A 57,116-nucleotide genomic window follows, 5' to 3' on the forward strand; every position below is an offset into this window, starting at 1 on the left:
ACACATTTAAAAAAACAGTGACATAAGTTGCAAAAATCTTCATATTACCTAAATACACGAATTTTAGTAGTTTTTTTAAAGACAACATTTGCTATAAAATAATATATTTTACATCTACCTACATATTTATTTTTATACCTATAGGATTGTTTTCACTATTTTGACTAAAACACAATAGTGACTTGCAATTTTTTCAAAATACAGCATTCATTTTGAAAACGTTAATGTTGAGCGTCACATTGCTTTTAAACCTAAGTAAACTTAAAGATTCTGGCCTGGGGAGTGGGGGCCCGGTCAGTTTGTGTGGGCCATCCTTTCCTTAAAGGACGATACTTCGATACTTTCTTTCGATACGATACCCATTCCATGTATCGATACTTTTTCAATGGATAGACAAGTATATGCAGTGTAACTTCGTTTTTGCTACCCGTTTCAACTTATGCTCGCCTGATACCACGCAAGAAACAATACTAAGAATGAGAGTGTTACCATGTTAAAAAAATATCTTGCGGTGCCTGTAGAATCACGTATAATGACTTATAACGGAAACATAAGAGTATTATAATTAAATATTAATATGTATTTATAATTATTGCATTTATAAAGTGCATTTGTCATATTTTTGTCATTGTTTAACAATTATAAAATAATTTATCTAAACAATAGGAAAGAGAATTTTTAAATATGGTATTATTTTCAATAGAAAAAACGAACGAAGCTTTAAGACGAGGTGAACCATAGACAAAATGATCTTAACTAAGGACAATGTTTCTGCATAGTGTTTTCTGCTAAGGAAATTTTAGTTATGACAAATGTTTCTGCATTCCGCTCTTGGTGTATTACATACACTATTGCACGCCTATAATGCGTGGTTCATTTTTGTAGGACACACACATTCAAAACCCAGTGTCAAAATGTAGTGTATTGAATATTGCCTATCGGAATTATATTTATCAATCTGTTATGTGGTTCAATTGCTCAAGCTAAGGAGCGGGTGTAGACTAAGAAACTGAGGTTACATTCACAATGATAACATATTATTTAAAAGAATCTGGGTTTAAATAATAAATTTAAATATCTAATAATACTGGGAAAAATAAAATTACCTGTTGCACTGGTCGCAAATTGGAGCATTCGCCAGTGTTATCATGTGTGATTGGATATTCTGGATTTTCTGCTAACTCAGCTTTGCATTTTATTGTCTGAAAGTCAGTATATTTAATTAAGTGTGTTGATTGTTACTCTAGAAGAATAATTACAAGTATATACATCTGATATTATTGCTATGTGTCTAGAAACATTGTTAATACTTGTCACAGTTAACAAAATAAAAGAAATTATATTACAAAATAAAATAATTAACAATACCTGATTCACTGGATCGTACTGTGAGCTATAGTAATCACTTTCGTGTTTTATTGGATATTTTGTGACCTCAATTGGCTCAACTTTGCACTGTATATTAGTGATAGCAATATTCTGTAAAAAAAATTAAAATAATTTAATCTATACATCTGGACATAATATGTGAATGAGTTATATAAACTCTAAAGAGTGTTAAGGGTAATTAAATGCGGCATTTGTGAATGACTGACTGGCTTCAAACACCAGCTGCTCGAAAGCTGGTCATTCGATATTCGAGCGTCATGAACTGCGAATTATAGTGCCCGCACGAACATGATCTTACTTCCTACTTCATTTATCGTTTGTAAATTTATGGTTACGGCCGTATGTTGTAGCTTAGCCACTGGGAAATGCCAATAGAAATGGCGTATTTCAAAAAAATACTACCGTATTCTTAGGTCAATATTTATTATAAAGCAAACATAATTCGTAGAATGTTTATCACATTTGAATGGTCAAAGACATAGCTTCTAATCAGTATCTTTAGAATTATCTTCAAATGTGTTAATCTTGGCTATTTTTTGAAAAATAAAACGCCTACTTCTTGTCAAATTTGGGATCACAGAGATTGTAAAATATAAGTTTTTATCGTAAATAGTTCACTATAATAATGTCAACATAAATTTTACTAATGGTTTTATAAAGCTAAAAATTAATGAATCTAAAAAATATTAACACTACTGCACATGGATGTACTAAAATATGACTATATTCTAAAACATTAGATCGAGAGGTTTAATAGAATACTATTTTATGTAATAAAAATACTTTATGCAGTCATCAAATGTTTAAAATAAATATAAAGGATAATAAGTCTTCAAAATATTATATAAATAGATTATCTACAATGTTTAAGGAATGTCCAGGATCATGCTTTAAAAATAGCATAATATCTCCATTTTGACCTACGCGGCGAACGTCCTCCCTTAACGCCTTGAATTTCTTCATTTGGCATGACATTTTAATAATATAAATAATATTGAATTGAATGTTCGTTTATCTCATTATATGAAAAGGTTCCGAAATCAAAGGATAACTCAATTGCAATTATTTATCATGAATAGGCAAAGTGGTCTGATAGCAGCGGTGAATTGGTAAGGTAGGGTGCCGGTAGAAGAGCGCGCGCCACTATTCAACCGTTGTCGATCACGCGGGTATAGTCAAAGCTAATAATACGATTGAATCGCGAGTAGGTGTAGTAGTCAGATGGCAGCTGTAAAGTGGTGGGGTGATGTGAGGCATTGCCCACTGAAGAAGGAAGCCGATACATTACACGACTGGTCCTACTTTTCGCCCCTCCCGTTGTCTATGGAGTGCTCATACTGACGCGTCTGTCGTGTTCACTTGTCGGAGTATTCTTAGTTTCAGATTATTTTAACGTATCTTGGAGACCCTGGAGTTGATCTGATTTAGTGGTTATGTGTTATTAATAATTGGAAGTGACGATCAAAGTAAGTAAACTTCTTCTGTGTATAATAATATCATAATATACTAGGACGTTTGTCAATGTGATAGTCGATTCTAAACGACAATAACTGATAACTTATTTAAACTCTTCAGTCATTATAGAATACCAAACTCTGCTGGCAAGTACGTTATCAATAAATAGTATGGCAGTGGACCACTCGTTGCTTGTGCAAAAAGTTATGCTCAGGCTAAAGATTGCGGTGGGTGAGGGTATAGGGTTGTGTGCCTAGAACCAACCGCTCTCTACAGGACACTTTTTTATTGTCATATTTCATGCGGACGAAGTCACGCGCTATCTCCATTATTACAATATAAATAAATTAAAAAATACCTGACTAGATGGGTTGGAACATTCGCCGAGAGAGGTTTCATGATTGATGTGATATCCTGGATCTTCAACAGGCTCGAGTTTACATTGCATCGGCTGGAAGTCAGTTTCGCATTTTATATTGGAGACAACACTATCCTGTAAAAGAAACATTATTAATATTGCATCGCAGAAAATCATTATTGATTCCATGGAATACATCGCTTTTCTTGTGTGCGCGATTGAGTTCAGATTAAGTTTGGTTCAACTTCAATATAAGTCCTTGTCCAGATGGCGCGATTTGATTTACGCGTTGTCTAGGTACAGGTGACTAATTGAGCCGTTCACATGCATTTACGGGGTTTTATCTCTCACGCGACAAACGCAAGCTATTGCGAGACTCTCGACAACGCGTCGTTTATAGCCATTCCAAAATGAATTACGTCACCTAGCTCTTACAAAGCTCATGAATGGAATATATTTTTTCCGTTAACCATATCTATTTATGATGATTTCCCTGTACATGCTATTATACTAGAACCATCATAATGTGTATGCAATTTTATAGCGCTGTATGCAGTGTTAAGGCCGGTTTAGATTAGTCGAGTAATTTAGAAGAGTGGCGAATGATTTAGCTACCACTGTAACTAGAATGTGTCCGAACCATGGCCCCCACATAGGGGGGGATGACAGGGCTCTAGCCTGGGGGCCCGGCGTGGCGAATCGACCACATCACAAATTCTCTCGAATAGTAAAAAAAAAGTCGCTATTTATCTTCAATATTAGTATTATTTAAAATTATGTGGTTGTACGATATAATTTTTAATTGTGTATCGATACTCGACAACTCCATAATTCAAATAGATGAATTTAAATATACAAAAACACTAAATATAGGTACACATTAATTTTACCGCGTACACGATTTGGAACGAACGAACGTACGTCACACTGCCTTTATCTTTAGCGATAGGTAGGGGGCCCGTCAAAGATCCTAGCATGGGGGCCCGCTTCAGGATGTGGGGGCCATGGTCCGAACACAGTACATTAGTGAGTAACGTGTTAAAATGAATAGAGCACTGTTCAGACTTGTCTCGTGGCTTTAATGGTATTTGGTGAGAGGTGGTGGGCTACTTGACCGAAAAATTAGAACGGATTGACTCGACTAAATGACTTTACTAAATTACTCGACTAAATGTGTCTGTTTAAACATGTTTAGTTCCTAAATTACTCGCCACCGACTAAATTACTCGACTTATCAGAACCGGCCTTTATGGGCTATAGCGAGGGTCGGTGGCGTAAATTAGTAATTCATAGATCAGCGTTATGACGTCCGTAACCAAAACATTGACCATAGACTAATATACTATAGTATACTAGGTCATACTAAAATATTAAAATTACTATTGACACGCTTTGAATAAGAGTTTTACTCGTTTACACTCACTGAGTGAATCGTTTTATGCAATAGCTAGATAATGAAAGTTACTTTCATTATGCGTCAATTACATTGAGCTACTTTACGAGCTGTTTGTTGGCGAATTTAAAAGCGGGCGATTCAGCTACTGCGATTGTGATGATGATACACAAAACTTTCCATTCGCTGAGAAGCCAACAAGCTAGCGACTACTTTGACAGTACGTAGTTCGTTTTTTACCGGGAGGTCGCTACTACGCTCTACTGCGCAGACGCAGTAGGCCCACACGCCGGCGTGTAGCGTGTAAAGTGACTGGCTTTCAACTTTTCTCGGTAGATTGTTTACAATCTGCTTGTTAGCTTGTTCGATGATAACACTGGGCGACTTTATAGGCAGGTTGTAAATTCGCCAACAAGCAGCTCAATGTCATTGAAGCATTATTAAGTTATATGGTCCGAGTATACTGGATTATATTTACAAAACAGAGCAAGCAGTTGTTAAGAAACTAACCTCAAAATAATGATTGACGTCATCATCATTGTTTTCTGTATATAATTGGGAGTCTGGGCTGTTTGAACGCTTTATTGGTACTTCCAACCAAGCGGGGCTTTGCGGCTGATCCTCTGGAACAGTAATTTCTTCCTCGGGTTCATGCTTTATATCCATTTTCCGTGTTTTAACACATATGACAGATATTTGCAAGCCGACAGCCGCTGTCAAATGAATTGTTAAACCATAGATAATAAGATGAAGCTTTGTGGTGGATGCCAGCAATGTTGCCATCGTTTTAAAAGACTATAATTATTATTAGGGGTATGAATAATGTAATAATTATGGTTTTAGCAATTTGACACCACTTTGTCAATGTACCCCGGGAATATTGCAAATCATAATATTTTTTGCTAGTCGTAATATTTCTCGTTTTGGTGACGTGTTCATCTGATTGAACACCGTTAGACTTATTTCTTATAACTTTTTCAAATTATAACACTAGGTACGCTAATAAAACAGAAACGATCCTGCTTTTCAATCATAATAGCGGCACTATATTTTAGAATATAGAACCGGATTTATGCGTAAAAGTCATAAAAAACATGACCTATGAATGATCATACAACTGTACATAATTATAATTCCCTATTCATGTTAGGTACGTCTTTACATTTATTTTTATCCATAAACAAAACCGTCAAATTTAATAATCTTATTAAAACAACCTTTACTTATATGTAATATTATTATTATGATGACGTAATATTCAATTGTTCTTCAGTAGGTTATTAGTACCTACCTACCTATAAAATGTTGTGGTGTCTCAATAATTATTAATTATTATATTCTTCTTCTTGTTCTGCTATATCCATCCCTCAGCTGAAGTATATGGAGACCAGCCAACGGTGCATCCAAGAATACATGTCGCTCGCCAGTCTTCTTACGTTATTTCAGGTCATATCAGCATCCAATAGCTCCACTGTCTGCACTCTAGAAATAATATTTAGCGGCCTTCCAGGAGGTCGGAATTCGGTTGTCTTGAAGAACATGCAATCTAAGAGCTGTCTTCTGGCATTCGCAGCACGTGGCCGCGGCGGATCTAATGCAACCCACCCTTCACTCTTACCGTGATGGTTCGCTCTCTAATCTCGTTACTCCTAATGCGTCAATAATTACATTGAGCTACTTTACGAGCTGTTTGTTGGCGAATTAAAAAGCGGGCGATTCAGCTACTGCGATTGGGATGATGACACACAAAACTTTCCATTCGCTGAGAAGCCAAGAAGCTAGCGACTATTTTGACAGAACGCAGTAGGCCCACACGCCGGCGTGTAGCGTGTAAAGTTGACCGGCTTTCAACTTTTCTCGGTAGATTTTTTACAATCTGCTTGTTAGCTTGTTCTTTGTGACACTGGACGACTTTACTAGCAGATTGTAAATTCGCCAACAGACGCTTAAAGTAAGTTATAGGTACCTACCTACACATTCAGTACCTACCTATCTATCGCAAACAACACTGTTCTTGAAGCACAGTGGTTGTTCTGACCCTTCGTAGGTGCCATGATTCGGTACCTAGGTACTGTAAAACAGCACCATTAGAATGCAAGCTTCGCTTAATAAAATAATATAAGGAAATGCGAAATGGGGTTTTTTCTCAATACAGGTTGGCATGTTGGCAATCCTATCTGCACATCTGACAGCTAACGTGTAACAGATCCATTAAGTACCTACGTGTTAAATACATAACATGGATATGGATGTCAAACGTGAACCAGAAGTAGAATCTTATGCAGAAAGAGATCATTGGTTTGATGTACCCATAGAGCATCCAAATAACTTGGAGGCCATCACTCACATAAAGTTGGAGAACCCCTATAATGACTGCATATTTGAGGTAAGTTTCGCCAAATTTAAACTTATCGAAACAAAATGGCATTGAATAAAGACTTAAGTATCTAATGGGTATCGATATATTACAGTGGCTAATGGTGGAGATAGGCTGTTAAGATCCGACATAAATAGTGCACACTAAACGTTGTCATTCAAACGTTTTCATTGAACTAAGACAACAATCTGTAGATAGCGTTTGTTAGTTTTTAAAATTAAATTAAGCCCTGCCTGATCCAAGCCATAGGTAGTGTATACTTAACAGATTTTTAGGCAGGGCTTAATTGATTTTTTAAACTTACCAGCGCCATCTGAAAATTGTATGTAGGTAATGAAAACAAATAAGCATGTAGTTTTGTGTGCATTATTTATGTCGAATTTTAATAGCATATCTCAACCCCTCGCCACTGCTCAATATAAGTATTATTTGATTCGCCCCCAAATCGTATGTCTTTGACTAGGTATGTAATTGCAGAATATGTTAACAGCACCATTTAAATTTATTTGTTGCGTTCCAGGATCCCTGACAATTTATTCCGTGGCTATAATCACTTTTGGTTAATTCGGCTCTACACTATACTACTATCATTGGGTCTAATAGCCTATTATTAAAGGCCTAGGCATTAAAAAACATGCGAAACGTTTTATTCGTCAATTGATATTGATTGATTTTTTTTCAGAACCCTCCAGTCGACGTGTCTCGTATAAAAACTAAGAATATTTTTGAACGCGTTGATGTCAAAGACGAGTTTTTTACAGACACAACGCACCAGATCAGTAATGAAAACCCCCAGCCTGGAGGTTCTTACTCAGATTTCAGACCAGTCAATCAGGTAGGTGCTTTTTACCCTATCCAATTGTTTCGTCCCAATCATGCCAGACACCAATGTGTAAAACTTCTATGACACTTCTGAGAAAATATACATATTATAAATAAATTATAACTAATAGAAAAAAAGACACCCCGCAGGATCGAACCTGCACCTCTCAGGTATCGCGCTCATGCACATAGACACTATGCTAAAGGCGTCATACTTAATTGCGACAAATTTTCACTCATGCCTTCTAATAGGTTGGTAATCTCCAAAGTGCTTTCTATAATCATATTACTTATGTGGGGTCTTGTATTCTGTCTTTGGCACATCGAAATGTAGAGTCGTGTAATTTTTTAGACGAATGTGCTAGATTGTATTCAGTTTTTACGCAGTTTCGTGAAAAGTGATGTCATTCTTTGTCAATTATGATGATAATTATGACAAATGTATATTTGTCAATTAAGTCAAATGAGGCAAAAAGGTACATTCGTGCCTACCGCTCCTCGCTTGGGGCGGTTTGATTATTTTGCTTTTGGAGGCTAAGCCTGTGACTTACTCAGTGACGTCCCGTGGGGATAGGCAGATTGAGCGTCGCTTGGGGTGGCAGTTTCCCAAAGGGCGGCAAAACGAGGAGAATCATTAGATATATATACATAGAAATCTACCTTAACTTTGTAATAACGGAAATATATTTCCATTAAAAAATTCAGCTCACAGGTTGGAAACAAAATATTTTAATTAGGTAGATAAGTAGATATCTACTATAAAAGTTTTAACAGGACTTCGGGTTCGGGATTTCTAGTTTACTTTCGTTGTCCTTGGACGTCATGTTCTTGGTGAACAGCAATGACACGTGCATACCTAATTTAAAATTTATCGAAATATGTTTGCCAATCACTCGTGAGAAAGAATATTTTCTATTGAAGCAGAGATGGAATTCAAAGATTAGATTTAGCGGTATACCTATAAGTTGTTAGTAATGTATCCATACAACACATTTCTTAGATATTGGAGTCATGACAGGATGATAAAAAGTACTATATAAAAAAATGTGGCGGCATTTTCGCACTGCCTAGGTAGGGGCGGCATTTTATATAGGAACGTCACTGGACTTACTGAATTGAAGACGACCATCTTTAAAATAAAACTGCTTCTATTTACGTATTACGCGTAAAGAAAAATAAGAAACACTATGAAAACAGTCTGATAAAAATAAATAAAAATTTCCCCTGCAACTCTTGTAAAAAGTGTCATTTCAGAATATATATAAATATAACATGATATACATATTATATAATGTATTGCGGTACATTTCTATCTGCAATTCTATTATTTCTGGTACGATAGATCACGGTAAACTATGATACGGTGAAATGTAATTCGTTCAATTTTCAAGTTACCTAAATTACCATGTTCCATCCTAAGAGGATCATAATATCAGCCTCCATAGGGTGGAGGTTGTATTAACAGATGTCTGTTTTGCGAGAAATGGGTGCTAGACACTTGCTCAACCTATTAGGTCCATACCATGGTCGTGTACCGTGTACATACTTCAATTTGATTTAGAGAACTAGCAATATAATTAGACGATAGTAATATAGTTATCTAGGATATTATATAGTATTTGTAGTTTTACGTAATCCTGGACGGACACTGTGTGCTTCAATCGACTGGTGGAATGTGTTGTCATGATCGATTATCAACTAAAATTTATTTATTTTCTTCTGTTCAGTTTTTGCTTTCATTTTATATCGCTAGATGTCTCACCTATGATGGCCGCGCGGTTTAAGCGTCGGCCTATAGCGTCGTGGATCCTAGGTTTGAATCCTAGGTCTGGCAAGTACACATTTTTTTTTCAATGTGTGTATGTGTCAAAGTATGGACCTAATAGGTTGGGCAAGTGGCTGACATCCATTTCTCGTACAAAAAAAATCTGTTAATAGAAACCTCCACTCTGTGGAGCCTCATATGATCTTATTAGGATCGGACATTGTCGAAAAAGATGTCTATATAAAATTGCACTTAGACTTCCACATAATAGACGCTTTATTGAAAAATAATTAGTTTTCGTTTAGTAAGGTTTACAAGATGGACTGACGATGTATTTTTATAAATGTCAGGGCCCACAAGACATATTCTTCATCCAGTTCAGGACCTGGCTATATCTATAGTTTTATTCAACATTTCTGAGATACTTACACATAATATTGTCTTGTTGCAGATTTCTATCCAGCGTGGACGCCCTAAAACGGATGGTACGGTCAATGGAAACCAACACGGATTGATAGAAATAACTATTGATGAACAACGAATCAAACAGGAAGTTCTAGCAGCCAAAAGTCCAAAGGAGGCTGCTATCAAATTAAAAAGAGTAGTTCATTTTCCTAGAAATTTTATTTGTAATTCTTGTAACTCCGTCTTTGGGTGTACAACTACTTTAAAATGTCACAAAAATTTACACAGTAATTTGATTGCAGATAAAAATCCTGCAAAGGCAAGTTCGCAATTAAACGATTTTAAAATACAGATGATAAAAGACGATGGCGACAAACCATTTAAATGCCACATTTGTATTTATGCAAGCGATGATATTCAAAGCCTAAAATCACATAAAATGACACATATTAATGGTAAATCATACAATTGCAATGTATGTTCTTATACAAGCAAATATTCAAACAGTCTAAAATTACATAAAATGTCTCATACTGGCGAAAAACCATTAACTTGCGATGTTTGTCCGTATGCATGCAAAAAGCCAAATGAACTTAAATTACATAAAATGATACATACTGGCGAAAAACCATTCAAATGTGATGTGTGTTCGTATGCATGTAAAAAGTCATGTCAATTAAAATTACATAAGATGACACATACAGGGGAAAAACCGTATAATTGTGATGTGTGTTCTTATACGTGTAGACAGACACAACATCTAAAATTACATAAAATGACACATTCTGGAGAAAAGCAATATAAATGCGATTTGTGCACATTTAAATGCATAACGTCGCACCATCTAAAATTACACAAAATGATACATTCCGGTGAAAAGCCGTTAAAGTGCGATGTATGTTCTTTCACGTGCACACAGACACAACATCTAAAATCTCACAAAATGACACATGTTCAAAAAATCATATAACTGATAACACTGCCAGAATGTGTCGAGATATAAAACTACTGCTCAAGAACGGGTCGAATGACGGAATCTTCGACAGCTCAGTCAAGGTCAACGGTCGATTGGATCAACTTAAGCAACTCGTACCTTTGGGTACACATTTCAGTACTTAGTCAGAGAATGCAGTTTTCAAACTGTATGTACTCCTCCGCATGGTCATAATGGTTGCGTAAGAATACCAGGATTGAAAGGGAAGCCACCATGTCTTCAAGAATTGATGAGGGTCATGGATGACAAATAATTACGCGAGAAGACCCATCCGATTACGACGGATAATCAACTAAGTCCTCTGAGATAGTAAATAGGATTTGATCACTGTTTTACCATAAACATCAATTAATTACAATCTTTTACCGTATCGGTAGGTAGCTATTGTTACCAGATAAAGAATTGTATTAAATAATCAAATACCTAAACAAACAATATATACATATTATCGTTTGACTTAATAAAAATCCCGAAAGCAGTAAGGCCTGTTTCAGACGGGACACCGGTATCGCGCTCGATATAATATAGGAGGCCTTTGTATTCGAATAAAGGGGCCTTTGTGTTGTGTTTATGAACGTAATAGAGCTAATGAGTCAACGCATAATTTCGCGTTATAAATTAGAACATAAAACTGGCTGTGGTAATAAAAACAAGTGTTTCGGCGGCTTGTAGCGGCTGACGGAAAAGTGTACCAGACACGCGTTCACTCATTAGCTCTGGGGCGTTCATAAACATAATACAAAGGTCCTTTTATTCGAATACAAAGGCCTTCTATATTATATCGAGCGCGACACCGGTGTCCCGTCTGAAACGGGCCTAATTAAAAAATCCAACCCCTGCGTCCGAGCGACAATTTGAAAAATATAATGATTACTATAAATCTAAGGTGATGGCATGTTGATTGAATGGTAATAGATGCTGCCAAATCTTCATCTTCATCAGTTTATCATCATTAAATGATGCTTTAATACGGGGAAAAGACATACGAATGAGTGTAAGAGAATATCGTTAACAACTGGATTAGAATCTTTTTACGAGATTTTCTGTAGTAGGTACAGCTGAAGTGTTTTAAAATTATGTAAGTATATTTAATAGTATAGCATGTTATATTCTCAAATCTTGTGAATAATTCGTTGAATAAAGGAAATAATTTATTAAATTACTAGCAAGTGCAAGTACGTTATAACTTAAGACTCGGAGAGATCCTCGCGTCGGTTAGTAATTAGACAATTAATGATAAGTACCTTAATTTAAAACACAAAAAACTGTTAGTCAACATTAACACAGTTCGATTAACATAGGTACCGAACTCAAAGTGAAATTAATATGTAAATTGTAACTGTGGTTATAGTTTATAAGTAAGTTACCACCTGTTAAATTCATATTGATTTAAATAAAAAGTGCTTTGTTCTTTCACATAAGTAACTAGTCTTTCATTCAATTATCAACACTTTTTTTTATTTTGTCCTTAAATAGGTAGGTACTGTATGTATAATTACTGAAGATGTCTTTAGCCCTACACTGCATGACATTTTCTTTTTTAACGAAAAAAATATATGTGTTGTGAATTATGATAAAAGCCATGGGAAAAATATTAAAAAAAAAAATTTAACTTTTTGTATTTTTTTATTCAAATAAACAATATGATGCCAAATGGCATCTGCATGCAATAAGGTGAAGTACATTTTTTTGATTTTTTAAAGATATGAAAATTTTTCAAACAGTTTTTATTTTGTCTTCTCCTTGTCATTCAATGCTCGTTTTCTGAAATTCATTCTGGTAAAAAAATTAGAAATTGAGAACCAAATCATTACTGAAGTGCACGCAAAAAGCAGTACGTTAATGCATGATGATGCCAAATGGCATCACAAACATTTTTCGAATTATTTCTATATATTTGATATTCAGCATTAAAATGATAATAGAATCATAAAGTACATACCTGAGTGTATCACGAAATATTTTTTTTATGTTCTTGAATGGACTTTTTTTGGCTAAAAAGCATATTTGAAACATATGAATTTCAGGTTTAACCGTTTTCACTTCCGTCAGAGTTTATTTGAAGTTTTGTAATAATTTGGAGACATCTGCTTATTAACTGTACTACTAATTACTTAGTATATTTACTAATGAAACATAGTAAAACTATTCAAAAACGAATTCGTAGATGGAGTTAGTAATATTTGCATTAAAATATCATGATGCCAAATGGCATCACTATGCAGTGTAGGGTTAAGACATTCCGCATCAGAATAATAATTGTGAAAGCAAGCGTTGCACTCCCCAAACAGTTGCACAGATTAATGGGTGCCACATCTCTTCCAGTGGCCATAAGTAAGTAGGCCTTGCGTCTCGTAAAATTCTGAGTGAAACCAACCCGATAATGCTGTTTGACAGACAAATCATGTCCCGAGTCACGATCCTCAGTCATTAGGTCCTGATGAAAACTAAGGAGAAAAATAATTAATACTCGAGAAAATCAACTCTTATATCCAGGCATAATGGGAAGGAGAGGTTGGGGGAGGACACAATGTCGTTGTACTTGGAGCATTTTTTTTTTTTTTTCTAGATGCCTTTATGGATACCTCGCATTTACTATCGAGGTTTCTTTAGGACTTTGTCACGCAAACTACTCTACTTGATCCTATTCAAATGAAAATTGTGCCGGCTGAGAGGAATATGCCTTATTGAAAACTATTCTTCTACCCGCATCGGGTATTGCTAATTTGAATTCGGCCAGGGCCTATGAAACCGCCTTGCAAATACCCTGGAAAATTCTTTGTAGCGCAAGGCGGTGGTGATTCTGATGAATATTTTGTCGTATTCATTGGGAACTGAGGACTGAGATTAAGTAGCCGAGTTTTTTCCCGTGGTAAAAGAAATGTCGCATATGACTGATATTCTGAGCATATACTTATCCTATCTTATATGACTGCAGTCACTGGATCTGAAAGGCATGAATCATCATTACATGTCACCATTTATTACCTATTTTTATTCTTTTTATTACATCAATACAGAAATTAAAAAGTGCATCTCTGCCGGCCTCGTTTGCCATGGTCTCCGGAAGGTCTCGAATGTCCGCATCTGCCATCTGTAGACCGTGACGTAAGTAGTTGTACGTTTACGAAACTATAAGCGCTTGGCCGTAGTCATGGGGCGTCTTCGACGCGGAATAGGCGCGGGGACGGGCACGGGTAGAGTGTCCGTAGTAGCCCGCGCGCGTCCAGTCGTGTTCAGCGTCAAATCAGGGATAGGAAAACATAAACACAGAAAAGTTTTTACTGGAAAACTCCCATTTGAAATGGCAAAACTTTGCAGCAAAATATGGGGCCAATGAAATCAATATGGAAAACACTAATTTAACAGAAGAATTTTATAACTTATACAAGAAACTGCGGGAACAACCAGACAAGTTTTTCGAAAAAGAGTAACATGAGAAAATATTTGATTAAGTATATTCTAATTGATCTAAGTTTTTTAGTATTCTTTTTGAGTCATTTTTTGCGATCCGACTATCGCCTTTTGGCATCTTCAAACACCACCAATGGTGAATACACACTGTCATCTGATACAGTTAATTCATGTTTATTTGGTAAATTTATATTTATGAATTTAAATTCAAATTGCATCAAGTACCCTTGGTCGATTTTATAATTAGATTATATATTGGATAATATGTAAGTTAAAGTTTAAAAAAGACTTTTCGGTTCATATGGTGTGAATGTAGGTGTAGAATGTACGCTTCATAACTTTGCACCCCGGCTCTAGGATGGAAATGATGTACCTACTTAATATATTTTATTTTTATTATGTTTATATTTTTTTATTAAGGAAAACAAACAGTTACATAGACTAAAAATATGTATAAAATAGACAAGAAAAAGATATTGAACAAGCAAAGTTTCCAAATAAATTATAATAGTTATAGTTAATCATATTATAATTTAAATACAGAGAAATTAGATAAAGAGGTAAATGAGAAAGTATATTGAATAATTATAGACAAAAAAAACAGTTTTTATGTACCTACCTTTATAAATATAAGTAAGATAAGTATACAATATTATATGTGCGTTAAGAATAATTATTGAAATTTAAAGATATTATTTTACATAATATATATTTATTTAGAACTACATATTATATTAATACAAGTGAATATCATTTGATATAATTTTATGCGACGTAATAAGGAAAAGAGGCGTATCAGTGTAGTAAAAAGTGCAACGTTATAAAACGTATACCTACTTTATATCACTTTGTGAAAATAATACCACAAATACACCAGACGCGCGCGGTAAGCTCATGATGGTTTGAGACACCCGCAACTCGCTCGTTTACCGTGTCGGCGCCCGTCCATTCAGTGCGGACACCTCTATGCGCGCAGTATGGGAAGAGCCCGCCGCATGTACGATCTTGCCTGCGTCGAGCTAGACGCGCGAACACCCGTCCCCGCGCATTGTCTACGGACACGTCGAGACGTGTTGATACGTTTGAGTTGCCCGCCCCGCCGCCGCCCCGCGCCCGCCAAACCACCACGGACGAGCACTAAGGATGCGACTTTTGCTAGTGGACCAGGGCTCGAAATGAACTAGAGCGCACCGGAGCGCCGTTCCGGTTCATAATCCCAAATTATCGTTACGTCTCGTGGAAAAAATAATTTGACTGTTTGAGTTAGATAAATGCCATATTAATACAAAAAATCTAACACTTTTTTGGAAAAAAATTAATATTATTTAAAAAAATTAAAAATTAGATAAGTAATTAACTACCTATGTTAATATTTTCGTAATATTATCGAGCGCTCCGGTTCGTAAAATTTTCCATTTCGAACGCTGATTAGAACAATCTTTTTCTTGTTGTGCCATCCCCTAGCGGAGGTCAGCCACCATCAAGGCGATCTTAGCTTTGTCGTCTGTTACCCGGAACAGTTCAGTGGAGCTGCACTCGTACCAATCACGGATGGTCTTATTAAGCCACGAAATGCGGCGCCGTCCTCTACTATCTACGCTAACCATTGATCTTTCCTTGAAAGAGAAGTTGGGGAATACCTATTATACTTTTGTCCTCTCATAATGTGGCCGAGGTACCTACTGTAGTTTCCTGGTTTTGATACTACGTAGAGCTTCTCGGTCCTTCCCCATTCGATTGAGAACTTCAACATTTATTTTGTCACCCGGTCAGTCCAAGGAATTTTGAAGATGCGTCTATACAGCCACATCTCGAAAGCTTCAAGTCTCAGTGACATTCTCTTGGTTTAGCGTTAAACAGCAAATAATTATTAAGATCAAAACGAAATTAGAACAATAATAATTTGATATTGATTGGTATCATTGTCTTGCTAACGTAATGTTGTGACATTTTCAGCACTTTCTCAATATAAAAATATACTTACCATATTATTATGGTTGTATTAAGGCTATACCTCAGTTGAGGCATAGTCTAAAAAGATCGTGGCTATGCGATGCGCGGAGTGCTGGTCGCGGGTGCAAATGACGCATGCCGACCGAAATATAATTTGTCATATAAATCCAACATGCGTCGATTTAATGTTCGGTTTATTGTTCTATTAGTAACAATAATAATATATTCACTGACATGTTTTCTTTTTAAAGTAAATGGGTGATGTTTTTAGTCATCTTTACACGAATACCCCCGTCGCCATCACGGAACAAATTGACGTGTTCCCAGCTCGACGTTCTCTCTCCGAATGACAGCGGGTCCAAAATTTCGTCGCGCCTATAGTTGAAAATTATTTGCCGTTTCACTGATGTATCGGCTTAAGTACCTAATAATTCTAATTTTACCTTTTTTCTTACCTATATACCTACCTACACATTTTCTCGCAATGCAAAACGGCCATCTGTTTCCGATATAACAGCTTACGGTGAACTGCATGAGTTCCGTACATGAATTTACACAACTTATAATGTAGAAAAATAACGAGAAAGTAAAATATTGCGAATATTATGTAGATGTATCCACCCATTTACTTTTAATATGATTTTGTTATAAGCTCATAAATTAATTAAAGTCAGTAGGTTTTAAAGGTTAATAATGAGTAGGTAGGTGCCAAAATATTATTTTGATAATATTGCAGTAGGTAAGTATCTTCTTTCTTCTTTTCTTTCACACTGTCACGTCCCAACATTGGGGCATAGGGCAAGCACAAGTTGGCGCCACTTCCCTCGGTCCATTGCCAACTCCTGCGCCTCCCAGCATGTCAGACCTGCAGCACATAGGTCGCTTTTGTAGCACCGCTGCATGGTGAGAAAGGGCCGACCACGGCGACGGAACCCTTGACACTGTGCCACAAGGGTACGAAGTGCCGCACTCTTTGGCGGCATCCGGAGTATTCAATTCAGGTAAGTTTATGTACCTAGTAATAAATTAGCAAATGTGTATTACATTATAATATAATTATTTATAATATTATTATGTACGTCACATTATTTCCAAGTGGCAATACCAGCTGTCGATGGTACAAGGTACAGCCATTAATTTTATTTAGGTACGTCACGTCTCTCTTAAGTTTATGGAAATCACGCTAAATGGAGGTAAAGCGCGAACCAGATGAATTCGAATCTGGTGCAAAAAGGCAGGATTGGTTTGATGTGCCAATAGTTCATTCTGACAGCCAGGAAGCACAGGTTTATATAAAACAAGAGAGTGCTGACGACGCCTGTCTCACTTTTCAGGTTAGTTTTATATACTTACCTATTTACTTATGTATTGTCAAATCTAGTGGCCCTACTTCTTTAAATACACAATATGACGTAATGGTGAGGCATTATCTCAGTCAACAATACCTATAATATACCTACCCTCCAGGATGTCATGGCCGAGAACCCAAATGATTTGGCCTTCTGGTTGTTCTGCGGAACGCAAGACCTGGTACATTTAAAATGCTTATATTCCAGGAGACATAACCTTACTACGAACTGGCTTACCTTACTAGGTGTGGTAGCAGTTTTGAAGCAGGCCCATTAGGCCATAAAATCAGAGACACGACAGTTCGCAAATAGTGAAAGCGCAAACTTTAATGCATTCCTATTATGAGACAGGCTTCTTCTTCTTCTTCTTCCACGTCGCTACATCCTGGGGTGGGATTTGGCCTCCTCCACAACCGTTCTCCACTCACTCCGGTCTTTCGCCACACTTCTCCAGTTACCGGGTCTTTATATGTATATATTATGAGACAGGCGGTTGTTTTGAAAATAGCATTTATTTTATTTAACACGTGTTTTAAGTTTACCTCATATTTTTCCACACTCTAGATATGTACCTCAGTGATATTCAGTGGAGGTAGGGGTCAGGCGTTGCATAGGGGTGGTATGTGCCACCCCTATGCAACGGGCGGTTATTGAAGGAACGAACACAAATATCACAACTTTTGAGAGCAGTGAAGGTTTTCCATGAAGCAGATATTGTCATTTCATTAAAAAGAATGAACATCTTAGGAATAAAATTCTAATGGATTTAAGTTTTGTAGGTACTATTCTGTTTGAGCCGTTTTTTGCAACGCGGGTTTCGCCTTTCGTCATCCTCAGGCACTATGTGCACTCACCAAAAGGCAAATACTTCACTTCAGTTGTAAGTTCAGAAATATATTCGTTGTCGGTGTGTATTTGCCTTTTGGTGAGTGCACATAGTGCCTGAAGATGCCGAAATGCGAAACCAGGATCGCAAAAAAATTACTTAAATGTAATAGTACAAAACTTTTAGAATTTAATTTTAAATTCTATCAAGTACTTTAGGTCGATTGTATTGATTATCTTAGGAATAAGTTCAATGAATTGAATCACAAAATATCCAAGAACTAAAATACCAAAAAAACTTATAATTTTCGGTGGGTGTACGTGGCAGCGAAGAACTAATAGTGACGATGAGTCGAAAGAGCAAGGGGAGGCTTTCATTTAGCATTGGATCGACTCCGGCTTATGCCGCCTCGCATATCAGAACTCGTCTCGCCTAAAAACGTGTCGATTACGTCGATGTGACGTCATCGTTATTTAACGAAACAACAAATCACATGTTGTCAAAAGGAGCTTAGCATATTGATCGAATGCAACTGTTTCGTCTGAAAAAAACATCTGGCTGTTGCAATCGATATGTTGCATCCTTCTCGGGCTCCGAGTCGGAGGGTCGAAGTCACAGAGAAACACCTACGAATTGGTCATTCCTATACGGGCTCGCCGATCACCGCATGAAATATCAATACGTTTCGAAGGCTGCCCGCGACTATCGCTAGATAGATGTGCGAGGTTGTGTCGTGCAACACTGGCCAGCCGGTCTCGCAAGTTTTGATTTATGGCGGTCAGGCACACGAGGCGAGTTGTGACGTGCGAGCCGGCTATGATAATGTTTTGCATTGTTTTTTTCAGAGCTCCGAACCGACCCTTGTAAATATAAAAACTGAGAATAATTCCAAACGAGTTGAAGTCAATTCAGGGTCTGTTGAAGACACAATACGCAGTTATGGAAGTTCGCAGCCCAGTTGCTCATATACGGAATGCGCGCCTGTAAGCAAGGTATTAATCTTTTTATTTTGAAAAACGTACCTGCATAATATGATCATAAATTGTATTATCTTTACCGATTTAAATAGTTTTGTATTATATGCGAAAGTGTGAGTATTGGTGTATTTCTAAGGCAACGGACATTGCACAACGTCTACGAGAAACATCCGTTTGTCTAGCTCACACCTTATAGCGAAAAGAGGACAACAAGCGTATACTCGTGGTGCAGGGCGCCTTTCACCCGAGAGGGTTCGGTCCCGGTTAGGACACAATATTTATGTGTTTTTCTCAAATCCTGGTAGTTTGTGATACTTTAAAATTACTAACAACTACCTTGTACGAAAAAGCAAAAACATGCATATACGTTGATGTTTAGAATATTCCAGACGCTTTTACAGACTGTTCCTTTATTGATTAGTTTGATAGTTCTCCTGTTTGTGAGAGGTCGTGTGAAATTCGATTTAAAAATTTTAAACATCCTGTTTGTCGTCGCCTCAACTCTGGCTGTGAGATATATACCCTTAGTAGGCCTTTCACACATAAAATGTGACCAAATCCGTATGCCAGTAGTGAAGAGTGAAGGTAGGCTATTAATATCCGACATAAATAGTTCACACTAAACTTTGTCAGTCAAATGTATCTGTTTTCATTGAATAAAGACTACAATTTGTAGATAGTATTTGTTAGTTTTTAAATTTCAATTAAGCTCTGCGTAATCCATACATGATAGATAATAGTTTAAAAATATTCGCTTACCTATAAAATATCAATAATAATTAAAAAGCACCAAAAGTATTCCAGCCTAGCTTTACTCTGCGAACAATTTCATCAAATATACATCCATATATAGACACTTGTCCCAGATAGATGTAGCTTTCCACCTGTTCGAGCTGAGTGCCATTGATGAGGATCTCTTTTTGTACCGCAAAGCAGTTGAACATGACTTTAAACTTTGTTACAATCCGTCGATTATATCGTATATAATAATATTAATGTCCTTACGATTTGATTTTTTTGGTTAGAAATTAACATGTTACGATCGGTACTGTAAATTAATTTTATTGTAAGAGGTCTTCGCTTGAATTTATGAATAAAGCCGTTTATTTTTGTACATCAGGCGTGGTATTTTTGATTATAATGTGTTTAACATAATATATTATATTATTGTATTATACTATACATTTGGGTGAAAATACATAGCTTACCGCCCTCCCCTCCCCAGACAATAACACCACGCGTAACTAATATATCTCTCCGTCTTGGATGATTTATTATCTCTATCAGGTCAAGTTTCATTCGTACATCCTTATTAGAGGCATACAACCTTCTTTAATCTCGTTGTAATGCAAAAGAGGTCAATGGATAAATTCTCAGAACAGGACTTTCTAGCCTTATAAAATTTTGAGCAGTTATATCTTCTTCTTATTGTACCATCCCCTAGCGGAGGTCAGCCACCATCAAGGCGATCTTATCTTTGTCGTCTGCTACCCGGAACAGTTCAGTGGAGCTGCACTCGTACCAATCACGGAGGTTCTTAAGCCACGAAATGCGGCGCCGTCCTCTTCTACGCTTCCCATTAATATTTCCTTGAATGGCAAGTTGGAGAATGCTGTATTTTTGTCCTCTCATAATGTAGCCGAGGTACTGTAGTTTCCTGGTTTTGATACTACGTAGAATTTCTCGGTCCTTCCCCATTCGATTAAGAACTTCAACATTTGTCACCCGGTCAGTCCAAGGAATTTTGAGGATGCGTCTATACAGTCATATCTCGAAAGCTTCAAGTCTCCGTGACATCTCTTGGTTTAGCGTCCATACTTCCATACCATAGAAAAGAATTGAGAGAACATAACAACGTATCATACGCAGTCTCAGACCTAGGTTAAGATCTCGATTGCTAAGGAGGCGTCTCATTTATATAGTTACAGAAGTTATATAGTTTTGTGAAATATTAAAACTTAATCTTATATTTTTAATGGTTTGTTTTTTAAGGTTATCGCTGAAGGCACTGTATTGGCGAATGTTGCAAGCCTTGAATCATCATGGAGATTAACCGAAGTTGAAGAAGCTTCCTATGACATACAGATTGATGAGCAAGATATTAAAAAAGATCTTGATGAATATAATAAAACGTTAACAACTATAGACGCGACTAACCCTAAATTATTATTTATTGATAATAAGTTAGAAGGAATATGTGTAAATTCTCGCAAGGCGAAACTATTACATAAAGCGACGCATTCTGGTGATATACGGCTTAAATGTGACGAATGTAATTACTCGTGCATAAGGCCTTGTAAGATGAAATCACACAAAGTGAGTCATTCCGGCGAAAAGCCACTTAAATGTGGTGAATGTAATTTCTCTTGTAAAACATCTGGAAATATGAAAACACACAAAATGACTCATTCTGATGAAAAGCGATTTAAATGTGACGAATGTAATTACTCGTGCATGCGGCCTTATAGCATGAAATCACACAAAATGACCCATACTGGCGAAAAGCCGTTTAAATGCAGTGAATGTAATTTTTCTAGTAAAACATCTGGAAATATGAGATCACACAAAATGACTCATTCTGGTGAAAAGCCATTTAAATGTGATGAGTGTGATTTCTCGTGTATAAGGTCACCTGATATGAAATTGCACAAAATGATTCATTCCGGTGAAAAACCATTTCAATGTGAAAAATGTGATTACTCGTGCATAACGTCTACTAAATTAAATTTACATAAAATGAGCCATTCTAGTCAAAAAAGATATAAATGTGAAAAATGCAATTATTCATCTAACTTTTCTAGCAATCTAACATCACACAGTTATTCACATTCTGATGAAAAACCGTTCAAGTGCGTTGAGTGTAATTACACATGCAAAAAATCTAGCTACATGAAAATCCACAAAATGATTCATTTTAGGAAAAAGTCAACTTAGTGAGTTATTTCGTTTGCATTGAAATCAAAATGAAACTCAGTTTACGTCTCATAATACATTGTTACCGCCTAAAGCATGGCATCCTCCGAGGATCCAAGGCCATGAGGCCTGAATCATCATTGGGCGGATTCATGCAGACATGATCAGATCGACTGCGAGACAGAAATTTTTAGACCGTATGCATAGATGTATTAAAATTTATAGTCACCCTTTTGCAAGTTCTACAAAATTTAATAGAATCATTCTAGCCCTTAATATAAATAAAATCCTGCAGTTTTTTTACACCTGCATTAATTCTAGAAGCCTTGTCATTAAATTCGTGCCTAACATTAAAATCATTTAACCAACTAAACCTTTATTAAAAAAATAGCATCCATTAAAGCACTTACCTACTTATATTGAAGTCATTACATAATAATAATTAAATACCTATAAACTCATTCATTCCAAGCTATTCGATGTCTACTGTATTTAGTTTAAAATTATGTATAATAAGATTTTATTTATAAGAATATGTCTGTGTTAATTTTGTACCAAGTTCAGATATTTCAAAATATGTACCTACCTAGCAAAGAAATACACAACCCTTTACAAAGCATGTACCTAGAAAAGGTCTGTTTCTGGGAGCAGAAATTCTCAGAAATATGAGACCCAAGAGTACCTACAAGCTAGGTACATAGGGTGTGAAGGCTGCCTTTTTGTCATTTTTTCAGTGACAGAATTTGTAGGTATTATTTTATTTCTTGCCTGGAGTTGACCTGCTTCCCAAAAAGGTTGATTGTCATTCGGTTTTTGTCTCTCGCGTCGGTCGCTCGGAACCGACGCACCTCCGCGAATTTATTTTATAAATATTTTTTGTTAACTGTTTTATACGCTGTACTGTAACTATAAATGTATGTTATTAAATAAAACGCCCTATTTTCGCCCGTAATTCCGCGTTGTCAATCAACAAGCATTTCACCCCAAAAGAAGCCAGCAGACGATCACCTTGACATAACTTTATCCCGGGGGGGGGAGGGGTCCAGCGCATTCTACGCCCCCGTTCCCCTCATTTCAGAGGTGACAACATGATATTCTTAAGCATAGCTGATGACAGTAGGTATATTAAAGAAAAGCGTTTGAAATGAACCAGGTGAACGCCACACGACTACCGTTTTTCAAATAAGTTTATAAGAATCTTGACATTCTCGCATACCTCTATTTCAACAAACAATAGTGAGATTTTGTGGTGTTTTCTTATAAAGATCTTTTAGACGATATCAATAAAATTGCTATTTAATTTTGACTTCCAGCGAAAAAACTTTGTTTTTTAATGTTGGTTCCTCATAAAAGCAATGCTTTTCCTATCCTAGTAACTAGGTTGCCGCCTGAGCTCAGTTCGTCGCAGGTATCCGGGCACAGCGTATGTGCATTACATACTCGCGTACATAAAATAACAAATTTGTTTAATCAAATAAACCATAAGTCAAATATGTTCACATTTTTTTCATAGATCAACCACCTAGCACTCTAGCACTTCTCATTACTGAGAATTTTGTTCCATTCTATGAAATTTGCGTTCAGTATTCCAAGTTTTTCAAAATCTTTAATATTACCTTCTTTATAAATTGTATTATCATTAGTAAATTAACTTATTAAATTGATAGTAAATATTTCAAAAGGAAATTTTTTATTGGGGCAAAGTTAAACCATGCATTAAATTATGATATTCGGTAGATAAAGGATCAAACATAATAATCCAATTTTTACAGTAGGTATATGACGTAGAATTTATATTCATAAACTAAAACTTACCACGTTATAGGTAAATCATTCTACAGTGGCACTATAGGCGATTCGCGCGTGTATTGAATTGCTTGCGACAATGCCTGTTTCAATGCTAGCAAACAATACCACTACAACTGCAAGCCGCATTTGCCGTACCCATGGTGCCACTGTAAAACGATTAACCTATACCTTGTGAAAAGATGATTTTAATTGAAACACGATTCGAAAAACTGAAGACCTTAAGACGGTACATCAGTGAAACGGCAAATAATTTTCAACTATAGGCGCGACGAAATTTTGAACTCGCTGGCATTCGGAGTGCGAACGTAGAGGTGTGAATACGTCAATTTGTTTCGTGATGGCGACGAGGGTAATAATTCTTAAATCGTGTAAAGATGACTAAAAACGTTACTCATTTACTTGAAAAAGAAAACATGTCAATGAATATAATATTATTGTTACTAATAGAACAATAAACAGAACATTACATGGACGCATGTTGGATTTATATGACAAATTATATTTAGGTCGGCATGCGTCATTTGCACCCGCGACCCGCAATCCGCGCATCGCCTAGCCACGATCTTTTTAGACCATACCTCGACTGAGGTATAGCCTTAATAGTTTTCCACAAATAATAATTTGGGGTAGGCACTATGTCAGGGAACGAGGCATACGTATTATTAGACTTTGAGGAAACATACTCACCCGTTTTTCATTATAATAATTTTATATTTTGGTACATAGGTAGTTATTAATTTATATAATACGAATACAAAAGTTTAACAGAGCACATATTATATTTATAACAATATATTATTATAATATGACCTACAATAAATAATTTATACAACATAATCAAAATACGTTTTATCGTTAAATTTAAAATAAAAAAGAAAAACACAATAAAATAAACGCAGTAGGTATATCAAAATTATAAAAACAGCTTGGTACAGACGAGAAAAAAATATGTTTTAATGCAACGCTTGATAGCTTGAATTATTGTACGTCTCAATAGAACTACATATTCGAAAAATAACCAAATATTTATTATTAATTACTATTGAGGAATAAATAGAAAAGTTGGCATTTAAACAATCGGTTTGTGGTATTTTTATTTCCGGATTTTGACGGTATAAAAATTTGAATTCAATTGAATTATGATGATAATGATAATCGAAACGCTAATGCGCCGGCTAGGCGGCAGCGACTTGTCTGTGCGGTATAAAAAATACAGAACATTTTTACAGCGCTTTTTGGTTTGCGCGTACAGTTTCCCAACCATACACACGGGCTCCCCGATACAAGCCGGTTTGCGCAGGTAAGCTTGTGGTATAGCATGAGCGTCTTGCCGGTGCATTAGAAATATTAACAGGTCGCATACCTACATTACTTTTGATTAGTTAATGACGCTTTTACTCCGATTTATGAAGAGTTTTTAGTTTAAACTCTGTTTTATACAACAATAGGAACATTCCAAAAAATATCTAACGATAAATTCGACATTCCATTCAACTCAACACCTTTTATCAGTCTTTTTAAGCGATAATTTCAAACCTGCAATCCAAAATCTGAATTTAATTACGAAATCTGAGTAAATTTGAGAAACACAACACGACAAAAACCATTGTAAATCTACCATTATTGTTAACTACATTATACTTTATGAATGTATAAAATAATATTAGCTACTATATTAAGTACCATTTTTTTTAAAATGGATACCCATATTATGTATTGTAGAATAAATGTATCCTATTATTTTAACGATAAAATACCTCTTAAATAATATATTATTCAATATCATTAATGTGTTCTGCCCCTTGGTCCAATCGATTATTCTTCTATTCTAGAAATTCTTATCGTTAGTTCGTATGGCTTTAAAAGAAACATAATATATTATCGTGTATATATGATTATTTATAGAGGGTTTTTTTTTTTTAAATAAAGTTTAAGTTTTAAAAAAATCCGGTGGGTTATTACAAATTTCAATACCGAACCTGACGGAAAATTAAGCAAATGTTAATCCAAGTTAAATTAAAAATTATTAAATAAGACATGAAGTTTGGTACAAATTCCACCTTGTAAATACTTATTATACTTCTTTTTATCCTGCCAACGTCTAACAGACGACGACGACCATCAGGGCGATCTCTGCCTCATCATATTATCCTATCCGGAACAGTTTAGTGGAGTTGCACTCGTAGCAATCGCGGAGGTTTTTCAGCCACGAAATTCGGCGTCGTCCTCTGCTATTTATTTATACTAATTTAATAGACTTCTACGAAATCCACTAAAGCAACCAAATTTACCAAGTCGAATAGTAAAAAAGTTATAATATTGGATTAAGGTACTAATGTTCACAGAACCCTCTAAAAATGTGTTAGTACCCGGAGCCCATTTTCTCCATCCAGCACCAACAAACTTAGCATTCAAATATACAGTCCATTAAATAACATTGCCACTAATGTAATGTATGTTACTTTTTTTGTTTGTGTGTATCTAGTTATATGTTGATATAATAAAAATACATAGAATTTTTAACTAAAATATTTTTTTTATTTTATGAACATCAGCTACTTTAAGGAACAGATTTAACATATCTATTGGATTAAACTTAGTTAAATCAAAAATTCAATTCTTACAAAGCTTATTACATAATTCAATAAGTACAGAAAGTATAAATAAAGAGGCAGGGTGAGTCCGTGACAGTTTTTGAGTATTTACATTGTATTTTATAATATGCAACAGAATGTGTTATAATTTGCCATTTCAACACAGTTAACAGTATAAAAAGGAATCTGATAAAACTATCAATATTCATAAATGAATTTTCTGATGTAATTTCATGTGACCAGCTGTTATACATGAGAAATTACACTGATCACATTTCAATGGCTTTTCACCAGAATGAACCATTTTGTGTGATTTCATATAACAAGATGTTATACATGAATAACTACATTGGTCACATTTAAACGGTTTTTCATTAGAATGAGTGAGTTTGTGTATTTTCATATTCCCAGATTGTATACACGAGAAATTACATTGATCGCATTTAAATGGCTTTTCACCAGAATGTGTCATTCTGTGTGATTTCATGTTACCAGAAGTTATACATGAGAAATTGCACTGGTCACATTTAAATGGTTTTTCACCAGAATGAGTTAATTTATGTAATTTCATGTAATACGATGTTATACATGAATAATTACACTCGTCACACTTAAATGGTTTTTCACCAGAATGGATTATTTTGTGTAATTTCATATTTCCGGATTGTATACATGAAAAATTACATTCATCACATTTAAATGGTTTTTCACCAGAATGAGTTAATTTATGTAATTTCAACATACTAGATTTTGGACATGCGTAAGAACATTCATCGCATTTGAATGGCATTTCACCGGAATGCGTCTTTTTGTGTGATTTCAGCTCAAAAGAACGAACGCATGAATAACTACATTCGTCACATTTAAATGGCTTTTCACCTGAATGAGTCATTTTGTGTGTTTTCATGTGTCCTGAATGTATACATGAGAAATCACATTTGTCACATTTCAGTGGCTTTTCGCCAGAATGAGTCATTTTGTGTAATTTTAACCTATTGGAGCTTGAACATGAGTAGGTACATTCATCGCATTTAAATGGCATTTCACCAGAATGGATCATTTTGTGTGATTTCAATTGAAAAGATCGAATGCACGAGTAATTACATTTGTCACATTTAAATGGCTTTTCACCTGAATGGGTCATTTTATGTGTATTCAAGTCAGAAGATCGAATGCATGAATATTTACATTCCGCACATTTAAACGGCTTTTCACCCGAATGGATCATTTTATGTGATTTCATATCACAAGCTTTTAGGCACGAGTAACTACAAATATCACATTTAAATGATTTCTTAGCACAATTCCTCCTGTGTAATTTTATATCACTGAAACGTGCACATGAATAGTTACAATGATAGCATTTAAATGATACCTCTCCAGAATGAGTAGTTTTGTGTAAATTCATGTCTTCAAACTGTATACAGGAGAAACTACATTCATCACACTTAAATAACATTATATCGGTATTAATGATGTTAGCAGTACCATTACTATGCGACTCCTTGTGGAGATTAAGTAAACCAAACGATCCAAAAAAAGAAAAACAAATACCACACACAAAATTTTCATTAAAAAAACATTTCTTTTCTATGTTTATAACAGCTACCAATGGTAAAGGATTTGTCACGTTAGATTGACTAGCATGACAAATAACATCGATGTTTGTCGGTTTTTCATCAGATTCTAATATTTCCCTTTTTATATTTTGTTCATCAATTTGTATGATATTAGAGAGCTCTTGAAGGTCAGTTATCGTGGATGACGGTTTGAGATTCACAGTGTTCACCAATAAGGGTCTTGCAGTAGCCAACTAAAAAAATACACAAGATGTGATAGAATTTTTTATATATATGTAGCTAGAAACATATACTTATATAGAATCGACAAAAATAACAGCTATGTCAACATGAAAAGCAAAATGTATCAAGGTTTATGAAACTACACCTCTCGAGTGACATTTTGTTCAAAATAGGTTTTTAGCATTATTAAATATATTGGTGGTATTGTCATCTATCGACGAAAACTGAAAATCCTTAAAAAAATATTTAGCTCCTAAAAACGTTTCAAATGATCTCTCCTCTCTACTATGTGAACTATTCAACTCAGCGCTTGAAATAGAAACCTTTCTGAACCGGAGCGCTCGATAATTTAACGAAAGTATTAACACAGTAAAGTTATCTAATTGTACTTACCGTCAAACCCCCTAACTTCACCCGGTTTTTTAACAGAAAGTCGTTTTACCACCAAAATATCCACCAATAGTCTTCATTCCCACCATTAGGTAATGCACAAGTGTTTATTTTAAGTAGTGTTTATTTTTATTGAAGTAACACACTTTTCATACTAAATAATACAATAAATCACTATTTTTTATATGGACGAAGTTACGGCACGATTCCCTAACTTCGCCTAGTGTGTTTTAGTGGGGGTCCAGTGCAAAATTATTTTCTATGGATAGTCACGAAATTCATTAAAAATGACCTCAAGCAAATGTAGGTCTTATGCCAGAGACAATTTCATAAAAATACTGTGTTCGATTTTTTGTTATGGTATGTTCTTATCTAGCTCAGATAGTCAAATTAATTTTACCACGAGACGGAGCCATAATTTTGGAGATTTTATGACCCGGAACTGCGCTCCGGTGAGCTCCAGTCCATTTCGAACCCTGATTCAACTAATGATTAGCCGTAAATGCACCATAATGTTTGCCGTAAGCTACCTGTCAGATGCATTTAAGTAATCCTAATACTAGGTACATACCTAGGGGCGGAAGGTTATAATTATGAATGTACGGTGAAGCAGGCTGATAATCAATTTGCGGAAAAAATTCTACGCTAAAATTACATTATATGGGTACGTTATAATGACCAAAGTAAATCCTCCATGATGCCTTGCATTTTTTTTATCGCATCGCTATTTCTCGTAAGTTATCGGCTATTGTTGGCCTGCTTCATTCAGTTGTATGAGAAAGCCGATTACTTGCCCTTCTTTTTATTTTATACCTCAATGGTACATACATACAATCACTATAGTTGACAAAAACATTGATTTATAATATATGTGCAGGCGAGTTTTTTCCCTCTCCTGTAAAGTTGTTATTATGTCTCTTACGAGGTGTCGTTTCCATATATAAATACGGTACATTTAAAAAAAATAGCAAACACAAAATAAAAACTCTTTGTTCCAAATGATAACTAAAAAAATATAAATAAAATACTAACATGATAGTTTTAGTCTTAATTTGGGCAATAGTTTTCAAAATGTTCTACTGTGCAAAGAACATACTGCGCGACGATAAAGAAAACGCACCTCAGTTAAAAGCATAAGGATTCACATATTATCTTTCTCTCGTCATATGAATTAAAAGATACTACAAGGTCACGTGTGTTTAGTCAGGGTTACTTTAAAAGCGACTATCACGTAAGTTTATTAGAGAAATGTTATTGCTGACCCCATGACCCCACATCCTGAAGCGGGCCCCTAAGCCAGGATGTTGAGGGCGGGCCCCCCTACCTATCGCAGAGGTTAATGGTAGTGTGATGTTCTACAGTAATATTCCCCAACAGGTATTACGTGTATTTAAGCGATTTTTTATATTTTTAAATAAATTCTCTTGAATCATTGAGTTGCCGGCACTTGGTATCATTTTTCCAACAACTGATCGCGACCCCCTCTTGTGGTAGCTAAGTAACATTCGACCCTTCTATACTGGATAAATAGTCATTTTTATTATTCAGGAAACACTAAACATAATCATAATATAAAATGATACAGGTGAATTAATATATTATAATATAACAAATTTCTGGTGTGTTTATCTCACAACAAGTCGACCCGCCACGCTGGGCCCCCAAGCCCGGGGAATGGGACAACTGGACGCCGCACTGTCGTAGTCTCGTATACAGACCGTAGACGAGGAATTTTAATCACTTTCTTTCTACTGCTTAGTAGTTTTAATTTATTTTAGTCTTAATATGTTTTTTTTTATTGCGGATTAAGAATAACCATGAATAAGGCTTTCTATAAAATAAAAAAAACCTCTTGTTTCGTTGGAATTCATCATTATTTACGTGTAATAGTACTATTAAATATATTTTTTTAAAGTACCTATAAGTATCTATTTAATACGTCTATTTAATTGAAAAATGTGTGGCGTCCAGTTGTCCCGTCGCCAAATCATCATAGACCCTAAGCCCGGCCCCCCAGACTGGAGCCCTGTCACCCACCCTATGTGGGGGCCATGGCTGATCCTTCAAAATAAGAACAACCATATTACAATTCAACTGAATGTAGAGAGTTATTACATTTTTTATTACGCATGGATATTCCCATGGGAATATGGTGTGATCGATCAAAATACATTGCGGAATTGATATTATATTTTAATATAATTACCTGATTCACCGGCTTGTGATCTGTACGAGAGCAACTAGGTTGTGGGTCTTCATTGTTGATTTGGCGTATGTCTTCGAAAAATTCTTCCTTGTAATTGGTTCGTTCAGAATCAGTCTCAGATTTTAGATTGGACACATCCGTCACGGGTTTCTAAAATACAAATAATTTGTCATTACATAAAGACAGAAAATATGCATGTCAGTGCCTTCTTTCATGATTCACGTTGAGCGTTTTGTGCTTGGATAATTTATTAATACGGCAACGACTGTGACGTCCAAGGCCAGTGCCATCTTTAGATTAATAAAGCGTGAGCATATCTTGTTGCACAAGCAACGAGTGGTCCACTGTTCAAGTGTCAAAATGAGATCCCAGATTGCTTGACATGTTGATTCGCCTTTTCTCGTTTCAAATTGAATTATAAAAAATCTCAAAGCAAATATATTGACTATCAGTGTTATTTATAAATAGTATACATTCCTGTTATTCATCAACTGTCAAAGTCAGACTAGTCCTTCACACAAAAACCGGTGGTAATATCGATTTCCAAAAAATATGTAGCATTGATATATGCAATACATTTTGTAGAACGTGTGTTAATGCTAGTGTAATATTTATCATGTAACTCATATATTATCCAAATCAAACCATTCCCTGTGTCAAGATAGCTGAAAATATCGATTTGTAATAACCACTAAATCAGAGTCCAAGATACGTTAAAATAATCTGAAACTAAGAATACTCTGACAAATGAATACGACAGACGCTTCAGTATGAGCACTCTATAGATCAATGACAGGCAATGACAGGTCATCCGTAGGTAACGGGAGGTGCGGTAAAGGTAGGACCAGTCGTGAATGTTTCGCTTTTCTCTTGAGTTGGCAATGCCAGAACAAAAACGAAACGAACCATAAGTGCGAGTGAGTAAGCATTCAGCACGCTTATATCTCCGCTCTATGCGTTAGACTGTAAGAGTACGGCTACGGCTGAATTTAAAAAAAAAATGAAGTCGTCGCCGGAAAAAAATGATTTGGCTGATTACATGCATTTAAAAACTGCCAGCACGTGTTGCTGAAATTCATTGTTTTTGTATTAAATATAAAGTTAGTGGTAATTATTTTTAGTTATTTTAATAGAACATAATATGGTAAACTATGTTGTGTTTAAATTTGGTAGTCGTACTGAGAAGCAACACGATGGTATAAGGTTTCATAGTAAGTTGATAATATGAAATCGTTGTTCTACGGTGCGTTGTACGCAAGAAACACGGCTTCATTTTGCCTTAAAATAGGCTCTCTCTATATATCACTACTCTGAGGTGACGTCTCGTTGGGGTATGCAGGTCATGCGTTGCTTAGTTGCAGTACATTATAAAGGTAGGGAAATGAAAGAATCAACACGAATATTACAACTTTTGTGAGCAGCGGCGGTTTTTCATTAAGAGCATACTTCAGTGAAACGGCAAATAATTTTCAACTATAGGTGCGACAAAATTTTGGACTCACTAGCAAATGGAGAGCGAATGTCGAGCTGTGAACGCGTCAATTTGTTTCGTGTTGGCGACGGGGGTATTAATTCTTAAATCGTGTAAAGATGACTAAAAACGTTACCCATTTACTTGAAAAAGAAAACATGACGATGAATATATTTATATTGTTACTAATAAAACAATAAACAGAACATTAAATGAAAGCATTTTTAATTTTTATGACAAATTATATTTCGTTCGGCACGCGTCTAGCTTTATAGCTTTTTTCATTTAAGCCATTCATTTCGGCCTACCGATTTTAGAACTGTCTGCCAGAATTACTACTACTAGCTCCACCAAGTTTTTGTTTCCTATTTGGTGCAGTCATTTTTTTCGGGCAGAAATGATTTTTTTTTGTATTAGGTAATAAGTTTTGTTTTTTACGCACAAATTGAAACCACAATTATTATTGTTTCGATCAGATGAGGCATTTTGTCATTACAGTTGTCTCAAGTATTGTAAATCGATCAAAATTAGAGGTTAGTGGCGTGGCATCCCCCGCTGCCTGATAAGGTTAGGTTAGGTTAGGTTATATGTAACGCATAAAGCCCAAATACCGACCTCTGAAATTATATACTTATTTAATTGTTGTCTTAATTGTTTTATATGGTGAAAATCTGCAAAACACAAACTCGAACTCACGATATATAGGTACACGTTGAAAAACTAACCTCAATTATTTTGTTAGAGTCATCGTCGATACTCTCTTGTTTTATATAAATGTTGTCATACGGATTTATTTGATGCAATATTGGCACATCAAACCAATGTTCCTTTACAACAGCACACTCTAAATTATCAGGTTCACGTTTTACATCCATTTTAAATAGGTACTTATGTATAGAAAACAAACAAATGTGACGGAGTTGGCATTTATTTTGACAGCTGTGCCAACCAGTGTTGCCATCTTTTTCCTAACGAAATATAGTACGCGGCCCAAGAAATAATTATAGTATTTCGGCAATAATTATAGTACATGTTGTCATATTTGTTGAAAATGTAGGTTACCAAAAGGTTTTTTTGTTTCTCGCACAAATAAATAACGAAACTTTTGAGAAATTCCGAGAGCATTTTATGGACCAATTCTGACCAAAAATGTTTGCCGGCGAATTCATTAAAATCTATTTTCAATCAAATTCAAGGGTTTTTTTAATCTCTTTCGAGAAAGTTTTCTCTCGGCTTGCACAAATTTTCTTTATAACTTTCTAAATAATTACAGTACCTACGCAAATATTCTGACTAGACTAGACTATGCATGGTCTCGCATTCCAAGTACCTACAAGTTAACACGAAATCGTTTGAAAATTTACGTTTCTATGTGCGCTAGCGCAAGTTAAAGATATTATGTAGGTAGGTACAGGTGGTCAGAGATGATGTTGACTCAATAGGTTCTTCAAACGACTTACCCTGACGCTTCAAGATAGACTTGGGCCTCAATTACTGAAAAAGGTGTGTAACTAAACCCAAATCTGTTGTGGAATAATATAAGAATCATATGGGAGGGGTTGATCCAGCAAACAAGTTTCCCTCATACTATAACCTTCATCGGAATACGGTGAAGAGGAAGAAAAAAAATGTTTTTTTGGCTCCTAATGTGTGCCCAATACAATTCTACTGTAATATTTTAAAAAAATGTAACCCTAGTCGTAAGATAGTACGTTATTAAAAGAAAAAAGTACATTATTCGATATTTTACTTTCTTCTGGTACCAAATGTCTCGTCTTCTCCGGCTCCGAGACGTAATGACTGTGATGCTGGATTCGGAGATCGTCAGATTATCTGGAGATATATCTAGACAATCTAAACTAACAGACGATTCCAGCAACACAGAAGTAAGCATATCCGTCAAGGGTATGTAAGGATATAATGTTTGAGGCTTTCACGGTTGTGTTTTTATCGTAGTAGGTAGATTTTTGGGTTTCCACCGTGTGTCCTTCTTCCTTCTTTACTCGAAGTTTCGGTTATGGCGGTTTGCTCGTTGCAGAGGCCATTATCAAGAGATGATATGTTTTATGATGAAAATGTAGTGTAGATATGTGAATGTAAACGTTGCTTTAAGAATATCAAAAGGAATCCGATTAGCTAAGAGCAAACGTTGCTCAGAGTAATCTGTCAATCGTTACGACCAGGGATATCGGCTCGAATATTAGATTTTGCTGATAGTGCCTGAAGCCATGACTTTTTTGACCGTAATCCATCATCTCGTAAGGGAATCAAGGAATAAGGGGTAATCCACCATCGGTATGTAGGGAATGTGCCAAGATGAAGAAGAGAGGCGAGACTCGGTACACGTGTAAAGAGCGTGATGTCCCTCTGCACAAAGTAGGTTGTTGGCAAAAATATCACATAATTCGAAATTATTAAACGATTTTCTATTGTTCTTGAAAGTTTCATTTAAATATTCCCATAAAATTTAATAACCCAATAAACTAAGATTACATTATTTACTATAAAAAACCAATTTCACTCAAATTTGTCCAGGAATAGGGCTAGATTTATAAATACCTTTCAGGGAAGAAAGTGTACCTAAGTTAGGTAAGTATACCAGTAGGAAAGAGGAATATGTAGAAGCAAAATTAAAAATTGTAAATAAGTAACACAAGTTGCAACTGCAGTTTTTATTATTGCATTTTTAGTTATATACATCATCATTGCAAACATGAGCGTAAATTATCATTTTACATTATATCTTCTTCTTCTTCTTCCACGGCGCTACATCCCGGGTGGGATTTGGCCTCCTCCACAACCGCTCTCCACTCACTCCGGTCCACTTCTAAGGCGTCAGCCCATCTCCTTCTTGGACGGCCTCTGGGTCTCTTCCGTTGGGGTAGCCACTTCGTCATGATCCTTGGCGCTCTAACTTCAGGCATTCTCTCCACATGTCCCGCCCATCGTAGTCTTTGGGACTTACAGTATCTTATGATTGTTTGCTGTTCAATCAGCTCTTCCAACTCGTGGTTCATTTTAATTCTGTAGTTCCCATTTTCCAACGTGGGTCCAAAGATTTTGCGGAGTATTTTGCGCTCGAAGACAGCTTATTCATAGCCATAAGTGACCACTGGCCTTATAATCGTTTTATAAATTAGAAGTTTACTTCTTCGGCCTAGAATTTTCGACCCCTACATTACGACTACCTACACTACGACTTACATTATATCTATCGTTTTACTATTACATATCATAAATTAATATTACATCATATTTTTGTAAGATAGGAGAGAAAACATGTGTACATTTTGTAGGATAAAGTAGGCAGAGATACGTATCAAATGAGGTAAGGTGATGATAATGTTATAAAGCACACTGTAAACTGTATAATATAATAAACTAACAGGCAAATAAAGGTATCGTTTTTCTTAATCGGGTAGTAAAAGAAAGCAACTAGGTAGGTACTGAGATATCCTGGGTCCTGTGGCTAGCTCGGGATGTTGGTAGGACCTGTGATTTACAAAAATGAATTAAATTGCTATCTGACACCTTGTATCTACTTTGATTAATAAAAACAAAAACCGATTGCCAAAGTAGCTTGTTTTGGAAGAACGCTGACTGGGTATTGAAAAGGACAATAGTTAAAATTTATAGCAATTAGTATGTCACTGCGTAGCATATTGGTAAATGCGAAGGACGGGGCGTAAACCTGGGAGATGCAGGGCTCGATTCCCTGCCGGGGTGGCTTACTTTTTTCAAAAAGGATTTTTTCTATTGGTTATAATATATTTTCTCATAAAGTGTTTTTCAAAATTATGTATGATCAATAATTAGAATGGTACATTCTTAAATCTTGTGAATTATTCGTTGAATAAAAGAAATAGTTAATTACACATTTTAGTTGAGTTTATTAATTGATGGTTTACACATATATGTAATTACAATAAAATGTGTCCTTTTATGACTTTTTCCTAACAATTATTAACCAGTTTGTTTTTTTAGTACTAGTTTTTGAGTACATATTTAATCGCATAAATTGCAGTTAAAGGGTTTTCCTTTATTATGAAACGTTTGATGATCTTTCAATTTAAAGTAAGTATTTAAATATTTACATTAGAAATCACGTAGCATGCATTTAAATGTTTAATGTCATTGGTTACAGTAAACATTGATTGAGTAAGTAGATCATTATGTAATCAACAAATTACATTAAAAGGTTTTTTTATCACTGTGAATAATTTTATGTTTCTTTAAGTCACCTGCCCTAGAAGATTTATAATCACATAAATTGCAATGAAAAGGTTTTTCTCCGCTATGCGACATTTCATGATCTTTTAAACTATTTAAATATTTACATCTGTAATCACACTGAGAACATTTGAAAGGTTTTTCGTCACTGTGAACCATTTTATGTCTTTTTAAGTTACTTGATTGAGAACATTTGTACTCGCAAACATTACAATTAAAAGGTTTCTTTCCACTATGAATCATTTTATGTTTTACTAAGTCATCCGGTCGAGAAGATTTGTAGTCACATAATTTGCAATTAAAAGGTTTTTTTTCACTGTGAACCATTTTGTGTTTCTTTAAGTCACACGATCTTGAAGATTTATAATCACACAAATCGCAAATAAAAGGTTTTTCTTCGCTATGAATCTTTTTATGGTTTGCTAAGCTACCTAAATAGTTGCATTTGTAATCACACAGGTTGCACGTGAAAAGTTTTTCACCCGTATGTGTCAATTTATGTATTTTTAGTTTCCGTGAACTTTGAAAGTTTAAATCACATACTGTACATTTAAAGAATTTTTCTCCACTATAAGATGAAGGCAAACCATGCATAGCCCTGTGTTCATTTAGAATTTGTTTAGCTGAGAAAAAATCAAAACATACGTCGCAAACAAAATTCTTTTTATAAAATGAAGTTTTATTTAATTTCAGACAGACTTCTTTATCGAATGATAGTAATATTTCTTTTTTAATGCAATGTTCGTGGATTTCAGTTTTAATATACGGCAGAATGGACTGAATTTCAGATCCTTCACATGCCTTACTCTGATATGTATTAAGTTCTATGGGATCTATCTTGATTTGATTATATATTTTTAATTTATCTAGATTAATCTTTTTATAGTCGATGTCATTTGAATCGGTTTTCGGATAATTTGAATGAATGTCTCTATTGGCAACAAAGTTATGAACAATTATATTATGTTCTGCCAAAGCTTCGTGTGATAAAACGCATATGTTACAAAACCCACATACAAAGCGTGTTTCTTGTTTAACGGTTGTGTTGAGAATTCTTTCACATCCAGAACTTGATGTAGCAGCCACTGGTGGACAATTGTGGATAGTGTCGTATTCCAGTCCCTTAATGTGTACAGTATTAGCAATATTATATAGAGGTAATATATTATGCTGGTAATTACTTTCATCGGACACCTTCTGCAAGTTTATGATAGTTTCCTACAAATAAATAAAAACAATTATAGATTAACTAAAAATTTTCGTAGGTGGGCAAAAAAAATTATATGGTATTTATGCTGTAGGCTGTTATATTGAACCAAATGTTAGTGAAATAAGTCAAGATTTAATAATCATTTAGTCACACCAGGGAACTCAGAAATAATGGGAGCTGAAATATATAATGGGTAAGGCGATAGCAGGTAACCGACTCGAATAAGGAAGAAACCGGGTTAAACTTACACACCTGTCAAGAATACGTTTTACTTCGAATACTGAAAACTGCTCTCGGTGTATGCATTTACGCTCATTTAATGTTGGTGTATTACACACATTATTGCACGTGCATAATGCGTGCTTCATTTTAGTTGGACACTCACACATGCAAAACCCTACATCAATATGCGGCGTATTAAATATAGCCTATCGGTATTCTATTTATTATCTGTTCTGTGAGTCAAACCTTCCGCAACATATAGCCCCTTGTAGTCTAGTTTATAAGGGTTTGGAGTTTGATCCGGGGGCTCCGGGTTAGACTCAGTGGGGTCACTATATATTTATCTGTTTTTCTCTCTGGATGTTTGTCATTGTTTAACTTCTATTACTAACTAAACTACTGCTTCACAGCACTACTATCATCGGAGATCTTGCTTTGTTGCAGTGATAAAAAAGATATATAATAATTAAAATTATAGAACATCTTCCGATAATCTTGAAATATAATGATATTTTTGTGTTAATTTACGTTTTATAATAAAGGAGATAAAACAATTTCAAAACATTGTAGATACGTGTATGTGTTATGGATTCCAGTATTATGGTCGAAGCAGTGACGTTCCGTGGGGGTAGGCAGGTCATGTGTTGGATATTATAAAGGACTGCGAATGAATGAAGTGATTTGTGTACGACTATTATGAATAGGTACTTTTGTTTTAATTGAACGTTTTAGAAAAAAAAACCAATATACCTTTTTTAGTGGCCTGTCCTCTGAATTAGAACACCCTGCTTGCGAATCCTCACATTTAAATGGACCCAATCTGTCTTCGCCGATCTCCTTTCTGAACACACCTTGGAGAAAGTGTGTCGCAGATTCTACATTCGTAGAAACAGGGTTCTGCAAAAAATCAGATTACCTATATATTGTGATATCAGTGTCAAAAGTTGGTAAGTCGATAACTTATGTATTTAGAGTTAACAACGGATTATGTATAAAAATTCAAGGTCATCTGATACAATATACAACATACACATAAAGCACCATTAAATTAGTAATATGCCTGATTTCAGAGGGCGTGTCAAACCTCAAATTGCAATTATTCCATAACATGATTTCGACACTTACCAAATTTTGGCAGTAATACACGATATGGTGTGTAAAACTCCCACCTCCACACCCGTTATGTATATGCAGCCACGTCATACGCGGCCGGCTAACATAACCCTTACGTGTGCCAGATCAAAGGATTCAAGCCCCCATTTTGTCCCGAGCAGAGCCGCACGGGACTGGTGATGCAACCTTGCACCGAAGTGCGTATGCATGATGTTAATTTATATGGCAACTATCAGAGTGACTTTAATTTGAAGAGTCGCAAGGGGATGAACGGAGGAGTCCAATCTCTTTGGGATGAACCTACTTATATCAATTGTGGTGAATTATCTGTAACGCAAGGTAGGTATGAGAAAAATCTTTAAAAATGTGTAAGTCAATCGCCGACGTCAGCTAACGGATATGGCACGAACAGAAGAAGAAAGTCAGCAACCGATATTAGTTAGAGACGAAGAAGATATCTCTAAAATTCAAATACATATTTATGACATGTAAACTAACCTCAAAATTGCGACTGTCATCGTCAGTTACTTCCTGTTTCACACAAACATTTGTGTTGTTTGAGCGATCCAATGGTGAATACATTAACTGTTTTCTTTCTGCTTTTGATTCGCCATCTTCCATTTCGCGTTTCACGTTCATCTTACGAATTTAAGTTACGAATTGATTAGTCAAGATTTTACTGTCACAGAAAGCGTGCTTCGTGGAGTGTTGCCATTATTTATCATAGAAATATATAGTAGGTACGTGGTCCGAGATATTAAATTAATTCGAGAATAAAATATAGTAAACAATGGTGAAACTACAACCGAATGAAGGCACCCTCAGAGCTTCATCCTCTCTTTTCGATCTTTAGTTCTAGGTACGCTTTTAGTAGGTCGGTAGGTACATAATGATCAAGCCCATTACATTTGCATTTACATAAGCCTCGTTACATTACGTTACTTTACAAACTGCTTGTTGGCGAGTTTAAAGGCGAGCAAGCGAGTTTAAAAACGAGTGAGTCAACTAGTGCGATTGTTATTCGGCCACAAAAAACTTGCCACTCGCTCAGAAGCCAACAAGCTAGCGAGTTGAATCCGTCATTTTTGGTACTATTTTGACAGGACGTATTGAGTAGGTACCTAGTTCGTTTTTTTTACGTGGATGTCGCCACTATCGCTCTACTGCGCAGACGCATATCGGCCCACACGTCAGCGTATAGCGTGTAAAGTAGCCCGTCTTTCAACTTTACTTGGTAGATTGATTATAATCTGTATTTTAGCTAGGTAGTTCAATGATGACAATGGGCGAGTTTACAAGCCGATTGTAAATTCGCTGACTTGAAGCTTGTTAAGTAACTCAATGTCATCGAGCAGCTCCATCTTTAGATTAGGTACCTATTCTACTTCAGTCGGCAATGCATCGAGCCATTATCGACCTGTATCCAGCGATGGAGATAGAAACATTAAAATGTGTGAGTTTTTTGGTACCTATCAAGAGTAGAAGAACACAATTAATTACTGTGCTTGACAAATTAATTCGAATAGAATTTAAAATTGTTTTCCAGAAGAAATGATTATTAATAATTTAGAGTAGGTATACCTAATAATAGTTTAACAGCAAAGAGGTTTGAATAATAATAAATTCAAAAAATGGCAGCACTGCCTTAAGTTAATAGCAGTAGTAGTCAGTCAAGAGTATATTATTAATCTATGATCTATGAGTTAGTCGATGGTTAATGTCAGGAAGAGACGTTCCAACATATTTACGTCTGAATTACGCAAAATGGATGTGCAACGCAACCCAGATAACCTAGAATACGATGCAGAAGGACAAAGCGGGTGTGATGTACCATTAATTGATTCCGATGGTACCTACAGCTACACTCATATAAAACAAGAAACTGTTGACAATGACAGTGGTAGTTTTGAGGTTAGTTTTTTTTTTAAACTGTAATCGATATTTTTATACAAGGAGTTAGTTGATCCAATAATAATTAGACCTCATCTTCTTGGCTACGTGTTAAAACTGTGAACTAACATGCTCCTCCCATTTAGTCGACAACAGCTCCTAGAAGCGTAGCCAAGAAGATGTTGGAGAAGAGTACATACATAACTTGTAAACACCTCAGATATATAATATATACCCACTAGAAAAAAATTCCGTCAATCTCGAATCCCGTCTGGCTTAGTATTTTTTTTTCAAAAATGTGATTTTATTCTAGTAGGCATATATCTGAGCTGTTTGCATGTTATGTATATTCAACATTTAGAATGTTGCATTCTCAAATCTGTCAAATTCTTCATTGAATAAAAAAAGGTTTAGTAATTAATAAATGGGGCATTATCTTATTTTGTTCAAAGCAGAGGCGCATTTTTGACATTTTCTGTTGATTACCGCAGTGTTTAACGGCGTTCTTCTTTCAAGCAATCGATTCGTTGGAAAAATTTAAAAGGGGGCCGTGGGACAGTTTAAACTAGTCATAAAATTATACCAAATTCTTATAATTTTGACAAAACGAGAGAACAAATACCTGCAACCTACTTCAAAGGCGTACTACAGATAGGGTCTCGTCGCATCAAAGCAAAAGAACCCACTTTTCAAGATACATTTCTTATACCCAGACACTCCTCATTTTACAAACACTGGCCTGCAGGCATGGCCGCCACATCCTGAGGCGGGCCCCCAGGCTAGGATGTTTGGCGGCCCCCCCACCTATCGCTAAGGGTAAAGGCAGTGTGACGCACTTTAGTAGAGTTTTCTAAATGGTGTAGGCGGTAAAATTAAGTTGTATTTTTAGTGATTTTTGTATTTTTAATATGTAAATCCATTTGAATTATGGAGTTGTCGATTATCGGCACACAGTTAAAAATTGCATCGTACAACCAAATATTTATAATCATTAATAATATTGGCGTAAAATAGCGCCGCAGGCGACTTTTTTACCATTAGAGCAAACTTGTGTTCTGTATTTATCTTAATCTGATCGACTCGTGACGCCGGGCCCTTCCTGAGCCCGGGCCCCCAGGCTAGAGCCCTGTCAGCCCCCCCTTGTGGGGGCCATGCCTGCAGATATAACTAAATGTCGTGTCCACACTGGTATCAAGTTACTGGCAACCTCATTAAGTTTCACAATATTAACAAAATTTGTTTGACCAAAAATTATTTTAATCGAAATTTAATTGATTGACCTATGCGACCTGTCGCATCCACAGGTGGTTATCGAATGCGCGTAACGGTCATAATTATTAGGACCGTTACTGTCCATTTATGTCGTCCACGCTGACTTTCGTTTTATACATGCACCATTGGAATATCAAAACAAATATGGACGCCACAGATATATGCGCCAACTTATGAACGCCACGAGTCTTCAAGTGGCTACATGGCTTTTCGTGTCGTAGAATGCCGAGAAAAGTGGAGCCAACCGGTTCATACTCCATAGGCTGTTTGACAGTCAAATATTTTTCTACGATCCTCCGTTATAAGGTCCCGACAAAGAATTGGAAGACGCAATATTAAATTTACCTAAATATTTTGTATTTTTTTTTTGTTTCTGGGGGGGGGGATCTGGACTCGAATCCGCCCCTCCCCTTGTGTACATGTCTGGTTGGAAATAACGCAGAAAGACTATAGAATGGAAGAATACCACAAGAAATAAACCTCTTTAATCACGAGCTATCAAAGGAATGCACCACTGAGTGCTGGTATAAATGTACTGTTTTTACCATAATTGATCATTTTTCAGAATCCAGTAACAGCCTTGACTATGATTACATCTGAGACTGATCTTTACCCAATTGACATCAAGCAGGAGTTTGATGATGACACAGTACGCCCAATCAAATACGAGGATCCAGAACCTGGATGCTCTTATTCGAAATGCACGTCAGTAGATCAGGTATACAATATTATATTTCATTTGCATCATCAGGCGCGGCTGGCTGCTTACATGTAAGTTGTACGTATTCAGTTCATCGTGGGACACTTATTCGTGCGCCGCAGTACGTGGCACATGAGTTCGTATAACATTTTATCAAATGACGAGTTCTTCGTTGAACATTTCACCGTGGAATACATTTGTACGTATCTTACAAAATGCGGCGATAGTTTGCAAATAGTACTGTTCCAATTAGATTAACTCTAACCTAACCTTACCTAGTAAAGACATCTCATAAAATTCGTCACATCTTGTAGCATAAGTACATAATATACTCCACGGTGAAATGGTCAACGAAGAACTCGTCATTTGATTAAATGTTACACGTAGTGTGGCGCACGAATAAGTGTCCTGCGGTGAACTGTTTATGTACAAATTTCCGGATACGCGGCTGGCTAATATAATATGATTGCCTCTGTTAACGCCTTCTACCCTTCCCATCCCCAATTATTCATTGCCTCGTACCTCCGCTGAACATGATCTTAGCTCATATTACAGGTACCTAATGCATTTTGTCACCAAAACTTAAAATATTATTGGGATCCCTTAATGCCACTTTGGTCATATGCCCAATTTATTCATACTTTTGTCAATAATGGAGTGATGTTCCAAAAAGGCCAGATTCGTTCGTTTCAAGATTCATTGATGATAATCATTTGTTGGTCATTAAACAATTAATACTAGCGACTGAAGATACTTGAAACTCTAATTGATTTAAGTTTTGTCCTATTCTATTTGAGTATTTTTGCGACTCGTCAATTACAACGAATGCTTTATTCTCTATCTTCTTCTTGGTCGTGCACTTATGACTGAGGATCATGATCACATTTAAATTTCGCCATCCTTTGAGCGACCAAGACTTTCCATCCTTCTCGATCTTCCGCTTCTCTCAGGACAGAATGGATGGTGCCCCCAGTCAGCTCTTTCACTTGGTCGCTCCATCGCGCAGACGCTCTTCCTCTGCTTCGCCTTCCCTGGAGGCTACCCAAAACTACCAGTCTCTCCAGGTTGTCCGGTCCGCGCCTGACAATATGTCCAAAAAACTGCAGAATTCTTCTCAGACATATATAATATGAGGCATCAAAGCCAAACGGCCGTATATCGTCGTCGTCTGTATACCTGTCAATGAAAAGCTCATGGCTCGTGGGCATGGCCCCCATAAGGGGGGGCTGACAGGGCTCTAGCCTGGGGGCCCAGGCTCAGGAAGGGCCCGACCAGATAAATGAGATAAACACATCACAAATTTGGTCTAATAGTATAAAAGTCGCCTGCGGCGCTATTTTGATATGATATTAATAATTAAAACTATTTGGTTGTACGATGCAATTTTTACTGTGTGCCGATACTCGACAACTCCATCATTCAAATGGATGTACCCGTACATATTAAAAATATAAACAATCGCTAAAAAATACACCATTTGGATAACGCTACTGCAGCGCGTCACACTGACTTTACCCTTAGCGATAGGTAGGGGGGGCGCCAAACATCTTATCCTGGGGGCCTGCTTCAGGGTGTGGGGGCCATGAGGTCTGGTCTGAGAAAGGTCCGAGGAAGAAAGAAAAAATAACCTGGAAAAACAGTGGTTTCTCAATCGAATTGACGGAGTCAGCACTACACATTATTTTATTTTTATATCTATACAAATGGATAAATAACTAAAGCGCCTCTCTTCTGTAGAAAAAAAAATATATATGTAATAAAGGCTTTAATAGCAATATTGCTTATGGTCCCGAATATTCGGTGGGGATGGCTGGATCGTAATAATTGTTAAGATCTTTGATTTACTGGTTTAGGAAATCTGCTATCTTGGAACTATAAAATTATTTAAAAAGTTTTAAGACATGGTAGTAGATAGTTTTTACATTGCAGTGTCTGTGAAGAGTGTTATTTTGAACAAACTATGGGCTACTGTAATCATTCTAAAAGATGTGTTCTGTAGGTATAGTCTGAAGCTACAATGAATTTTGATTCTTGTTCATATTATAATAATTTAATCAATATTACCTGTATTTTAAAGTGTTTGTAATAACCAGTAGTAAAACACCATATGCGTTTTATTTATTTTATATTTAGTGGGTTGGTAAGTATATTTAGTAAAATTTCTCGTAAGCTAATTTCATTAAATTCCCAACACGTTGATTAATTCCATTGTCTCGACTAGGGACATTTTAATATACTTACTGAATATATTAAAAGTACTAAGCTGCTTTAGACGGTGAGAATGCTTCGCGACGTGACTGGATAGGTCTAATTGTCGATTCTCTAGACTAGACTTCCAAGCTAGTGTGCAAACTGGATTCGCTAATGGCATCACAAGTGTGCTTATATGCTACATAACTGGGGATTGAATTAGTCCCCACTTCTTTGCGAGTGTGATGAGATTCAGACAACAGAGCTCATAGTGGAGTCATTTAGCATGTATGCCTTAACCGGAGGAATTTGAACCCTCAATGGATTGATGCTTGCCGGTTCCACTGTGTCCTGTTTAAGACTTTTAGCGGTACGATGAGGTGGTGATAGATGAAGACTCGTTGTTACTTTGTTGTTGAAATTTCTGTTTATTGGTTGATACAAGAATACGCTGAATACAATAATAAGGACGATAACGTGAGATTATAATTGGAGATAGTTATGCAGAAAGTAGCCAGTCCAAAAAAATAAAAAAAATGAGATATGATATAGATTATATGCGAGAAGGTTTTCTCTACATTCTGCTGAAAATAGCCAAGCCGCAAAAAAAATATTCTTGAAATAAAATACTTTTTACAATTTGACATTTTACATACATTTTTAATAATCATGTTATTGCTAAAGTGCCATTATCTCAGCACAACATTATTGTGGACTGGCTACATTCTGCATAACTACGTTCAATTGTGAGGTAATGATATATTGCTGAGATCGATATATGATCAAGACATTAATTATAAGAATGCACTGAGACTTGATTCGAGAGAAATAACGGATGTAGGTACTATGTCGAGTGAAGACTCGTGACAATAGCAGCACGTCTCGCGACGGACTCGATGGGTTGAGTGTGTGTTCATAGAATGTTCTTATTTATATGAATGTAATACATATATTACCATATTATATATTGTAATTCTCAATCAAAACAAACAATACTGATTTAGTTATGACTGAGGAAACGCTGAGAATTATTACCTATTCTAATGTTTTATTTAAATAACAAAACCTACATATTACTATAGTGTGTTAATAATTTAATGCAGAGTAACATGATCGCTACAGACATGTTGTGTGATTTTATTATTTCGCTTATTTAATTTTTTTCTATCGCCAAATATTTTTTTTCAGATTGCTGTTACACGTACCGCATTGACAAGAAATACAGAGTGCATGGCAGAACTACAAGAACCTTGCGATAGTGAAAATATTTACAAACCATACATTAAAAAAGAAACTAAGGAATATAATCAAACATCAAATATTGACACAAACAGTCACAGTGGTGAAGGTAATGATAATGTTCAACCTAAGCCCGACTTATTAGTATCTGTTACAACTCTAAACGAAACTGATTGTCATACAGGAAGGTCACTGAAGCGTAACAAAGGCTTGCATTCAAAAACACTTCCAAGAAGTGGTCGGTTGGGTGCAAAGCAATTTAAATGCGATAACTGCAATTACACTTGTACTCGATCTGATCACATGAAATCACACAAAATGACTCATTCTGGCGTAAAGCCATTTATATGTAACGAATGTAATTTCACTTGTGTTCAATCAGGTAGTATGAAGAGACATAAAATGGTTCATTCAGGTGAAAAGCCTTATAAATGCGATAAGTGTACTTACTCGTGTGTGGGCCCTAATGATTTGAAATTACACAAAATCCTTCATTCAGATGAAAAACCATTTAACTGTGACATTTGTGCTTACTCATGTGTAACTTCTAGAAAAATGAAATTACACAAAATGACTCATTCTGGTGAAAAGCTATTCAAATGTGATGAATGTAATTACGCATGTATACAGTCGAGTAATATGAAAACGCACAAAAGAACTCATTCTGGTGACAAGCCATATAAATGTGACGAATGTAATTATTCATGCATACAATCCGGCGATATGAAATCACATAAAATGACCCATACAGGCGAAAAGCCATTCAAGTGTGATCATTGTAATTACTCATGCATATCATCCGGCACCATGAAGTCACACAAATTATCCCATTTCGGTGAAAAACCATTTAAGTGTGATGAATGTTCCTTCTCGTGTATAACATCTAGTAATATGAAATCACACAAAATGATTCATTCTGGAGTGAAACCATTTATCTGTGATGAATGTCAATATTCATGCATTCGATCTAGTACCATGAAATCGCACAAAATGACTCATTCTGGTGAAAAGCCATTTAAGTGTGATGAATGCTCTTTCGCATGTATACAATCTGGTAAGATGAAAATACACAAAATTACTCATTCTCGACAGAAAACATCATGCGAATAATTTAAATTTATTATGTGCTCTTTTTAATGTTAATATTATAAACAAGCTGACACTCTTCACTGACGTCACATATACATTAACATATCCGTGAAGTTAGATATGCAACACAGATGGAAAAAATAGAATACTCACGTAGATTACTTACTCTGATCGTCACTTTCAATTATTAATATTTAACACATAACCACGAAATCAGATGAACTCCAAAGTCTCCAAGATACAATAAAATAATCTGAAACTAAGAATACTCCGACAAGTGAACACGACAGACGCGTCAGTATGAGCACTCTATAGCAACGACGAATCACCCATAGACAACGGGAGGGGCGAAAAGTCGGACTTGTTGTTTAATGCATCGGCTTCAGTGGGCAATGGTTTATGTCAAGATTTGACCAAATGTAAGTGCCTCAGACAAACTGAATATAAATCTTCTAATTGACAATTTTGCTTTCATAATTAAATTTGATTAAATATATGTTAAATATTAATATGTATGTCTTAATAGCATTTTGTGTATACAAAAAGTCATTAAACTGTCATTTTTTTATTTTAAAATTATACAGTTCAATGTTTCTCAATAAAATTAATTAATTGTTGTCTTGAATTTATGGACTTGTAATTTTAATGTATTTTTAATAAATTTATTATACCAACCTGCTTATTTATATATTTAAATCATTATTGAAGTTAAAGTCCCTCCACCAAACCCGCCCCGTACCACCCTCGGTCTTAATCGAGAGTATCACGGGACCCGTCAATTGGTGATGTGAAGCATCTAAGAATTGGCCTGGGAGTGTCCTGGGAGAAGATGCCCAAGACTTAGATTGCTACGCTCAAAGTGAGCTCTGACTGAGTTTACTGAGTTAACTCTAATGCAAAGTGCCAGGGAGAGAAAAAGCACATGGAAATTACTAAAAAGAAAATGAACCTACTTGTTTTTTAAATTAAAGAACGAAGCTAATCATACAGGCAGCAAAAATTTATGTGAAGAGATCTTCACGCCCGTAGTAAGACGCCGCAAATTTTTTGAAAGCAAGATAATTGGCCTTAGTAGCAACCAGGTCGGACGGGCCGATGGGTCCAACAGCTGTTTGGACCGACCTGAACATTTCCTCCCGTTCGGAGCACATACTCAGATACTCCCATAGATAAATCATTAGTTAGTTTACCTGTAACACTCAAACATTGAAATTTAATATTGGTAATGTTATATTTCAATGAACACGAAATATACGAGGAATGACTAACGCTGTAATACATATCTCATTTCGACAGCAAAGGTTAAGCAGGTCTTCTTCTTTCGATGGTTGTTATGATGAGTGTGTAAATGCGATACGCTGGTGTTACTGATTCAGGCATGACGATATAAAAGAAAAACCTTATCTTTTAAAGCGACTTAACTCTGAGCATCTTTTTATGCGACGATGTGCACACAAAAAAAATGTTTCGATAGAGGGTCCATTTCGAAAAAATAAACATAATAGTTTATTTAAGATTTCTAAGGTATTCCGCTTTTACCCCGCCTAGTACTGACCAGTTGACCCTCATATTTTTCCGGGTATATTCCTTATACAATCTCCACTTTTCCTTTAACAATTAAAACCTGGTCAACCTCAGTTTAGGCACGGTATAAAAAGATCGTGGCTAGGTGATGTGCGGATTGCGGGTGCAAATGACGCATGCCAAACGAAATATAATTGGTCATATAAAAGTGGGCAAAGGCTGACTGGGTGGGCAAAGGCTGACTATGGCCTCAATGATGTATACCGATGCCAATAGGTATACTTCTAAAAAATGTTGAGACGCCACTGTCCAAGAAAGTCAGCAAATCCTATCTCTAGCCTCCGCGTGGCGTCCCCCGGGCAATGCAGATAATGTGCTGTATAACGCAACATAATATCTGTAGCCAATAGAGAAGGGTGCAAGGCGAAACTCTGGCGCCTTAAAACGAGAGACCTTTGGCTACGGGAAGGATCACCCAGACAGAAAAACCACACACCAACCCGTCTGGACAGCGTGGTGTGTTATGTCCAAAACCTTCATATGAAAACAAAAACTTCTAGAACCCGGCCCTCATTCTCCGGAGGCCAACCTGATACTGATCACGGCAGCGATCAGCGAAGGAAGGCAGAGGGTGCTAAAAATCCCCGGAGACCCGGAAAAGGCTGCCAACAGATGACCATTGCTACATATAACGCAAGAACATTGTCCAGCGATGCCAAACTTGTAGAGTTTCAAGAAGAGCTCCGGAATATCCACTGGGATGTTGTCGGACTCAGCGAAGTAAGGCGTAAAGGTGAGAGTATTATTACTTTACAAAGCGGACATGTGCTGTACTCCAAAGGAACCGATGAAGGACGCACGAGCGGTGTTGGATTTGTTGTCAACAAAGCCTGGAGGGACCGCATAGTCGAGTTCAACTGCATTTCTGACAGGGTCGCAAGCGTGATACTTAAAATCAATGCTAGGTACCGCATTCAGATTTTGCAAGTATATGCTCCGACACAGAGCTATCCTGATGAAAAAGTGGAAGAGTTTTACGAGGAAATAACATCCTTGAAAAATAAAAGTAAATGCCACTTCAACATCATAATGGGAGATTTCAATGCACGTATTGGATCATACCAAAGAGATGACGTAGCGGTCGGACATTTCGGACATGGCTCAAGGGATGGTAGAGGGGACATGCTTGTGGAGTTTGCTGAAACCAACAATCTTCACATCATGAATTCCTTTTTTCAACATAAACCTACACGTAAATGGACGTGGAGAAGCCCGACAGGAAGGACCAGCGAAATCGATTACATCCTCACTGACAGAAAATATACATTTTTAAACTGTAAGGTGATCAATCAGTTTAACACCGGCAGTGATCACCGGATGGTGAGATGTAAGATAAGATTGAACGTCAAATCAGAAAGATCCAAACTGCAGAAGAAGTCAAATGCTCGCGTATACCTGCAGAACAATACTGAATTCCAAAATGAACTCAAAAATGCACTATCGGCTTTCTTAGATGAGAACGAAACCGTTTCCCTATCCAACGCGGAGGATACCTATAACGAATATTATTCTACAATGTGCAGAAAAAACAGGCGTAAAAAGCTCAGAAGTTACACCTTCCACCAAGCTTTCGAAGGCAACATTGAATCTTATGGAGCAGAGAAGGAAAACCAAGAGCGATAGACAGGCGCAAAACGATATGGAGTTTTCATCACTTTGCAAAACCCTCCGAAGGAAGATTAGAGAAGACCTTCGTAAATTCAATGTAAACCTCATACAAGCAATTGTGAAAGCAGGCAGAAGTTTAAACAAAAACAAGCAATGCTTGTCGATAGGAAAACGTCAAATCACAGCACTAAAAGCAAAAGATGGTTCTATCGTCAGAAATTGGGAACACTTGTTAAGCCGAGTTGAAGAGTTCTACAGCGATCTCTACAGTGATGACACTGACAATACGACTATAGACTTAGATCTTCAGAGAAATGGAAATTCGGAAGACCATACTCCCGAAATTACATCCTGGGAAGTAACCCATGCTTTAAATTACATGAAAAGTGGGAAAGCCCCCGGGGAAGACGGTTTAACGATAGATATCCTCAAAAAAGCAGGAAAGGATGCAAATGAAGTACTTGCACAATTGTTCACAGCCTGCATATGCAAAGAGGATGTCCCAGAGGTATGGAAAAATGCCAGCATTGTCATTCTTCACAAAAAAGGTGACAGAGAAGACCTAGCAAATTATCGTCCAATAAGTCTACTCCCTATTCTCTACAAGACGTTCACAAAAATTCTCTCAAACCGTCTGCAAAATGTACTAGACGAGAACCAACCGAGAGAACAAGCCGGATTTAGAGGAGGATACAGCACTATGGACCATATCCAAGTCGTCAGAGAAATCATAGAGCGGTACCAGGAATACAAACTGCCACTATGCATGGGTTTTATAGACTATGAGAAGGCGTTTGATTCGATAAAGAAATGTTCAATACTCGACGCACTCAGAAAACAAGGAATCCCTGGACGCTATATAAATATTTTCAATAATATATACAGTAGCGCAACAGCATCTGTAAATCTCCATAAACCATCGCGCAGATTTCCTATCAGCAAAGGAGTCCGACAAGGTGATACAAACTCACCTAAACTATTTACAGCTACCCTTGAAGACTTATTCAGGCAACTTGACTGGAATGACAAAGGGATCCCCATAAATGGAGAATACCTGAGTCATCTGCGCTTTGCCGATGACATAGTAATTTTCTCGCAAGACTCAGAAGATCTCCAAAGCAGAATGCAGGAACTCGCTGAAGTAAGCAACAAAGTAGGTTTGAAAATAAATGTAACAAAGACGAAAGTCATGTTCAACTGCTTTGCAGGCCAAAAAGAGATCCTCATCAATGGCACTCAGCTCGAACAGGTGAAAAGCTACATCTATCTGGGACAACAAGTATCTATAGATGGATGTATATTTGATGAAATTGTTCGCAGAGTAAAGCTAGGCTGGAGTGCTTTTGGCCGCCTGAATAATGTCTTCAAAAGTGACCTTCCACTGTGCCTAAAGCGCAAAGTGTTCAACCAGTGTGTGCTTCCCGTGATGACATATGCGTGTGAAACATGGACCCTAAGTAAAAGAGAGATCCAGAAACTTAGAGTAGCACAACGTGGTATGGAGAGGTGCATGCTGGGCATAACGCGAAAGGACAAAAAGAGGAATGAGTGGATAAGGAAGCAGACAAGGGTTTGCGATGTAATAGAGTTTATTAAAAGCCTTAAATGGAGATGGGCTGGACACATAGCTCGAAGAAGAGACAATCGTTGGACAAATCTAGTCATCCAGTGGTATCCAAGAAGTACAAAACGTCCACAAGGTAGACCTAGAGGCCGCTGGATCGATGAAATGATAAAGTTCTGCGGAAGTACGTGGCAACGCAATGCACAGGACCGAGAGAAGTGGAAGCAACTTGAAGAGGCCTTCATCCAGCAGTGGATAGATTCAGGCTGATGATGATGATATAAATCCAACATGCGTCCATTTAATGTTTTGTTTATTGTTCTATTAGTAACAATATTAATACATTCATTGGCATGTTTTCTTTTTGAAGTAAATGGGTAACGTTTTTAGTCATCTTTACAAGATTTAAGAATTAATACCCCCGTCGCCATCACGAAAAAAATTGACGTGTTTCCATCTCGACGTTCTCTCTCCGAATGCCAGCGAGTCCAAAATTTCATCGCGCCTATAGTTGAAAATTATTTGCCGTATACATATTGGGTGCGCGTGGCTTAAGGGTCATACTAATTTGGATCGTTAGTGTCTGTTTGTGTTGTCCGTGCTATTTTGTCTTTCAGACAATATGCTTCATTAGAGTGTTTAAGAAAACATTGGACTCTACAGACGGGTGCACCAATTCATTAGTGCCACGGTCTTCCGTGTCCTAGAATGCCGAGAGGTATGGGAAAACGTGTTGAAAAGTCTATTTTGACAGGAAAATCATTGCTACGAGCTATAATCACGAGATCCATATGAAAAAAACTTCATAATTAAATATTTCTTTTATTCAATGAATAATTAACAAGATTTAAGAATGTAATTTTCTAAATATTGAACATAGATAATTTCGAAAAGCACTTTCTGAAAGAAGCAACACAAAATCACAGAAAGTGTTTTTCAAAATGATGTATATTCAATAATTAGAATGGTACATTCTTAAATCTTGGATTATTCGTTGAATAAAATAAATAGTTAATTATAAATTATTAGTAAGTTCAAGTAAGTCACATCATAAAAAACATTGGAGAAATCCACGACGTCGGTTAGTAATTGAAGTAATAGGTATCTTCTTTGATTTAATAAAACATAAACCGATTACCAAAGTAGCTTGATTTAGAAGAGCGTTGATGAGTAGGTATTAAAAGTGGCCAATATTTAAAATTTGTCGCAATTAGTATGTCACCACGTAGCAATGCGCGGATGGGGCGTGAACCCGGGAGATGCATGGTTCGATCCTTGCCGGGGTAGCTTACTTTTTTCAATTGGTTATAATATATTTTCTCAGTAAGTGTTTTAAAATTATGTGTGTTGATGTATGTATTTCATTTACTAAAATAATTAGTATTTTTTTCTATTCCAGCACTCGTGACTCGTCTGACGATGTGTCAATATCCATGTAAATCAAATCTACAAATACCTACAAATCAATAAGCTATATTACATAATATTAAAAGACACGGAATTTGAAATCATTTTATTATATTAGGTACAACTAACTAGTTAATGTTGAATTTATGTAAAACATTGTTCACTAGCAATATTAGTAGGTAATAGTTACTTGTGGTATTAATAATCCAGGCATAATCGTTATCATCTGTTGTCATTGCGTTATTATATGTCTCTTCATCTTTGTAGATGTTCTACACGAAAAAATACATTTATCACATTTAAAAGGCATTTCGCCAGAATGTGTAATTTTGTGTCTTTTCAAGTTACAAGATGTTGCAGTTGAGAAGTTAAATTCATCACATTCAAAAGGCTTTTCACCAGAATGGGTCATTTTATGTGTTTTCATAGTACCAGACGTTAAAGATGAGAAATTACATTCTTCGCATTTTAATGGTTTTTCGCCCGAATGAGTCATTTTGTGTATTTTCATGTCGTACGATTTTATACATGAAAAATTACACACATTACACTTAAATGGCTTTTCCCCAGAATGAATCATTTTGTGCAATGTCATGTGACTTGATTGCGAACATGAGTAATTACAAATTTCACATGTTAATGGTTTTTCACCAGAATGTATCCGTTTGTGTACTTTCAACCTACTAGAAGTGATACACGAGTAATTACATTCTTCACATGTATATGGCTTCTCACCAGAATGAGTCATTATGTGTGTTTTTAGGCTACCGGATGTTATAGATGTGAAATCACATTCAACACATTTAAATGGTCTTTCTCCAGAATGAATCATTTTGTGTATTTTCATATCATTAGATTTTAAGCATGAAAAAATACATGTATCAAATTTAAATGGCTTCTCCCCAGAATGAGTCATTTTGTGTAATCTCATATGACTCGATTGTACACATGAGTAATTACATTGGTCACAATTAAAGGGTTTTTCACCAGAATGTGCCATCTTGTGTATTTTCATGCGGTTGTATCTTATACATGTGAAACTACATTCATCACAGTTAATTTGCCGTACAGTCCGATTACTGGATTTTACCTTTGTTTTCAGATGAAGTGTTTTGTGATTAGAAGTTGTCCTGCATGATTTGAAATTTTTGTCGCTGGCCTTTACATTGCCTCCAGCAGTGAACTAAAAAGCAAACGAAACATCTACCATTAATAATAAAATAATTATACTTACCTAATATGAAATAAATTACGTTTAGGTGAACTGCAGAAGAGCATATAATGGTTTTGCGTATCGTCGCAGTAAACATTTACAGAAATGCTTTAAAATCTGCTGGATCGGCGACTTAATTAAGTTAATCAGATGTACGTCGCAGAGATTAACTAGGTACCGAGAATATTGAAAAGAGCTATGGGACGACTTAATCAAGTAGTGAATCGATCCCGTTTTAATATGTTGATGACATGTGGTTTATACCTACTATTTTTGTTTTAAATTCACAATAAAATTATAATGTGTACAGATTTTCTTGTATTTTGTTATCACCAAGTAATCTCTAAACCAGGTAACAGATTATGCTTCAGAGAGCATTCATTACCTGATTTACTGGAACGCTCTCCGAATATGAGCAACCAGGCTGAGGATCCTCAAAATTTCTTTGGTGTACCGTATCTACCACAAACTCAATGTTGGAGCCAACTTTGTGAAAATCAGTCACAGGTCCAGCATTGGACAGTTTTGTTGGGGGGTTCTGAAAGAAATATACATTATGTTGTTTTTATGACATTTTACACAAAACATAAGCAGTGACGTCCCGTATATGTAGGCAGATTGAGCGTCGCTTGGGGGGAGGCAGTTACTCGAAGGGCGGCAAATCAAGGAGAATCACTAGGTATATATAGAAATATGTACCTAAACTTAGTAATGACGGAAATATACTTCCATTAAAAAATTCAGCTCACTGGTTGGAAACAAAATGTATTAACATAAAAGGTTTAACAGGACTGTATTTTTTGTCGGGTTCGCGATGTCTAGTTTACTTCCGTTGTCCTTGGACGTCACGTTGTTGATCACCACGTGTCATTACGTGTTTATTTACGAATTATATTTGAATTATAGGTAGGTACAAGGTACAAACTTACCTAATTAATTTAAGTATACAAATATTTTTGCCAGTCGAGTTTTGAAAGGTGTCAGGTGTTATTTTAAATGTATTTGAAACCGTGGACTCGCAATATTGTCTATTGAAGTAGAGATGGCATTTAAATTAGATTTAATGGTATATATTTTGTTAGTAATGTATCCATACAACAGATTTCTTAGATAATGGAGTCATGAAAGGATGATAAAAAAATCTTTTTAAAAAAATCGGGCGGCATTTTGGCGCTGGTGCCTAGGGGCGGCATTTTGTCTAGGGACGGTACTGAACATATGTAATTATATATTATTATAACTAACCATTGTACGACAATTTCTAAAAATTATGAAGTGTTCTTCTCGTAATTATATTACATTTTAAGTTTAATTTTATTCAAGAATATAAGAAAGCAACAAAGGGCTACAAATGTTGGGCTTCGTCATGCAAACTTCCAGGGTCATTTCGGTTGAACCGGTATTCAAGATTCCCTCTATTTCCTTAGTTCGAAGTAGCCTTGCAATTGGGTATATTGTTTGGGCATTGAATCTGTTGTACGGCCTTATGTTGGAGAGGGTTCATGCGATATTCTTCCGACTCCTTTACTTGAGGTTGTATGGATACTATCCGTGGCTTTATCTAACTGTTTTTCTCTTAGGAATACTTACATACTAAAGGTTAAACTCTAGAATATATCAAAATATGACCACGTATTTTTTTCCGTTATACACGCGGTGTAATTGAGAGCCATTATTGGTAGTACCTACTGACCTGGGTATCTCTGATAACTATCTTAGAAAAAGGGAGCATCAGTATTGTTTTTTCTCCCAAGGTACAAAACTAACCTGCCTTTGATGATGCCAATTGGGAGGGTAATAACTTTTTTCGGTGAAATCGCTTTGGATGATTATATATTCCACTTTCGTGAAGAGGTGAGCGTTGTTTTATAAATTCTTAAAATAGGGTCTACTTAGCTCATTTGGTGTAAGAATAATATCAAT

At 36.1% G+C, this 57,116-nt stretch overlaps 6 long non-coding RNA genes across 7 annotated transcripts in view; 2 read left to right on the forward strand and 4 right to left on the reverse strand.

Moving 5' to 3' along the window:
- Positions 1-5,336, reverse strand: part of LOC147076678 (uncharacterized) — a 6,045-nt gene extending 709 nt beyond the window's left edge. Inside the window, exons 1-3 of the long non-coding RNA XR_015069833.1 lie at positions 5,106-5,336; positions 3,203-3,337; positions 1,107-1,479 (exon numbers count right to left, since the gene is read on the reverse strand). This is a non-coding gene — a long non-coding RNA (uncharacterized LOC147076678). The remainder of the gene's footprint in view (positions 1-1,106; positions 1,480-3,202; positions 3,338-5,105) is intronic.
- A 1,434-nt stretch (positions 5,337-6,770) lies between these two features.
- Positions 6,771-11,394, forward strand: LOC147076679 (uncharacterized). Its single transcript, XR_015069679.1, has 3 exons — positions 6,771-6,981; positions 7,655-7,807; positions 10,011-11,394. It is a non-coding gene; the product is annotated as an uncharacterized LOC147076679 (long non-coding RNA).
- A 6,044-nt stretch (positions 11,395-17,438) lies between these two features.
- On the forward strand, positions 17,439-23,340 carry LOC147076680 (uncharacterized). Its single transcript, XR_015069680.1, has 3 exons — positions 17,439-17,659; positions 19,346-19,492; positions 21,470-23,340. It is a non-coding gene; the product is annotated as an uncharacterized LOC147076680 (long non-coding RNA).
- A 3,380-nt stretch (positions 23,341-26,720) lies between these two features.
- LOC147076681 (uncharacterized) lies at positions 26,721-33,605 on the reverse strand. The gene is made up of 3 exons (XR_015069681.1): positions 33,388-33,605; positions 31,192-31,341; positions 26,721-28,606 (listed from the first exon to the last, which is right to left on the reverse strand). It is a non-coding gene; the product is annotated as an uncharacterized LOC147076681 (long non-coding RNA).
- Positions 33,606-36,415: 2,810 nt separating this feature from the next.
- LOC147076682 (uncharacterized) lies at positions 36,416-40,162 on the reverse strand. Its single transcript, XR_015069682.1, has 3 exons — positions 39,936-40,162; positions 39,075-39,221; positions 36,416-38,110 (listed from the first exon to the last, which is right to left on the reverse strand). It is a non-coding gene; the product is annotated as an uncharacterized LOC147076682 (long non-coding RNA).
- A 13,909-nt stretch (positions 40,163-54,071) lies between these two features.
- The window catches only part of LOC147076683 (uncharacterized), a 7,729-nt gene continuing 4,684 nt past the window's right edge, over positions 54,072-57,116 (reverse strand). For both annotated transcript variants that reach the window (XR_015069360.1, XR_015069359.1), the window contains exons 2-3: positions 55,579-55,731; positions 54,072-55,163 (exon numbers count right to left, since the gene is read on the reverse strand). This is a non-coding gene — a long non-coding RNA (uncharacterized LOC147076683). The remainder of the gene's footprint in view (positions 55,164-55,578; positions 55,732-57,116) is intronic.

The sequence above is a fragment of the Rhyacophila brunnea genome, unplaced genomic scaffold (genome assembly GCF_057557595.1).
Source record: "Rhyacophila brunnea isolate RB1 unplaced genomic scaffold, BYU_Rbru_1.0 scaffold_13, whole genome shotgun sequence".
Lineage (NCBI taxonomy): Eukaryota > Metazoa > Arthropoda > Insecta > Trichoptera > Rhyacophilidae > Rhyacophila > Rhyacophila brunnea.